General features: G+C 34.5%; 2 protein-coding genes across 2 annotated transcripts; both read right to left on the bottom strand.

The window, feature by feature from the left end:
• Nucleotides 1-55,532: 55,532 nt before the first annotated feature.
• Nucleotides 55,533-57,014, bottom strand: LOC145687240 (uncharacterized). The gene is made up of 2 exons (XM_081760712.1): nucleotides 56,243-57,014; nucleotides 55,533-56,017 (listed from the first exon to the last, which is right to left on the bottom strand). Exons 1-2 carry the CDS (start codon nucleotides 57,012-57,014, stop codon nucleotides 55,533-55,535), a joined length of 1,257 nt encoding a protein of 418 aa, XP_081616838.1.
• Nucleotides 57,015-57,029: 15 nt separating this feature from the next.
• On the bottom strand, nucleotides 57,030-59,609 carry LOC145687239 (uncharacterized). Its single transcript, XM_081760711.1, has one exon. The coding sequence runs from the start codon at nucleotides 59,607-59,609 to the stop codon at nucleotides 57,030-57,032; it is 2,580 nt and encodes an 859-aa protein (XP_081616837.1).
• Nucleotides 59,610-72,089: the final 12,480 nt, after the last annotated feature.

Below are 72,089 nucleotides of genomic sequence, written 5' to 3'. Positions count from 1 at the left end.
TATACTTTATTAATTTTATCAAATTTTTCTTATCGCAACACAATAACTAACTCTATGGTTTATGGAACCGGGAGGTTAATGCTGCGTTCACAAAGGCTCACCACTAACATCTATCCTAAGGCAAGTAGATTCAGTTTTTTTTTTTTTTTTTTACTTTGAATTACTATTTCTGCAAGATTCGTCTTAATATTCTCATCCCACATGTTACCTGGTCTTCCTAATAGTTGATTTTCTCTTTTACCGGTTAAAATTTTGAAAAGCGTTCATACTTTCTTCCATTTTGAGTACATGATCTGACCACCTGAGTTTCCTAGCTTGGTAATCCTAATGTTTTTTTGCTGAGTGATATAAATTTTGCAGTACATTATTATGAAATTTCCGCCCTTCCCTCTTTTCTAATTCCTTTTGCATCCGGCCTAGGATCTTGTTTTCAAATACTTTCAGTCTATGTTTTTCTTGTTTTATTGTAAACGCATAATGTTTCTCAAATATATAGAACAACAACAGGCATGATTATCATTTTATATATATTTTAACCTTGAAATTCATTTTGAAAACTTACGACAACAACAAGAGATTTTGAACTGAATTCCCTGCTTTTAGTGAACATTTAATTTTCGTGAACCATTCTTAAGTCCTCCTAACAGTCATTGTCTTACTTTGAGCATAGCTAAATCTTCCCTAGCAATCATTTTTAGTTTTGACTGTCACACATTTTTAAGAAATATAATAATAATGTTTACTGGTACTATACATAATTTACAGTTATTTCGGCATCTTTGTTTACAAATTCAAAACATTCTACTGAAGGACCATTTAAAAATGATTGAAAATGACCGATATTAGTTCTGAATCCACATTTTTGGGGTGGCTGAGATAACGGTGACACTTCCGATGCCATGGCCCACAACATGGTATATATATATATATATATATATATATATATATATATATATATATATATATATATATATATATATATATAAATGATCGAAAATGAGCAATATTAGTGTCAAATCCATGGTTTTCGGGGTCGCCGAAATGGTCAATGATCTTTCCGATGCTGCTAAATCAATGCCATTAAAAACGAAACCAGCATATTTCACGGGTACTAAACACATGAGATACGGAGTTGGGCACTTGAATTTTCATTTCAACCCAGCGAAGTGGGTAATATATGCCAGTATTAAGATAAATATATGGTGTTTTTTTTTTTTTTTTTGAAAACGTGATCCGCACCATAGAGATTCATCTTAGAATGGATAACTGTTTCGTTAGTCACTTACTTTACAATTTTACCTGGAGAAACAACTGGATCAGGACTATTAACTACTGTCACTGCCGAGAAAAGTTACGTGTAAGTTGGGTTGCATCTGTCTAGGCGTTCTAACAACTGCAAATTACCTGGACCTCAAGTAATGGAATTAGTTCACTTAGGGGGGGGGACTTTTGTGTTTGGGTGTACGATACTCTGTTTCTGTAGAGATAGATATTAATGAGCAAACAAGGACGGTTCACATCATTATGATATGTAATACATGTTATTTAACATGTTAGCTTCTATCTAGGCACTGATGTTACTGGTGTTGTCAGCGGCTCGAGCGTCTCAGCTCACTGTTCAGTCACCGTCGAGTCGAACCGAGCAGTAAGCCGAGTTAACAGCACACCCAACCGATCCGGCTTGAGCTCTCTGCTCACACAAGCTGAGCTGAACCGAGCCGATGGCCCATTCCAACCTAGCAGTTTCGAGCCAATGGCTCACATAAACCTACCTGAACCGAGCCAAACCGAGCCAATGGCTAATTCCAATCGAACTAGATCGAGCTGTTGGCTCAGTTGAACTGAGCCGAGCTGAGTCGGAGCTCGAACTGAGCCGATGGACTCTAGATGTTACTCTCATAAACTTAACTTACAGCAGCGAACTTATTTGTAAAAATCAGAACAAATTGTGTTGTTTGGAGTCTCAAAAAGAAAGAAAGTTAAAACAATATGCAACACACCTTAGCCAAATAGAATATTTTTGATATTGTTATACATTATTTTCTTTCGGATTGTTAGTAGATTTTTGATTGATTATACACTTTGTTTTGATTTACAACCATCCAACGATAATTATAGCATCACTTGTAATATTTCGCATTACTTCATTCCGGTATTATGTAGTAGTGATTTGAAATAATGTTGTTGCTCTCATTTATTTAGAGAGATGAAAAAAAACTGTCTCAAATGGAAGCAGCAACTTAAATTGCAGTGGAATGTTAATCCATTTATTGTGTTGGCTTTAAATAAAATATCACTTCTGTGCATATCACTTCTATATGTGCATTCCTGACTCACCACCATCAAAACTATTGTTAAAAGATGCATAACTACACTGTCTAAAGATCCCCTTCTGAGTTGTCACTGAAGAAGCAATTCTTATTCCCCACAACATGACACCGAAGTATGCAAAGCGTGGCGATATACATAAACGCAAGAAGTTCCAAGAATAGCTAGGGGGGAAGAAAGTACAAATACTCTTTCGACTTCAGTAATTATTACTTTTCTTCCCTCTAGTGTTCTTAAGATGGCATCATTCCTTTCGTTTCTTTGTACGAAATATTCAATTTGAATATTTTCCCTTTCTTATCCATTCTACGGACTCATAGTATTTTAACTGCTCGCCATAAAACTAAATGTTTGCTGTGAATAAGCTAATTGAAGTTACGTCTTCCCAATACGTCGTTTGTATGTGGATGCGTTAAGGGTGAAAGTTAGAACCTATTCTTTACTTATGATCTCTCCCAAAACGTCCTCCTGGTGTTCTGTATACGCACGAATACTTCTTTCTTTCTATTATTCCCTATTTCATATGCATACTAATATTGGTAGAATACTAATTGAAAACTTGGGTCGCCGTATACATATATAAAAGATTGTATTAATGGCAGCCAGTCTCACTGCGATAGAAGCGTATGGCTTGTTATGCATATGAGTATAAAACCCAGGGAAGTGTCATAAAAATTGGAACGAAGAGTGCGGGAGACACATTTTGGTGGTTGCATTCATCTTTTTGAATGCATCTCCCACTCCGCTCTTGAACAAAGTGAGTGGCTCGTAAAACATGAATTGAATCTATTGTTTAGGAACTTTGTAAACCTTAATTAAAGCAGATTTCAGATGGGAAGCGGCATGGCCTTGAGTTGGCTTTACGCGGCGTCCAATTGGCTTTGAGCGGTGTTGACAATTCGCGACAAGCAGTTCTGCACGCTGACTTCTCGCGCTACTGCGAATCTTGACAATAGCAGAGGCGCTTATTAGAAATATTGTATTAGCACATTAACTGCTCACTTTACGAAGTAGAGAAAAGAATTACGAACACATACGTGAAAACTACATCTTTTTATGACAACTGGTTGTCATGATACACGCTTTGAAAGGTTTCCATATAAAACAATTAGTAAAACGAGCGTTGAGTCCCGTCTAATTTCCAGTGGATTTTTCTTCGATTTGGAAATGGAATTCAACTTTTATTAAAGGATAATCAGGGGTGTAACCAACAGGTTGTTCTAGGAGAACATTACTTTCAGGGGGAGGAGAGCTTTTCACACATTAAAAACAGAACAAATGACCTCTTTCAGAATATGAAAGCATTTTAACTCACCATGTATACTATACACATATTATGTTTTCTCGATGCTACCTTAACAAAAGACGGATCTTGACAGTACTGAAGTTGAAAAGCGGATTGTAAGAGATAAATCAATAAGCTATTCATAAGAAAACAAATGCTGTTTCTAGCAGTCTGTTTATCCGACTTTGTGTTTATGTAGGTTAAAATACTAAAAGGAAAAAACTCGAAAAAATATCAACTCAGATATTATTATGCAATAATATAGTAGTGAGAGATCCTGGGGGGACTGAGGGAGCCAGGGCCCCTCATTTTATTTGTAAATGTGCAATATTAGGCATAATTTGAACGCAATTTGTCTTAAAATCATCATATATGCTTTCTGCATCTGAATGCACCCCCCCCCAATTTACAGAGAAATCAGTGTCCTTGTAATTAGGTACAGAAACTGTATTGATGATGTTTTCTTTTTTCTTTTTTTTAAATCTTATTTTATTTAAACGTTCCTAATTTGCATTAATTATTAAATAAGTTTACTAAACATATACTAGATGAACCTCATTTCGGGGCTGGAAATAGTTTGGAAAGTCAAGGCCCTCTTTTCCCCCGTTTCTACACCCTTGAGAATAGTAAGCGATCGAATTAAATAACAAGCCTCTGCAATTTGATTCATATATATATATATATATATATATATATATATATATATATATATATATATATATATATATATATATATATATATATATATATATATTCGATTCCCGGCGGGAGCTCATGTGGAAGAACAGAAGGTATGGGACATTCGTAATATTGTTTTGAAATTGCCTTCATGCAAGATTCTTCCCTATTCGACAGAAGAAACGCAGTATGATTTTTTTTTCTTCGTTTCAATACCTTACGTATGTGTGGCCAATTACGTACTCCTTCTTTACTCCTCTAGCAGGGATGCAAAAGCACCAGGCGTCTGAATGGTGTCATAAATTATTGTAACCCAAAACAAACTCGACCATATCGTGTTGCTTACGAATCAGATGGATTGTTGTTGTGAGACCTACATCAAGTATAAGAGTATGTTATTATAGGAACAGACATGGAAGCAAAGGAGCTGATTGTGTGTGTAGGAATGCAACTTCTCTTCTTCTAGCATAAACAGAATTCATCAGTGTCTAGGTTGCTTTCTTTCGTGGTAGTTCATTTGTTCTCCAAAATTATAGTTGACAATGTCTTTAAGGAAACCGAGTACAAGTGCGGAATTTTCTTTTTTTTTTTTTTAAAAAAAAAAAGTGCTACGAAGTGAAGCTCGAAGAATTATTTTTTGTGTTTACAATTTTTGGAACTCATAATAAAAAATTTACAAGAGTCAGATTCAGACAATGGCGAAATATTAATTGACATAGACGATAGTGAAAGTAGTGTTGAAGACGAACGTTTAGCAGTTCCACTGGAATAAGTTAATAGGTAGGTTATTCAGTTGCTATATATACTTCTAGGATACACAGCCAAAATCTTTGAGTTTGCTGGAATAGTATATTTAAATTGTGAATAATGTTGCCAATGTATGTGTAATAATCTCAACTAGAGGAAGAGCGAGAAGGGAAAGGGGAGTCCGAAATCCGGCAACACCGCGCGGAATATCGCACAGCATTGGCTACTGCCCATGATGCTTTACATCTGAAAAACACAATAGATGATATTTTTCTATGTTTAATGTTCTCAATGATATTTTTTTTCGGTACTATACAAAGTTTATCTTTTTCTTTCTTAAGTTTCATGAGGGTTGGAAGTATTATATGCGTCATGTAAGATTAAGGTGTCCAAATTGAAAACAAACATTGAATATATTAATTCCATTAGTATAGTTTAACAATCCCTTGTCTGCTTTTCAATGTATAGAGAGCTTTGTTTATTATGTTCATTTCGAAGATACAATTTTATTTCTTCTTGCATTATATTGTTTTACTGATGCAGACGCAAAAGAAATAAAGAAAGAAGATGAAAGAGGAAACATCTATACCCAATTTATTTATAGCTTCAATAGTGATACGACAATCTCAAGGTTATATGTTTAGCATTAATCTTAATTGAATACCACACTTAATAAATTTAAAACAATAACTAAATAATTTAATTTTGCTATTTCTTTATTGCTTACTTTAGCAATAAAAATGCTGAAATTGGTTTTGATTTGTTTCGTTAAATTGTTTTCAGCCAATTTAATTTAAGGAAATAAACTTTAATTAAACATATTGGTGTCATCGTTTCTGTATTCCATATTAACAGACATGTGATGTACACATAAACAAGTTTAGAATTCTTAACATTGTAATCCTTATACAAAAATAAATAAATGAATAAAAAACAAAGACAAATCCAGTATCTGTTTCAAGATTTAGTGTCATAATCAACACTTGATATAAATACAGGAAAATAAACTACTAGTAGGTTGCATTCACGACTATTTCATTACTAATAAGCTACCTCAATATTTTATTGTGTTTTGTCTTTTCACAAATAAGGTTATATTATATATAATTACAATCGGAAAGATGGCCCAATTATACACTATTGATGCAATTCAAGTTGTTAGTGATACTCTAATGCTATGATAAGTAATCATTCGTATTCAATAATAACTTGTGTACTTGTTTATAACCAGTGATTTAACCACGGGTGGCAATGCTGTCCGGCCTTCAATGAAATTTGCCTATTAATTGTTTATTTAAACGTGCTTATTATAGAATTGTTCGTTGTACAGTATAGTGAGCAAGTTTGCTCCACTTAACTTTTAAAATTTTATATGAAATTGCATATCACAATGCAAAGCATTGGCATTTAAATTATGGATATTAATTATTTCTTTATTTATACTTGTTTTATCTGTTTGAGCAGGTATAAAAAATTGTCATTTACATTCATGATGAGGTCGTTCAATGCTAGATTTCATGGATAGAGGGGATGTAAAATATTCTGATATGGAGATTTGAAAAAAAAAAATCGGATATTTCATTTTCAACCCAATGGACACTAAGATCTCAAGCCAGTATAGCTGAAAAACAGCGAAGCTATGGGGTCACTGAATCTAGGCTGCAAAGGTATGCAATACTAAGTTTGTACTCGGATATAAGAAGGACCAAGTAAAGGACAATGGGTTTCACCCATTCACACTTTCAAAATCCAATCCTGGACTGGAAATCCAATCTGGAAATGACCATTAGGAAGACCTAGGCGCAGATTGGAAGAAGTAGGAATATACAGTAGAAACTGGATCCAGTTGGTTAAGAACAGAGGCCATTGGATAGCTTTTGTGAAAGCGGCATTGGCCCATCACAGAGGTTCTGAAGATTGGGACCTACTATTAATGTAAGTTTCAAACCACGACTAGGTTTGAATCCAGCGCATTAGACACACGAAAATATCATGCGGTACTACTCATCGCTTTTTTAAGTCATTCCTTATCCCGCTACATTGCATTCAAGTGAGCTGGAATCCAGAGTTAATGATCCAAGCCACCAACCACCACTGTAAGAACTTCGTGTCCAGTATATAAGGTAGTTGTTATTATGCACAACTATAAATTAAATAAAACAGGTATTTGCAAATGTAAACTGAAAACTCAGCTATCTCGAATAATGCATACAATCTTTTAATCCTATATTTGACAATGCCACTTGTGTGACTAACATAGTTTTGTAATTGGCACTTTTGATATTTTCCTCTTGTCAAGATGCGTTTTGGTCACTAAACACCACCTTCGAGTTTTAACGTTTTTTTTTTAATATTTATTTTTTTTTTATTTTTTGCCTGTGCCTCTCTACAGTTCTAGACACGTTTTATATGTAATGGCGCGATTAGCGCTGGATTTCGAACCCTGTCCCTGGAGATCCCACGAACTGAACGTGTCTGGATTAAAATAACGCACAGCGTAACATGGCTTTCAATCCAGATCTCATCATTCCAACTGCCAATGGAAAACGAAGTTTGAGTTTTGTGCTCTGCGAGATATGACTTTCAATATGAAAATGTAAAATTAGAATCATGTGAGGAGGTGCGTGATAAAAGTGAACCATTTGAAGATAATAGTAAACCTTTGCTTGCATTATGGTGCAATTTAGTGAAAAATGAAAAGAATGCTTATATATTAACTGAAACTATTATTATTATTATTATTATTATTATTATTATTATTATTATTATTATTATTATTATTATTATTATTATTATTATTATTATTCAACACTTTCGAGAAGTATGTGTTTTCAAATATACTTGCTAAGTTACAAGAAGATGTATAAAAAATGAGTTATCGCGGTAATTAATACTCGTAATGTACATACTGTATGGGTTTCCTTTAAAATTAATATTTTTGGACAAAGACCTTTTAGAGATGATTGGCTCACATATGAAATACTATGATTCGAACAGGCCTTATAATCATGAGTAAATGACGCAATGAAAAACTGATTTAAAATTTTATTACGAATTATTAAAAAAAAGGTACTAAAATCATTTAAGAAATAAAAGAACATTTATTGCAGCCTCCTATTATGGATTAAATGAAAATGTTTAGTGGGACAGCATGCTTACATTTGTTGGCTTACCACTGTCTAAAATAATATCAATAATACATAATTTTATATATGCTTCATATTAACTCCTGAAAATTTTAAAAGAAAGTTCTTTTGTATTAAATATTTTACAATTTTCATTTGAAAAAAATGTACATGCACAGTATTGATTTACCTTGAAACAGAACTTTATGTATAACACTAGGGATGCGTTCGAGTCGAGTCGAGACAGAATTTTCCTGACAAAATTCGAGTCGAGACACAGCTCTTCCAATAGAAATATATATATTTTTCGAGTCGAGACATCACTTTTACAGCACATTTTCGAGTCGAGACAGTCTGAAATCTTGTCTCGTGCGCATCCCTATATAACACAGTGTGTTACTTCTTTCTAATTCATGTATTTCGAGAGCTTACCGACAGGGGCCACGGTGGCTCACTGGTAGAGTGTTCACCTCTGAAGCTTAGGCTGTCTGGTTCAATCTCAGCTAGTGGTGGGGGACAAACACCTTGTACATGAGTTTCCTCCGGGTTACTCCGTTTCCTTCTCCTTTCTTTAGTCCACTATGTCATTTATTTATCATAATCATAATCTTATTTAGCCTACACAACGTAATCGCGGGACGTAGAACTCAAAGATTACATCTTAAAAGCTTTGTGTTATTCCATTCTGTAGTATAAGTCCGTAAATACAATATGTTCAATATGTAATTATATAAAAAGTGATAAATATATTTAGCTTTCTAGTGAACAGAAATTATATTACTAGTATGTAAGGTAGGTTCTATTTACGTATAGACTCTAGTAGGTGACATGCATCTTTACAAAGGGCATTTCCTTTCCGACCAAAAGTTTTAATTTAGAATTCCGCTTGCTTTAAAATAACCCAAACACCCCCCCATATATATATATATATATATATATATATATATGTAACTGTTAATGCTCATGCTATTATATTATGGCTACAAAAATAGCACTTTCTCCACCGAAAAGCATTTAATGTTTCTTTTTATAAAAAAACTATGCTACTTATTTTTTTTAGATCGTTTCCACCTTTTACTGCACATATTAGCAATTGATCACCACGCACCATTGCTAGAATTCCATTATAATATTGTCATAATGGAATAATAACTTGTATGATTTAGCGACCTTACTGTTTTACTATATTTCCATAAAGAAACTGTATTCGTGGTCACCGCAGTAGTTTTGAGTTGAAGAAAGCTATAGCAACCAGAAACAGACTAGTAGTAATGGTTAGGCTGCCGGAAGAGCATCATGGACAAGAGCAGTGATCGATTTTTTTTTCTCCTGATCTAGGAGTGAGTTCTCAAAGCTAGGCACCATAAATAATGCAAATACAATTTGATGCATGTGCCTATATATTTTGGATTTAAGTTACATAGACGCCAATCTCCATAGCTACCTGGCGCCGGGGATTTTTTGAGTCTAAACGGGAGGAATATTAGCAGATATTCATTATGTATTGTGTTTCTTATTACTTTAAAACTTCATTTTTTATATTCAACAACCTCGTACGAAATAGTGCTCTGAGCATACGAACATGTCTATATTTTTTTCTTTGGTCAGCTTTGATTATGGATAATGTTATGGGAAGCAGTCACTGTAAAAGGCCGCCAAAATTTGAAAGATATCACATACAATAATTTCCCTCAAAATTAAGTCAGTTGCGTACAACACCACTTTGTATAATGGGACTTTGATGCAATACTTGAAATTGAAATGTGAATCGTTTTGAAACCATAAAAAAGTAAAATTGGAAGAGGACGGTTTCAGCATGTAGTCGGGGTTACTATGCACCGGTCCAAAACACCGCTTAGAGATGAAATTATTACTACTGGGAGCTCCAGCATTCTAAATCTAGGTAGACTTCCTATTTAGGTAGATGCCGGAATGGATTTCTTGTTGGAAAATAAATTATGAACAGTGGCAGATCCAGAAAAGTAGTTTGAGAGGGGCTTCACTCACAAAAGCTTCGTTTCTTTTTTTTCTTTTTTTTAGAAATCCCTATATTTTTTTGAGGGGAGGCTTGCAGCTAATACGCTCAGGAATAACTAATATTAGATTTTAAAAAAATCATGCTATTTGGGTGGGTTTCAGCCTGGATGTCCCAAACCCCATAAATCTTCCACTGATTACGGTTGGGATGATATTCTTGGACATAAGGAATAACCAAGGCAATCAGTTCACGGGGATTTTTTTGTGTGTGTGTGTGTGTTCCTGAGTTTGCATTTTTGTGGGACGAATGTTAAACTATTATAATGTGGTTCCTGTGCCGGTTCCAAAAAATACATAATTTTCTTTACAAATATCGATAATTCAAACTAAGTACTGATACCGGTACCATCATTTTAATATCAATATTTGTAAACTGTATAAAGTAGAAAGTAGAATGTATAAATACTGAAGGGAAAACATTGCACATAAACGTTATGTTCGTATGTTGAACATACTTTCTTGTATGTTGTGCAAATTAACCTCAGCTATGGGATTACTTTGCACCAAAGTTTATATTTCAATAACTATAGTTATACTGAATGTATACTAATGAACTTGCACTAATGTTTTCCTTATATGTCTATTATATGCTTAAAGTACAGTATTCTAAACCATTATGTTTGTAAGTTGCATGCAATTTTCTAAAAAAAAAAAAAAAAAAAAAAAAAAAAAAAAAAAAAAAAAAAAAAAGCTCAAACCTTGTGCAACCTTGTGCGTGTCTTACGGTATATACATTACGTTTCATGGTTTAGTATATTCAATTTAGAAGTATGTTCCATTGGTTGAAGAAAATGATGATGACATAAAATTGTTAATTGTTAAGCCATAAGCTTTCCAATGAGTACCTTCCATTTGTCCTGTTATGCCCAATTCAAAAAAAAAAAAAAAAAAAAAAAAACAATTGACATGAGTTACGATTTAACCCTCCTATTTTTACTTGAATAAATGCTTCCTCGGGGGTAAATCTTCTGAAACTCCTCCCTGAATGCATTCCTTATCGAATCTACGACGAACTTCCATACCAAAAATTAGCACTCTACTACAGATATATATATAAGTAGTAATGGCGACACCCTATCGAAGTTTGGACTTTGACCCCGACCTTTGTGACGTCATAGGTCAAAGGTCAATGACCTTGGCCCGGGGTCAATGACCTAGGGGTACATAGGACCACCCCCTCTAAATTTTGGCAGGGGTACATAGGACCACCCCCTTAAATTTTGGAAATTGCCAAATCTAAAAATTTGGTATGGTAGGGTAGGACCATAGTATGTACCTCTATCCGTATTGGGGGTCTATGTCGTTCCCTTTTATGGGTAAAAAATTGCCAAAAAGTCAAATTTCGGGGGTTTTTGACCTAATTTATCCCCTTGGATGAGGTGTTATTACCCTATATGGTTATATGGGCGTATACAGGGGTCCATTACCTTTCATAAGACATGGGTGTATTAATGCACCCATTGAAAAATTTGGGAGGGGTACCTTGGCCCACCCCTTAAATTTTGGAAATTGCCAAATCTAAAAATTTGGTATGGTAGCCTAGGACCACAGTATGTACCTCTATCAGTATTGGGGGTCAATGTCGTTCCCTTTCATGGGTAAAAAATTGCCAAAAATTCACATTTCGGAGCTTTTTGACCTAATTTATCCCCTTGGATGAGGTCCTATTGCCTTATATGTTTATATGGGCGTATACAGGGGTCCATTACCTTTCATAAGACATGGGTGTATTAATGCACCCATTGAAAAATTTGGGAGGGGTACCTTGGCCCACCCCTTAAATTTTGGAAATTGCCCAATTTAAACATTTGGTATTATAGCATAGGACCCTAATATGTATTATGATAAATTTGGATGGTCCACCTTGTTCCCTTTTAGGAGTACCAAATTGCCAAAATATAAACGTAAGCAATACGTAGTACCACGTGTTTGGTTTTGACCTAATTTATCCCCTTGGATGAGGTCCTATTGCCTTATATGTTTATATGAGCGTATACAGGAGTCTATTACCTTTCATAAGACATGGATATATTGGTGCACCCCCGGGAGGGGTACCTTGGCCCACCCCTTCAATTTTAGAAATTGCTCAATTTAAACATTTGGTATAATAGTATAGAGCCCTAGTATGTATCACTATAAATTTGGGTGGTCCACCTTGTTCCCTTTCATGGGTACACAATTGCCAAATTTTAGTACAACCACGTGTTTGGTCTTTTGACCTAATTTATCACCTTTGATGAGGTGTTATTATCCTATATCGTTATATGGGCGTATACAGGGGTTCATTACCTTTCATAAGATATGGGTATATTAATGCACCCCCAGGAAGGGTACCTTGGACCACCCTTTAATTTTGGAAATTGCCCAATTTAAACATTCGGTATAATAGTATAGGACCCTAATATATATTAATGTAATTTCGTTCCCTTTTAGGGGTACAAAATTGCCAAAATATAAATGTAAGCAATACGTTGTACCACGTGTTTCGTTTTTTTACCTAATCTATTCCATTGGACGAGGTTCTATTACCTTATACGTTATATGGTCACGTATGGGGATTCATTTCCTATCATAAGACATAGGTACATTTGTGCACCCGGGAGAGGTACTTTGACCCACCCCTTTAATTTTGGAAATTGTCCCTTTTATATATTTGGTATTATAGTATAGGACCCTAATATAAATTACTATAAATTTTGGTGGTCCACCTCGTTCCCTTTCATGGGTATACAATTGCCAAATTTTAGTACAACCACGTGTTTGGTCTTTTGACCTAATTTATCACCTTTGATGAGGTGTTATTATCCTATATCGTTATATGGGCGTATACAGGGGTTCATTACCTTTCATAAGATATGGGTATATTAATGCACCCCCAGGAGGGGTACCTTGGACCACCCTTTAATTTTGGAAATTGCCCAATTTAAACATTCGGTATAGTAGTATAGGACCCTAATATATATTAATGTAATTTCGTTCCCTTTTAGGGGTACAAAATTGCCAAAATATAAATGTAAGCAATACGTTGTACCACGTGTTTCGTTTTTTTACCTAATCTATTCCATTGGACGAGGTCCTATTACCTTATACGTTATATGGTCACGTATGAGGATTCATTTCCTATCATAAGACATAGGTACATTTGTGCACCCGGGAGGGGTACTTTGACCCACCCCTTTAATTTTGGAAATTGTCCCTTTTATATGTTTGGTATTATAGTATAGGACCCTAATATAAATTACTATAAATTTTGGTGGTCCACCTCGTTCCCTTTCATGGGTACACAATTGCCAAATTTTAGTACAACCACGTGTTTGGTTTTGGCTCAATTTATCCCCTTGGATGAGGTCCTATTACATTATATGGTTATATGGTCATGTATATATTGGTCCATTTCCTATTATAGGACATGGGTACCAAATTTCACAAAATTAAATCCCCACGTTAAGCGGGTTTGCATATCCAGGCTCCTAACTATGAAAACATTTACGCTCAGTCCAACCTCAATCATTTCACGAATTCAACCTGTTTTACGTATGTTATTAGGACATAATATCGATTGTGATTTATTCTAAAAACACTTTTATACATTGCAAGAGCTGTAACGTCCAAATATTTACTGAGAACTCATAGTCATATCGGAATAAACAAAAGCGAGTATGGAACAGTAAACTGCTTTCACAAAAGAAAAAATAATACGTGCAAAAGGCATATAAAACGGTCGAGTGGTTTGGGTCGATACACTATCAATCACATGTTTGTGAGTTCAAACCCTGTAGCAAGTTGTTTCTTTTTTAAGTATCTTCCTATTTTCACCCGGAGGCTGAAAATATTTCTTTGAGTAACTCATTGAAAACTTCTTTTGTTTCAAATTCGATTAGAACTGAACGTTATATGAATTGCGAATCTTAAATCCATAGCTAAAAAAAATGAAGTATACTCACTACTCTATTATCCTCTGATTTATAACGAAAAACTATTTATAAACAGTGGTGACTTCAGAAAATTATTCTCGGGGGGAATTTCAATATGCGGGTGGAGGGCAAACATTGGTAGTCCATATTGAGCACGATCGAATATATGGTCCTGAAGGCGGAAATTTCTTAGCTCGAGAGGGGTCTCAAATTCTCCCTCATATCACGTCCTGAAAGTATCATTGCTTAAAAGCTTTTCGTAACAAATATAATATTACTCTTGTTTCTCGTTCTACATTTAGAATTGGTAAAATCATAACTTATAGAGGATTATAATAAAAGCATAAAAATTACAATACCGATCATGTATAAATTATCTTGTAAGTTACCAACTTTGGGTCACATTAAAACTCAAATATTTGTTTTCGGATTGCACTTAGAAGTAAGTCCTCTCTATATAATCCTGATTGGAAAGCCATGTTTAACACTAATTAATTAATCAATATTTATACGAATATTTTTTTTTATTTTACTATTTTTACTATTCAGTATTATATACACTTCATTTCCAAAATCAAAACCTCGAAAATGTATATTGTACGAGTGCAGACTCGCAAATAAATGATTATTTATCATATATATTGGTCTCTATTCGAAATTCTATTTAATCGAATCCGACAAGAACACAGACAGAAACATCGAGAACAGGTGAAAAAAGAGAGAGAAAAAGACGTTGTATCCGGCGGGGACTCGAAGTAAGTTCGAATGGTGCTTTACAAGCCGAATGCCTTAGACCACTCGGCTATGGTAACAACTAGTGATTGTAGCAAAGGCTTCAAGTAGTAGTTCTTATTACAGAATAACACTTTTTTTTCTATTGCCTAAAATTTAAACCTAATTTACTTTGATATAATATATCTATTAATTTGTTACATGAACACGTTTTCGTTACTTTGATGAATGATGTATGTTGTTGATATAGATTCTATTACACATTCTTTCGTAAATATTATAGAAAGTATCAGGGTTATTTATGATCTTTCATGGAAATTGACTGGCGCATGCGCAGTACACAGACAGTTCAATTGGAAGGCGACGAAGGAAACGCTAACAGACTGTTAGAATGTTTCATTGCTATGAAGTATAAAGAATAGCTAAAATGTATTTTACGCTTGTCATTGCGTAAAGAATTACCAGGTTAATGTTTGTCCAAGTTCTCACTAATCAACTGGACTCATGAAAAATAATTAATATTGTCATTAATGCACAATATGAAGAATAAAGAACGTATATTACACCAAATTGTTCTCGAATTCGAACTTAGCTAAGGAAGGGACAATAAACAAAATGTGATTTATTCATTAGAATTGAGATAATTCAATGAAACTAGAAATTACACAATCAAAAGGAAAAATATCCTTAAAAAGACAATAATACTTTTATCCGAGATGTGAAATAAAGTTATTAATTAACTGAAATGAAAGTAATATTGGACATGATATAGAGTAAGGAAAAAAAGTAAATGTATTCTTAGAAACGTTCAAAGTAAATTCACAAATACTTTTTGAAGATATACTACTCGGCCTTTACGTTTTAACGAACTAATAAGTAAACAAGCAAAGGAAAAGAATGAAGAACGAAAGTATTGCTCTTGAAAAAATATAATAAATAAATGAAACTTAAATAAATGTTTACACAAAAAATAACACACTAGTACTTCGTGTAGTCACCTCCAGAGTCAGTAACTTCGTGTAGTCACCTCCAGAGTCAGTAACTTATTGAAGTCTGGAGGGGATACTAGATACGAGTCTCGAGCAATACGACGGTGTGTCACGAAAATGTTGCCACAGTTCCATAACTTGATTTTAAAGAAACGTTTGGTCTCTGTCTTCACGTCTCTCTTCCCATTCTTGCACCATGTAGGCCCACAGATGTTCATTTGGGTTCAAATCTGGGGATAGAGGGGGCCACTCAATACAAATTAACTCTGGATGTTCATTTAGCCACTCTCGTGTTTGCCGGGAAGTGTGAACAGCACTGTTGTCATGCATAAATATATATTCTTCCTGTTCGGGGAAGTTTCTTTCTAAGGACGGTAACAACGTATTTTCGAGGATATTAATGTAAACACTGCTGTTCATTCTCTCAGGCACCGCAACTAAATCTCCAGGACCAGCAGCCGTCATATATATCCCAAAAAGTGTGCTGATATTCGTCCTGAACAAGAAGTTCTGATAATATTTTGTTCAGCATACCTGGTTCCGCGCGGTCTATACAATATAACTCTGTCTTGTTGGTTAGACTTGAAAACATTCTCGTCGGTCCAGATGACTAAGTCCCAATATGACTGAGGTTGGGTTATGTTATTCTGTGCACATTCCATTCGTCTGGCCTTGTGAGTTTCAGTCAGGAGAGTCTTCCTAGCGGGTCTTGAACAGTGTAGACCAGCCCCAATAATCTTCTTATTGTTTCGTGAGAACAATTATATTCTCTGGCTTTGTCCAAGAGGATTGACGTGTGGCATAGAGGTATGTTGATTACTTCTGTAACTAAAGCTTGATCTTGAGCTGAAGTTGTCACTTTTCGCCTTCCACTTCTTGACCGAGACCTGAACCATTCAGCACCTTCTTCATGTCGCTGAACCCATTTCTTGACCGTTTTCTTGTCACATCCCAGATCTCTAGCAATCTGAGGCACAGTTTGTCCCATTTTTGCTCGGCCTGTGATTTCTCCTCTCAGAGCAACAGACAGTTCTCCACAGCCTTTAGAGCGAGGCATTTTGAGAACCTGTTAGAAGTTTGCGTTCTGGCGTGTATGACAAATGTCGGTAAAGTGCATCTTTCTGTTTCTACTGCGCATGCACCAGTCAATTTTCATGAAAGATCATAAATAATCCTGACAATTGCTGTAATATTTATGAACGAATACGTAATAGAACCTATATTAACATCATTCGTCAAAGTAAAGAATATCGTAAACATAAAACAATTTCAACAGACTATTAATCAGGCCAAAATAGGCTTAAACTTCAGAGAATACAAAATAAATTTCATACTGTAACAAACGATTGAACATGAAACACGCTTACTATATTTTGTACTTGTCACATTAGTCGAGTGGACTAAGGCATTCGGTTAGAGATTCTGAAGCATCATTCAAGAGTAGTTCGAATCCCACCACAGTACAATTTGATTTTACCTCTTCTTGACGTTTCTGTTTATGATCCTACCGGATTCTATTAAATATAATTTCGTAATACGCTAAAATATACGTAATATTTGAAGTTCTTAACCTCCCATCTTTACATTTTTCAAGCTCAGTTGAGAAGAAAGAGGGAAAATGAAAGTACAAAGATTTACAATAATTACTTAGCATTTACTGTCATTGTAATTGTGGATATTTTATTTATGAAAATGTATGATTAACTAAAAATATATTTAGTAGGTCACATGTCTCCATTTTTTGATTCTACTTTTAAACTTTTAAAAATGTCAAACCAAACTTTGAAACAAAAATTTAGAACAAAAATCTTTGAAACAAAATTTTGAAACGAAAAAAATTTCAAACGAAAAAAATTCAAACAAAATTTTGAAGCGAAAAAAATTTCAAACAAAATTTTGAAACAAAAAAATTCAAACAAAAAATTTGGAAACGAAAAATTTCAAACAAAAAAAAATTAAACAAAATTTTCGAACAAAAGTTTTCAAACAAAAAATTTCAAACGAAAAAAAAATTTCAAACAAAAATTTCAAACGAAAAAATCCCAAACAAAATTTTGAAAATTTTCAAACAAAAAATTTTTAAAACGAAAAATTTCAAACCAAAGTTTCAAACAAAAAAAATTCAAAAACTTTTTAAATGTTAAAACAAAACTGAATGCAGAAAAAGATTTAAAACTCATCAACCTATCAGATTGCACGAAAGATAGTGATCAACCAATCAGATTGCAGGAAAGATAGTGATCATCCAATCAAATTGCATTAACAATAACTTTGCTAGTGTCAGATTACATCACCTTATGATTAAATTTCAAACTGTTGTAGCATGTATTGCCTTTCGTCTATGAGTCATAAGATTCAATAAGGTTAGCTATCAGATTTCAAATCAATCACCACCAATGATCTTAGACTATGAGCTGTGACTAAAGTTCAATGTATTGTTTCAAATTTCGCACCTTATGTTAAAATTCTGTTTATCACCATTCCCAAATTTAAAGAATACTTCTCTTGATATACCTAAGTCTTAGAGTTAATCATATCATTATATGTTCAATAAGGTCAATATTGTCCGTCAATTGTTTACCTGAGTAGAACCAACTGTTTTCTAGAAGTGTGTGTGTACTCAAACTTAAGAAGTACCACAACAAAGGAAATGAATCCCTGTACACTACCTCATCAAGGACAATCACGTGGTACAACGTCTTGCTTACGTTTATATTTGGCGGGAATAATCAAAACCAATGACGCATTCTCAAATTATCCTACAAAGTTTCAATGTACCAATGTTCTGGACTCCTAATCCCATCATAGGTTAATAACTGATCACGTGATCATACTCATATTTGACAATGATTTACCCAATGAATGAGATACTATCCAATTACCAATTATTGATATGACAATAAGAAATGTACCTCCTCCCAAAATTTAAGATTGGTACGCAAATACACCTGTGTCTTATGAAAAAGTAATAAATCCTGTACTTATTCAATAATAAAGCCGGTCAATAACCTTTAAATTTTGAATATTTGGTCATAAGAGGAACACCAATGGGTCCTAGAAAACGTTTACCGAATTTTGTTATTTGATAATTCCCAAATTTAAAAGGGAACATAAACATATAAAGGTAATAAACCTTATAACGTGCTAAATAGGTGTCAATAACCTCCGAAATTTGATTTTTGGTAGTTCTTTACCCATGAAAGGGAACGATGTGGACCATCCAAATTTATAGTGGTACATATTGAAGTCCTGTACTATGATACCAAATGCTTATATTAAACAATTTTCTAAAACCGAGTGGATGAGCCAAGATACCCCTCCCAAATTTTTAAAGGGTGCGTCAATGTACCCATGTCTTATGATAGGAAATGAACCCATATACATGACCATATAACCATATAAAGTAATAGAACCTCATCAAAGGGGAGAAATTGGGCCAAAAACCAAACACGTGGTACAACGTATTGCTTACGTTTATATTTTTGGCAATTTTGTACCCCTAAAAGGGAACGAGGTGGACCACCCAAATTTATCATGATACATGTTGAGGCATGTACTATGATACCGAATGCTCAAATTGGAAAATTTCCAAAATTTAAGGGGTTGGCCATGGTACCCCTTCCAAAAATTTAAAGGGTGCATCAATGTACCCATGTCCTATAATAGGAAATGGACCAATATATACATGACCATATAACCATATAATGTAATAGGACCTCATCCAAGGGGATAAATTGAGCCAAAACCAAACACGTGGTTGTACTAAAATTTGGCAATTGTGTACCCATGAAAGGGAACGAGGTGGACCACCAAAATTTATAGTAATTTATATTAGGGTCCTATACTATAATACCAAACATATAAAAGGGACAATTTCCAAAATTAAAGGGGTGGGTCAAAGTACCCCTCCCGGGTGCACAAATGTACCTATGTCTTATGATAGGAAATGAATCCCCATACGTGACCATATAACGTATAAGGTAATAGGACCTCGTCCAATGGAATAGATTAGGTAAAAAAACGAAACACGTGGTACAACGTATTGCTTACATTTATATTTTGGCAATTTTGTACCCCTAAAAGGGAACGAAATTACATTAATATATATTAGGGTCCTATACTATTATACCGAATGTTTAAATTGGGCAATTTCCAAAATTAAAGGGTGGTCCAAGGTACCCCTCCTGGGGGTGCATTAATATACCCATATCTTATGAAAGGTAATGAACCCCTGTATACGCCCATATAACGATATAGGATAATAACACCTCATCAAAAGAGATAAATTAGGTCAAAAAACCAAACACGTGGTTGTACTAAAATTTGGCAATTGTGTACCCATGAAAGGGAACGAGGTGGACCACCAAAATTTATAGTAATTTATATTAGGGTCCTATACTATAATACCAAACATATAAAAGGGACAATTTCCAAAATTAAAGGGGTGGGTCAAAGTACCTCTCCCGGGTGCACAAATGTACCTATGTCTTATGATAGGAAATGAATCCCCATACGTGACCATATAACGTATAAGGTAATAGAACCTCGTCCAATGGAATAGATTAGGTAAAAAAACGAAACACGTGGTACAACGTATTGCTTACATTTATATTTTGGCAATTTTGTACCCCTAAAAGGGAACGAAATTACATTAATATATATTAGGGTCCTATACTATTATACCGAATGTTTAAATTGGGCAATTTCCAAAATTAAAGGGTGGTCCAAGGTACCCTTCCTGGGGGTGCATTAATATACCCATATCTTATGAAAGGTAATGAACCCCTGTATACGCCCATATAACGATATAGGATAATAACACCTCATCAAAGGTGATAAATTAGGTCAAAAGACCAAACACGTGGTTGTACTAAAATTTGGCAATTGTGTACCCATGAAAGGGAACAAGGTGGACCACCAAAATTTATCGTGATACATACTAGGGCTCTATACTATTATACCAAATGTTTAAATTGGGCAATTTCTAAAATTGAAGGGGTGGGCCAAGGTACCCCTCCCGGGGTGCACCAATATATCCATGTCTTATGAAAGGTAATAGACTCCTGTATACGCTCATATAAACATATAAGGTAATAGGACCTCATCCAAGGGGATAAATTAGGTCAAAACCAAACACGTGGTACTACGTATTGCTTACGTTTATATTTTGGCAATTTGGTACCCCTAAAAGGGAACGAGGTGACCATCCAAATTTATCATAATACATATTAGGGTCCTATACTATAATACCAAATGTTTAAATTGGGCAATTTCTAAAATTTAAGGGGTGGGCCAAGGTACCCCTCCCAAATTTTTCAATGGGTGCATTAATATACCTATGTCTTATGAAAGGTAATGGACCCCTGTATACGCCCATATAACTATATAGGGTAATAACACCTCATCCAAGGGTATAAATTAGGTAAAAAACCTCCGAAATGTGAATTTTAGGCAATTTTTTACCCATGAAAGGGAACGACGTTGACCCCCAATACTGATAGAGGTACATACTGTGGTCCTAGGCTACCATACCAAATTTTTAGATTTGGCAATTTCCAAAATTTAAGGGGTGGGCTAAGGTACCCCTCCCAAATTTTTCAAGGGGTGCATTAATATGCCCATGTCTTATGAAAGGGAATGAACCCCTGTATACGCCCATATAACCATATAGGGTAATAACACCTCATCCAAGGGGATAAATTAGGTCAAAAACCCCCGAAATTTGAATTTTTGGCAATTTTTTACCCATGAAAGGGAACGACATAGACACCCAATACTGATAGAGGTACATACTATGGTCCTGGGCTACCATACCAAATTTTTAGATTTGGCAATTTCCGAAATTTAAGGGGGGTGGTCCTATGTACCCCTGCCAAAATTTAGGGGGTGGGCCAAGGTACCCCTGCCAAAATTTAGAGGGGGTGGTCCTAGGTACCCTTAGGTCATTGACCCCTGGCCTTGGGGCCCCTCATTGAAAATAATCCAAAGTTAGGCCAAGTCAGGCCCTTACTACTATATATATAAATCTTGATTTTTGCTTAAGAAATATATATATATATATATATATATATATATATATATATATATATATATATATATATATATATATATATATATATATATATATTAAGCATAAACAAGATTTCGCTTCGTGACGGCGATTGGTGACCTAAATATGAGGCCGTTAATTAGCATATTAACTCAGGTTTCAAACAATACCCACTGGTACAAATGTAGCTACTAAATGAAATTACTATCACAACAGCTATTTAGATCCTTTTACCTGTAGCTTACATTACAGCTTTTAAAAGAGCAGTATGTGTACGTATGTTCACAGCCACTGAATGTGCTGTGCTGCTAAGGGAAGTAACACTAGTAACTGGTTCAGTAAATTCAAGACATTTACATTATTACTAAGTAATAATATTTGTTAGATACTTGGTTTTATAATATTGTAAATTAATATACTACAGTTTTGTTCTTAGATCTTCAAATATACTCAAGTAATTGGTAATAAATAAATATACAGTTTACTTTTTGAAGAAATGTTTAATTTTATTTCTTTTACTTATTCTTTGTGTAATTAGCAACGTGGTACACACTTGAAAAAAAAAAAACATGCATCCTCATATAATTTTTAAAGCTTACTCCATACTGAGAAACACAAGTAATTTCCCCTGAGCCGACGGATGACTTACTAACTTGGGGATCATTGTTTCAAGTGTACGAGTAACAGACCGAAACTCAGTTGCAAATTTCGACTATTAGAATCATTGCATGAGCCAAAAGAAGTGTGTTCGTAATCAGCTAACTCTGCAGTGTTATATAATGCAATAAGAAAATCAGTGGAAATTTCCATTAGACGACAATATTTGTCCAATTTCCAACATACGTGTCTATTTGCAGCAGATAGTGTTTTAACCAATTTCTTATAGTGTATACTTGTATTAGCTAATTAACATTTTATCTAAACATGCACTAAAACAAGGAGTTGACTTGCTCCATGAAAGGAACAGTCCAAGGAAAAAAAATATTTTAGGGAAATATTTATTTTCGTTATTAAATAATTTTATGGGGAATGCCCTAAAAGGGGAGGGTGCACTGGGATTTTTTCCCGATTTCGCGGTGGTCCAGTGCCCAATTTACTAACATCTAGTATGTTGATATCAACATTTATAAAAGAAAGTCTTAATATGTTGCTTATTAATAAGTAATGATATATTCAGATCAAATTGAAGGATTCTATTCGTTAATGTATTTTTTGTTATATATTTATTTTTTTCTTTTCAATTTTCCTTCTTTCGTTGGACAGCATGTAAACAATGTTGCGACAACCTCTGAGATCTGAATCTAAATGACTCGTAGTAATATATATATATATATATATATATATATATATATATATATATATATATATATATATATATATATGTGTGTGTGTGTGTGTGTGTGTGTGTGTGTGTGTGTGTTTCATAGTTTTTTTTCTTAATTATTAAAACTTCAGATAATTTCCTGCAGAGAATTTATTTTGCTCACAACTTGACAATTCTTAGAACTACCTCTGTTGCACATTTCCATAAATTTCATCATACGGCATTCTCGAGCAACATATAAACTATTGTTGTTCACTTATGCACACATACTGCGAGTCAGGTAATATGCTCCTAAAGTGTTTTAATTATGATAAAGTAGCGTATCCTGGAAATGTAGTAGAAGTGAAACATTCGAATTATTCATTTCTCTATATAGAAAAATATGTATGCATTTCAGGAATCCAGTCAAAAGAGCGCACCTGCTGCCGAGTTCATTGTACATACAACGAATGACAACTGTCTGGATGATTTATTTTATTGTTCGTCCAACAACCCCGACTAACTAGCTTCGTAACGATGAAACAAGCAGGATTTAATTTTTCTGTCATTCTTATATCAAGCTTTAGTATGCACCCGTAAATCTCTTTGTTCTGCACGGTATTTATTTCGGATAGGCATAAGTAATACAGTAGCAATATTTGTAATAGAGGTATTGTGGTTTCAATTTCCGGTGCTTAACATGTTGAGAGGATTTTGCTTTCTTACCGCACTTGCCAAATACCGTGATGTAGGTAACTAAACGAAATAATGGCGGACAGATCCCACATAGCATGTGTCCAAGGACGTCTTAAAAATTTCATGCTTGTCCCGGGACATTCAGGATTGTTGCACTAAGTTCCGTAATGGCATTGCTTATATGTTTAAAAGTCATTATGTCTGCTGCGTGGTCAGCACATTGATTCCCAAGTACCGCTATTTCTTGCTTTTTACACGAAAGCCTTGTATATACATCTTAATTCAGTAGCTCCCCAATCGCCATGTGATGATGAATGGGTACCAGAAATCCACGTTGCATGGAAAATTGAAATCATCACTACACACACTTTGGAAGAACGAGAACTAACAGTATAAACTTTAGGAGTAATTCAAATATCCAAAGAGATCCCCCTTGAATTTTAATTAAATTCATGTGTGAGGATACAATGTATTAATGTCCAAAAATCTGAGTGTGGTTATTAAAAAAAAAAATCCTGTTTCCGAGATATAAGCGGACATTTTGATGTTCCAATAACGTCCACGAGACTTCCACTTGTAAAAAGAGGATGTCCGGTTGACATTTCAAACTCAATGTATCGGCATTGGCATAGTTTGAATATCCAAGAAATGTCTCTTTGCTAATTGTGTCCCTCCCTTTTCCTACCTTCTAAGAATAATGAAATGTTTGAAATGCTACAGACGTATAAATCCTAATAAATACAAGCAAATAAATGTTGGTCAGAACTTATCAGATTTAGTAAAACTTTAAAGAAAATTATTTCTTTTTTTTTTAGTTTAACGTCGCACGTTTATGCCTTTTAGGCCAAGAGAGACGATGATTGAAGCAAGTGATTGATGATGGAAGAATTGGTGGAATAAGAAATTGGGAGAAAGTACCCGGAAAAAACCCACGGACCCGATGTTGTCCACCACAAATGTACTTTCTTGGGATCGAACCAGGCACTTCATGCATCAGAGGTAAGCTTTTTGTCACTGAGCCACCGTGTTCCAACTAATAAAACTTCAAAATGTTTATCTACTTACAAATAGGTATTTACACTAGCAAGGTACATTCGCAAAGTGTCCCCGTTGGGATTCGTGTAAAATTGATTCAAATGCAAAGTTCTCCGCAGTCTGGTGCGCATTGTACTAATTTGAGCGGCCCATACTGTTAATTTGCATATTTATGGGCCTTGATATCTCCGGAATTAAATCATACACTACTAGGCCACAAAGTTGTTTTTAGTTTCTTTAGATGCAACTAGACATGAATGTGGGCATAAGCAAAACAAAAAATTAATAAAGTACTGGTTGTTTGACACATGCTATTCACCATGACCACCATCTTTGCGCCATATTGGATTCAACTTTCGGTTTTTCAAATGGGAATTGGTGCAAGTGATACATAAAATCCATGTACAATTTTCTCGGAAGTTCACTGGTGTAGTGAATTTTACCATAGTTCAATACACAATTAGGTCAATACACATTGGTCCGCGGAGAACTTTGGAATTGAGTCAGTTTTACATGAATCCCGAGGGGACACTTCACGAATGTACCTTGTAGGATTTCTGACATTGAAACATAGTGAGAGCCGAAGAGAAACAGAAACGATTCGAGAGAAAGGTATAGACAAATGTGGACAATGCACGACAACCATTGACCCACGAGTATCACATTTACAATGCTATTCATTGCCTGTTGCCACTCTCTTTGACAATAGTCAGATTATTCAGTCTCATCTGTATGCATGTTCATTTAGTTTACTTAGAAAAAAAAAAAAAAACGTAACAAACCATGACATCATACAAAATCGAGTTGAATATGACTTCTACACAAATGTAACAGGTTAGGCCAGTGCGGAGAGTTAGGATTAGGAATGAGATGGTATTTCAATATCTATGGCCATGTTAGACCATTGCACATATGCGGAATGACGTCCCTCGGCAATCACACTATCCGGGAAATTGGAAAGGTTGAAAGGAATGAGGAAGAAATGAAGGGGCCTGGGACTATTATGCTAGGTACCATCCCAACATTTGCCTGGTGTGAATGAGGAAAACCCAGGGAAAAAACTCACTCAGGATGGCTGGCCTGAATAAGCTGTTACACTTTTCCGACCGAGTGTCTCACCGAGAATCGAATCCGGGTCCGCTCGCACCAAAGGTGAGAGCGTTAGCGACTACGCTAGCGGTTCACTTTAGCTCACAAGGGACATCACCCAATTGTCCGGCTCCGATTTCAATGAATTTTTTATTGTTGATAGAGGACATGTATTCGTTACTTGTGATGACAGAAATTTTTGCCATGGTGCATGTTTTCTATTTTTTAATAATTTTTAAAGGTTGTGATGTGGTTAATAGAGATTACTGCAGAAGTTCTTTATTACCCTTTGTAAACGAAGTGTTAATGAAGGAACAACCATGTAGATACGCATAGAGCATAGGGGGAAGTCGTATGGTACGTATAACCTCGACGGCAGCCATCTTGAAATCTGCCATTTTGAATTAAGGCCAAGTTTTTAAAATGGGGATAGGGTAATATAATACATAATTTCGGGCTAGAATTTAATCAGGAAGACAATGGTGAAGTTAGTTTTAAGATGCGCCCATTTGGGGAAAAGTTACAGGCATATTAATTGTTTATACTTACTATGTGCGTAAGTCCCTTACCTCCGCTTCTAACCCGCGTATTAATGTTAATAAGTGGGTAAAGGTTTTGGTACACATTATGGCTAGAGCGAAGTGATACGATAAAGGTATCATAAACGGCAGCCATCTTGAAATCCGCCATTTTGAATTAAAGTGAATTGAAAAATGAAAACCATAGCATGTGGCACCTAATTTTAATAGTAAATTTTCCCCAAAAGCCAATGGTATCATTAATTTGGTTCTGTAGTTAACTAGTATGAATTTATGACTCTTCTAATGTGAACGAAACGTCCATTATTCGATGCTTCAAATTGACAACACTCCTAATTTTCACCGCATGTTTTAAGATTCCAACTGGCACTTTGCAATTGTTGCCATGGCTCATGTTTTCTCAATTTATTACATTTTTTTAAGAGTTGCAATTTGTCAGTTCATGAATAAGCATCCAGCAATCTTTCTGAATTTTAAAGACTTGCCATGTAATTATTAATTTCCTAGACAATGTACTTATTTATTTCCCATACCTGCCGTTCACAAACACGTTTACTAATATGAATCATCACACAACGAAAGAACTCCAATTTTGCATTCAGGTAATACCGAAGGCGTAGCTTGTAATGGATAGTAGATGAGACGAGAAATCAAATGAAAATTCACTTCAAAAAAGAAAACGAAATATGATTGTTGTGTAAATGGTCTTTTGTTTTGTTTTATATTTATTTGTTTATTGTATATTTATTTATTTTCTATGGCAATGTTTTAGGTAGTCAGACAAAAAAGTCATTCGTTTTCTAGCGATTGTTGTCGATGGTTCATGTTTGTAAGATTTATAATCAGTATTGATCGAGAACTCGATTAAGTTACACCTCTTATAAACAAGTTACCTTTTTTCATATTTTGTTCATGGTATAAACAGTGTGTTGGGAACAGTCATATTATGTATCTTTGATATTTTCTATCATTGCTGCTGTTCCTTTAAAGTTGTGAAGTTGTATTTATTTTAAAGAAAAATACTGTTTATCTTTTGCACAACATGTAGGCTACATTTCATGATAATTTTGAGTTCGTGTAACACCAATTTGTTATAATTTTATTTGTATTTCTTTACGTCACATAGGTCCATAGGTTCCTCCTGTACTCTGGGTTAAAATAAATGATTACACTGCCTAGGAAATTAATAATTACATGGCAAGTCTTTAAAATTCAGAAAGATTGCTGGATGCTTATCCCAACACTATTCATGAACTGACAAATCGCAACTCTTAAAAACTGTAATAAATTGAGAAAACATGAGTCATGGCAACAATTGCAAAGTGCCAGTTGGAATCTTAAAACATGCTGTGAAAATTAGGAGTGTTGCCAATTTGAAGGATCGAATAATAGATGTTTCGTTCAAATTAGAAGAGTCATAAATTCATACTAGTTAACTATAGAACAAAATTAATGATACCATTGGCTTTTAGGGAAAATTTACTATTAAAATTAGGTGCCACATGCTATGGTTTTCATTTTTCAAAACTTCACTTTAATTCAAAATGGCGGATTTCAAGATGGCTGCCGTTGATGATACCTTTATCGTATCACTTCGCTCTAGCCATAATATGTACCGAAACCTTTATCCACTTATTATCATTAATACGCGTGTTAGAAGCGGAGGTAAGGGACTTACGCACATAGTAAGTATAAACAGTTAATATGCCTGTAACTTTTCCCCAAATGGGTGTATCTTAAAACTAACTTCACCATTGTCTTCCTGATTAAATTCTAGCCCGAAATTGTATATCATATTACCCTATTCCCATTTTAAAAACTTGGCCTTAATTCAAAATGGCTGATTTCAAGATGGCTGCCGTCAAGGTCATACGTACCATACGACTTCCCCCTATGCCCTATACGTATCTACATGGTTGTTCCTTCATTAACACTCCGTTTACAAAGGGTAGTAAGGGACTTCTGCAGTAATTTCTATTAACCACATCACAACCTTTAATAATTATTAAAAAATAGAAAACATGCACCATGGCAAAAATTTCTGTCATCACAAGTAATGAATACATGTCCTCCATCAGCAATGAAAATTTCATTGAAATCGGAGCCGGACAATTGGGTGATGTCCCTTGTCAGTTTTTTTTTTTTTCCTGATGATGCATTTTATTGGAGTCCACAAAATTGCGACACACCTAGGTTAAATTACGTTAGAATTTAGCATTGCTGGTGTCGTTACATGCGTTGACTGGTACAGTATATTTCTAAATTAATTTTACATTATTCTAGTTTATTTTAAGTTTTCAAGATAAAATAATGCAATGCATCGTTTAAAGTCTATACTTATAGGCCTTCCAGATGGCATAAAGTGCACTTTTAAATTCTAAAATTTCACGACACACCCCATGAGGATGTGTGACACATAGATTGGACACGATCTAAATAGCAAGTGCACGAAAATGTCCTAATTTGCCACAAGACACTTTTGATGATTACAAAGATCTACTAAATTGCAACTAAAGTATTAGGGAACAAAACTAGATACTTACAAATTATTTTGGAGAAAGAAATGGGGTCTTGATTTGAAGTTAATTACATAATCATTATGCATTGCATTATGTGATATTATGTACACATAAGAGGTTTTTTTTTTTTTTTTTTTTGTAAAATTATTCCATTTTCCGAAGCCTTTCTCTTTGTAATGTTTATCCCATTTCCCCAATCAAGTGGTTCTCAATCGATGTTTACGACACAGTGATGTATCACACAGTCCCATAGGGAGTGTCGCTAAATTTTCAAACTTAAGAATCATGGAACATTTAATAATTAATCGATTTTGAGATAGACTGTACCAGTCAACACTTTCAGCAGTAGAAATAGTTTTCTTTTTCTCGAATTTTCTTCTTACCTCTAAAAATAAGGACAGCTTATTTAAGGGTAAACATAAAAGAAATGTCATTTTGTCAAAAAAAAAGACTAACGATTTTGTTTATATTTTATAAATGAATTTTGTTTCATAAACAGCTCCATCATGTGGTGCAAGTCGAGGAAAATCGAGAAGGGATAGTCTATTCTTGGGGTGTTTCCGTCCGAGGACTTTCTCGAAAACGGGTCACGCGATTTTGCTTCTGTTCCATAAATAACGTTTTATTAATAACTTGACAATTCGGTATAAATCATTTGTCCTGAAAATATCTACAAGAGTTAGTTTATTCTTGAGGGAAAGAGTACTTTCTAACGATTTTCCCAGAAACGACTCAGGCGATATTGTTCACATTGCATATGTAACCATTTCATTAATAACGTGACAATAGGAGACTTGTCCTAAAAAGAAAAGAAGGATGTGTGATGGGTAACTTACTCTTGGTGGTGAGTTTTCCATAACGATTTTTTTTATAATAAAGAATTGATTTAGGTGATTTTGTTAATATTTCATAGATCAACATTTCATTAGCTACCCGAATATATGACCTATGGTTCTGAAAAAAAAAAATGTATGAAGGATATTTTGTTCTTGGAAATAAGCATTTCTCGGACGATTTTCTAAAAAAATACTCATGGGATTTTGCTCATATTTCATAAATACATGTTTCATTAATAACCTGACAATGCGGGATAACTCATTTGTCCTGAAATGTTTGGTACTTTACTCTTGGAGAGATTTTTTTTTTTTTTTTTAATTTTGTAAAATTCCCCTCATGAGATTTTGTTATTATTTCATAAACAAATATTTCATTAATAACTCTAACATATGACATAATAATTTAGTATGGAAGCATACACAAAGAATAGTTTACTTTTGGGGATGTGTTTTCTTAGGGTGGCATTTTCCGAAAACGTCTCATAATTTTGTTCGTATTTCACAAGAAAATGTTTCATTCATAACTGAAGCACAATTATTTATTTTAAGAATTGGAGCGAGAAGGTTTAGTACGATGATCCATACCTCTTATTATGTATCTCTTGAACATGGCACATGTAAATGAGTTGAAATTTTGTATTCGATTTTATGTTTCTCATATACACTATAATTTATTTTCTCTTTTCGTCGCTCGAAGGTAATAAAAGAACTAAGTCATATATTCATGGGGTAATAATAATAATAATAATAATAATAATAATAATAATAATAATAATAATAATAATAATAATAATAATAATAATAATAATAATAATAATAATAATAATAATAATAGTGATAGCTACTAATGATAATAGAGTATTTGCCGAAGTGTAAGAAATACTGGCAAATTTGAAGACCGCGGGTGGAAATAATTAATATTGTATAGATAGTTCTTTTTATCATAGTACGATTTAGCGTTCTATGGTTATAGCTGGAGTAAGGAGGAGCTCTCATTCGTGCTCTAGTGACTACTGCTTGTGCTTCTAATGCACGAGGCCCCGTGTTCGATTTCCGGTAGAACAACTTCGATCGCACTAAAATGGTTTAGATTACAATTTAAACTAAATGCATTGTCGTTTAAAGTTTTCTTTGCTGACAAAAACATAACTACAAATCAATCATATGAAAAGAATGATAATGCAATGATAAAAACAATGGAATAACGATTATCTAAAATTCAATTTCTATATGTGCGTTTCACAGCCATGTGTTTCAAGCTGAAATAGGGAAATATTAATGAAAATGAATTATTATGAAATAATTGGTGGAATGCCATCGTGGATATGAACGGGAGATTCCAGTGGAAACACATGGATAAAATGTCCGGCATGAACTAACATGGCTTCGATCGAGCAAGGGACCTTTATCAGCAGAGACGAGTACTCAGCTATTCAGCCGCCGTGCCTTCTAATGAGAAAATTATACAGTAGGGAGGGAAGAGAAGAACTTGAGCAAATTTGGAAATGTGATGTTGCATACCACGAACTCACATGAATTGAGCTGGAATTTAACATTATTCATAATAAACATCAGTATTACTCTTAACTAGCAGGCTTAATATTGGACTAAGGATGAAACTGGTCATGTGGTATATATGAGATTCGGAGGCTTGGACATAACGAAAGTTAGAAAAAAATAGATTCAAACTCTCTCTCTCTCTTTCTCTCTCTCTCTCTCTCTCTCTCTCTCTCTCTCTCTCTATATATATATATATATATATATATATATATATATATATATATATATATGGTAAATGTCCCAATAATTGACAGGATAAGAACAGTGTTTGACAAATTGCAAGTTTCTTCACCCTTTAAATAAGCCTGGCTTACTGATCTCTCGTAGAGGTACGAAGGCACCCTTCCTTCATCTATATAGACCATCATAAAAATAATAGACTAATAATTATTACTTTTTACAATATGTATACGAAAAGTTGATCATTGTACCAGTAATTGACACCAAGATTTGTGAGATTCACCAGTAATTGACACTTTGTGACCCAGTAATTGACATCTCCTAATATTGTAATGAACCATATAATTTTCTACCAACTTATCAAGCTGAGTTTTCCACCTGGATAAACATGTTTATTTATTTCGCTAATATAGCTATTATAGTACTATTTTGCACTGTCCATCGATTTTCTGTTTTCTTTGGAGAACTACTACTTAGAGGCAAATATTAACAGTGGTGTGGGATTAACAACACTGCAAAGGAAGAAAAGGAGGCAGCATTTGCTTGTACCTAGTCCCGCAGTCTTGTTGCGTCGGAAAAAAGACGACAGTGTCAATTACTGGTACATTGTCAATCATTGTGACAGTTACCCTATATATATATATATATATATATATATATATAAAGAGTTTGATAATATTGTATTATAGGAAGAGGAAGACAGAAAAGATAAAATGGACGGAAAGAGTGACAAACGAAGATATTTTAAAACACATAGAAGAGAAAATGACGTTTCCAGTCAGTTTCTTTCATAGAAAGGCTAATTGCGTTGGACACATCATCCAAAGAAATTGCATTTTACATACTGCCGTAGAGGGGAAGATGGAAAGAAAGCAGAAAGTAGGAAGAACAGGAATACACTTCATTTATTGTTAAAAAAAAAAAGAAGAAAATCTTGGAAGTTAAAAGATGAAACTGAAAATCGAGAAACGTGGAATAAACATTTGAAGCCCAAACCTCAAAAAAGTCCCAGGACCTGCCAACATAATAATAATAATAATAATAATAATAATAATAATAATAATAATAATAATAATAATAATAATAATAATAATAATAATAATAATAATAATAATACCACTCTTTTACTGCTCTCTCCATAATTCATACTAATATGCATCTACAATATATGACAAACATTTGAAAGTGCTTTACTCTAACAGAGAAAACCTAAAGTAGTTTCCCATAGAGACAAATCCGTTAACACGATTGTCCACAATACTTAGCAAAATATATTAAATAATGACTAATCTCTCTCAATGTATTTCCTATTATCTGTGCATCTAGTGTTTTGTGTTACTCCTCTAATCCTCTCTTTACTTGCTATTTCTGGCCGCAGTCTCTATTATTTGTAATTTTGCTGGAACTAGTCGTGTGGCTAGTTGGCAAAAGCAACAGCTCTGACTTAAGGGTCCAGGGGTCGCAGTCTGTTGGGAAGGGAAGTTGTTTGTGGGTGGGTTCAAGCAGGAAGCCTGAGAGTAGTGGAGTTTCTAGCGAACACACTTCCATTGTTTTAGCTGCTGTTATCCCTTCATCTTTACTGTGAGGCTAATCCGGAGTCTAGTCTCAATTTGGATGACCGGATTCAGAAGACCCAGCGTGCGGTACATTAACCCTAATTACAATGGAACGTATGCTCGTAAACAGCACAAAACACAGGGTGTATGCTATTCTCTAATGAATCTTGACCTCTCCTTCTCTCCCACCCATTTCGTTTATCCTGGCTAACGTATTGCATCTTCTCTCTCTCTCTCTCAGATTATGTCACATATGTTTGTTTTTATTTGTCTGTGTTTTTACATATACGCATACAGGACGGCAATATATATGTGTAGCTACCTAACCACATACAGCACACAGAGGAATCTATAGCTATTGTATTAAATATATATGATGCACAAAAAGACGAAAATAACAGATTTTGAGAGGACATGGTGGCTCAGAGGTCGAGCGCACGCATCTGATGCTAGAGGTTTGTGGTTCGATCCCAGTGCATGTGGATTTGTTGGGGACAATACTGTGTCAATGGGTTTTCTCCAGCATTGTCATTCTACCATTTATTTAATATCATTAACTTCCGTTATTTATCTGTCCGTTTTAGCATAAAAGGCGTAAATACGGAACGTAAAACTAGAAGTTTCATTATATTCCATTTCAATAAAAGGATTTTAGTTTACACCTACTAAATATGCTATAGGAGCACAGTATTAATTAGAAAATGGAATATAACTATTACTCTTAAGGCAAGTGTAAAGTTTACTTGAAAACATAATATCTAACATTGACTAGATAAGAAATTAAAAGTAATATAACATATGATAGAATAATTGAATAATTTAAGCGAATAAATCATGGAAGCATTTATGAAAAAATCATAAATAGATCATCATCGTCACCTCCATAGGTATTCTGACATTATTGGTAGGTCATTTGCTGCGACTGAGAAGTTTCCATATTTCACTGTCTTCAGCTAACCTCTTCGCCTTCACGTACGATTCTTCTGTTTTGATACCGTCCATCAAATGCAGACTGATTCCTCCTTTCTCTCTCTTTCTCGCCATACTTTCCTCTAGTATGTTCCTTCTGATACAGTCCCTTCTCAGAAAATTTCCCAACCAGTGCATCTTCCTCCTTTCAGTACATTTAAAATTGTTATTTTCTCCTCCACAATTTATAATAAAATAATACTCATTTTCCGTTCGCTCCAACTAATTCTCCCCATTTTTTTTCACACCCATATTGCGAAAGCTTCCAGTTGTTTTTTCATTGTTTTTGCGTAATGTCATTTTTTTTGCACCATGCCGTACAATACTCCACACGAATCATTTTTTTTCTAAACTCCATTCAATGTTCCACAAAATAGACTTTTCTTTCTTCTAAAGGCTTCTTCCGCCATTCTTATCCTTCTTTTTTATTTCACGTTCGCATTTCCTGACGTCACTAATAATACTATTCAGGTATCGTAAACTACCCCCCTTTAACTTCTACATTGACACCAACTGTTGTTCCACTCGCTGTGGGTTTTGTTTTACTAACTTTTTATATAAATATCCTTCACAGTTCTTCATCAGGTATATTAATACTTTATTGTTTTGCTTCTCAAACTCCACAATAAGCGCCATATCATCTGAATACAGTATACAGTCAATCATTTTATATCTTACCGAAATGCTGTCTTCATTAAGTAGGCTCTTTTTCACTGTCTCTTCTTAAATAGACATTAAACAATGTTGGTCAGAAACAGTAGTCCTATCTCTGTCGAACTTTCTTTTCAATTGCACTCTTCTCTGTCATTTTCTCCCCTATTCTAACATTTAGTTGTTGATCTATATATGTAGAAGTTTCTTACGATTCTTTGGTATTTACGTTCCAATCCAAATTTCTTTAGAACTCGCAAAAGCAATTCTCAGTTCATGGGGTCAAGAGTATTTTCTAGATCACTAAATATCTTTCACACCTCTTTCTCTTTTTTCTATAAATCTTTCACCGATTACCTTTAATACCCTATTTGCATCTATTGTGCCTTTACCTCTCATAAACCAAACTGTTTATCTTTAACTTCTTCGTTTGTTGTTCCATACAAGCTTCTGTTCGGTATTCGAAGCAGAATGTTTGCTGCATGCGATATGAGACTAATAGAGTTCAATAATAATCACATCTCTGGTTTGATTTCTTAATCAACAGTATTATTATCGTCTTCAGGATTTTTTTTTTGGTCATTCTCTTCTTTCACATATTCCATTGCAGAGTCGGAAGCATTATTTCTTGTCATTGTCTCCTGTACTCCTAATGAATTCGATTGATATTGCATTTGGTTGTCTGTTAATTCCTATTTAAGGTAAGCATTTTTTCTAACTCATCCCCAAGAATGTTAAACGCATTATCATCCTCTCGTACTTCATTTTTTATCTCAGCATCTAGGTCACACGGAAAAAGAGGTGTTTTTTTTGTTAAAGCAATTATACTATTGAAATTGAAGGAGAAAATACTATTGAAATAGAGCCAGAAATTGAAGGAGAAAATCACTGCTCTTAGTTCTTAGTCCACGAACATTTTGATACCAAATTTTAAAGTTTAGATACAACATGGCTAATAGATACATCAAAGCTAAGAATTCCTGAGGCCACACTTTAAGATCATTAATTCAGAGAAATCTGATTCGTTCACCTCAACATGAAATGAAGAACAAAAATTATGTTAGTTTATTCTGGTGGAAACCACTGCAGCTTTTATTGTGTTCCTTAACAATTCATTCACCTTCTTCATAAGTAAATAACGGGTTGAATCTTGTCACAAACAATGTTTTTTTGTTTGTTTGTTTGTTTGTTTGTTTGTTTTAGACATCAGATTTGAATTGCCTGAGCCACAGCCAACCGTGGGTTTTCTGGGTTTTCTTTGAGAAATTGAGTTCGACAAATTATTAATTTTCCAAAATCAAAATGGCTTGTCATTTCTAGATATTACCTGAGACCAAAATTAAAGTATTAACTTGGAAGGTTGCCGTTCATCCTCTTCAGTTGCACTATCATCAGTTAAATTTAGGATATAATTTTGACCATTGACGTTAGGAGTCAGTATAACATCTAGTTCCGAGTCCTAGTTTGAAGTAGAACTTTTACGGGTATACACTTGTTCGCCAATTAACAGATATTATTATTATTATTATTATTATTATTATTATTATTTTTATTACTACTAATAATAATAATAATAGTAGTATAACTAAATTGTTAGTAATAACTAGCTTGGCCTGGAAACAGTACTTAAAGTGACATCAGATGATGTGACGGTATGGAACAAATATCACTACTTACGTTAGAGCAGTAATTTTGACAGAACCCTAAAGAGAATCTCTACTCCTAACATTTTTGCAACACGCGGTGCCTCAATGGTAGAGCGTTCACCTGTGGTGCATGGGATCATTGGTTCGATCTCAGCTGGCTGCAAGCAATCTTTGTGGTGGACAAACACCGTGTGTGGGGGTTTCGTAGGCATTCTTCCCTTTCCTCCCACTTTCTTCATTCTACAATTTCATTCCTTTCTCATCATCACCGACTCCTTTAGCCTAGCCGGCATAACCGTCAGACATAAAACTTAAAGAGTTTTCATTTTCATTTTTGACGTGAACAATTTATGAACACAGCGAGAGCGAGCGAGAGAGAGAGGAGAGAGTGAGCACTAAGATATAAATATTTTACTTCTGACAATCATCAGCCTAACAGAAATAAATGTTTTTAATTAGTATTCAATGAATATTGTTTTCCATTGCATTCCATTGTATTGTGTTGTATTCCGTTCAATAATATGGAGAGTTTAAATAGAAAAAATATATATATTACTAATCATTCCAATAATTGAAAAATAATTACCAGCACACAATACAAAACCAGTGAACAGAAAAATGTTTTGTGCAGCTGGTTTACGATTATTATTATTATTATTATTATTATTATTATTATTATTATTATTATTATTATTATTATTATTATTATTATTATTATTATTATTATTATTATTATTTTAAATAATTTTCTGTCAGCTCAAAGTGTCAAATTCCTATACTTTCTACTTAAAGATGGACCTCTAAAAAATATACAAAACATATTGCGTGATACATAGGCGTAATTTAGAACACGATTAGAACATTAAACTATTTTTACCAACATGGCTTCTATTACATACAATGTCTGGTATACTGAACCTTAAGTCACAGTATCCACCACAACTTCTTACAAGGTCCATCTTTTTTTTTTCTTTCTTTCTTTTTTCTCGTTGTTGACATCTTCTGTAGTCTGCACTGCACTTTCCTTTCCGTAACCAAGACCTAACATACGGCTCAGCAGGCCCGTATCCAGGGGGACTAGGGGGCGGACCCTCCTAATTTTTACAGGTCCCCTCTAAAATTTTCACGGTAGGCTTGAACTATAATATTGTGATGAAGTATAATATGGTTGGATCGGGCCTCCCTAACATCCATCGGCCATCCCCCTACATTTTTGGGCTGGCTACGGGCCTGAGGCTCAGGATTAGCATGTGTACAGGGGGCCCGATGAATGAAACAAACATTTTACCCGAAACTGTAGTGGATTTAAAAAAAAAGAAAGAAAATAAAAGAAATAAAAACGTATATCAATATGCTTTTCGTCCCGTTTCCAAAGCTTTGTAGGCACTCTCTTCTCGTCTCTAGTATCTAGAATTTAATGATTCCTTCCAATCTCATTTCCATTTCGAAAAGCTTCTTCTGGTCTCGTCTCGTCTCGTTGTCAACACTACTTTCCTTATAATTGTAAACACAGAAGTCCAAACAATGTGACAAGAATTAGTTTGAATTTAAAAGAGTCATGTCAATGCTAGGGGCGGGTCCAGGTTTAACATTTTAGGCAGGCGGTACGGTAGTTAGATTTTTTTTTAGGTGGGAGTGGAATTGCTCGCACAAATGTTGAAAAAAAATCAAGAGCACAAATTCTGCCATTGAATAGGGTGATAGGGAACTGATATTTACTTACGAAGCAGCAACAACGAAATCTTTGATAGTATAAACATACTTATTGACTCAATGCTAATGTCGTACTTACTTTTATGTAAAGATCTTTTTTTTTCTTTCTTCTACACGCAAAGCACAATTTAAATCAGTTTATTTTACCGGTATGCTATACCGGCAGATTTTTTAACTTTCGGATGCATAACCGGCTCATATCGGCTTACTTTATGAACTGCCTGGAAGACCGCGTTCGATTCACAGTTTGGGTGACCCGGGTTCGATTCCCGGCGGGAGCTCATGTGGTTCGGATTCCACTTTAATCAGTAGGTCCACGTCTCATATAGCCTCACTGCTGAAAGGGACGCTAAAACTAAAATCAACTCAACTCAATTCGATTCACAGTTGGCAGTGATAATTTCAAATTTCCCCCAGTTAACAGGAGTTAATGTACTGTACTGCTGGAGGTTGAGCCTAATTGAAGAAATGAACCGAGGTGGGAGTTTTGTGCATCCACAGAGAGTTTTCCCCTGGATAATTCCGTGAAATTGCTACTGCCAGTTAGGGAAGTATGTATTATCTCTGTGTGGTTTGTTTTCCAGTAAAATCATAATTTGTGGTGATGGACCAGCTTCTTGAGCCAATCGAGAAGCCAGCTGAGTTAAAATGGTAGCAAACTCAAGTTTAGGAAACCAGAAATTATGATGATGAAAGCTGGCGTGCTGACCGCACATCAATGAAACAAAATTCTCGTAGCCGGACAATCCCTTCATGAGTATACACACATTAAGATTTTTAAAAGCAATGTTAATTAGCATTTCTTATCTGTTACTTTTTTTTTTCAGAATAATAATAATAATAATGATAAAAATAAAAAAACTCACACATTATTCTGCCCACATTTGTATTGATTCACACGGGCTTTATTTTATATGCACACACGTTTATTTTGACGTTGCTAGGTACATGTGTGTGGGAAAGCAGGTAGAGAAATAAATCTGGAACTAACTGAGATGAAACAGGATCACGTTTGGTACTGTATCTCATCACGTCTATCGGCCTATCAGTACAGCTGGCTGAAATAGGAAGGATTTACTACAAGATCTTCCCCAAACATATCACAAAATCTACTTAATAACAACGCTGCACAACTAGCACTGTACACGGTTCCCTTACTAAAGACTCAACCTGTGGACTTCGTTAGACACGTTAGTTTGCGATGCAAAACAGACGGATTCACGGTTGGTACAGATTCCGGAATTTCATGGCTTACGCTGGGATTTGCGTTCCATGTAGTAAAAGAAGTAATAGATGTCACTTCTACGGCTGCACGAGAGAGCTCACCGGAGTTAAATGCCCGGAAACTTACACTACGAGGTAAAAATAAAAAGTGTGTGTGTGTGTTTTTTTAATCAAACAAGAACAAAACCACAACTTATTATTTTTTTCGGAGATAAGATTTTACACAATATTTGGACAGAAGTTAGATGAACTAGAAAAAAGTGAGAAAAATGAAATGGAAATTTCAGACTATCTTATACATTTGTGAGAGACTACCATTTCTAAACGAATAACAATCAAATATAACATTTTAAGGTAAAAGAAACTGAGTGCAATAAATAAATTTCCGTATTAATTCCAATAATAAATGTGAATATCTCTGTTCACCAATTTTTGTGGAGTCCCTTCGTGGCTAACCGGTTAGCGTAACGCGTCTTTGGCATAGGAGATCTGGTTTCGATTCCCGCCTGAAACTCATGTGATTCGGATTCCACATTAATCAGGAGGCCCTATCTCATATAGCCTTGCTACTGAAAGGGACGTTAAACTCAGCCAAATTTGGTGTCTCTAGGGCTGATGACACACACACACACATATGCACTTGCCCTTTCGGGCATTTTAATTTTATTATTACTAAACACTAATTGAAATATTCCTTCTTGACACTAGGAGGATAAGGTTTCAAATTATCATATTTGAAGGTAAAGCAACTACTGAAACACTGTATTAGCCATGACAACCGTTAACGGTCAGGACAACGTGACAAGTTGGATCGTGACGAACGTCCAGAACTGTACCCTGAACCTTCTCTCTACTGGTATGGTAGAAGAGATCCATCGCAACGTTATCAGGCGAGATGAAACCATCAACACAAATCGTAATGCTGCTGAGTTCCATGAAATGTATTGAACTCCCTCTGTCCCATGAAATGTATTATTATATTGTTATGTAGTTAGCACACACGCTTACGGCACAGGAGACCCGGGTTCGATTCCATGTGGGAACTTTTATGATTCGGATCACACGTTCAGCTGTAAGTTGACGTCTCATATTGCTTCGGTGGTGGATGTGATGCTAAACTTCAAATAAACTACCTAATCAATGCAATTCACCACAAGCTTTTTGCAAACGTATAATAATTATCAGCAGACATGGTGTTCTTTGTGTTGCACGACAACACTGTCCCGTAAAGGGTGATGCAAGCTTTAAATGGGTTGCAGTATAAAAATCCTTCCTCACCCACCGTAATTACCTGATATATCTCCAACTGGTTACAGCGTTTTCCAACATCTCGATCACATCTTTGAAGGCAGTATTTAGAGATGCGCACGAGACAAGATTTGAGGCTGTCTCGTCTCGAAGATGTGCTGTAAAAGTTATATCTCGTCTCGAAAAATGTATATTTCTCTATTGGGAGAGCCGTGTCTCGACTCGAATTTTGTCAGGAAAATCCTGTCTTGATTCGTCTCGTGCGCATCCGTAGCAGTATTCTGCCTCACGATTGAGCGGTACAAAGTGCAGTTAAGGACTTCTTCGCATTAAAGACTCCAGACTTCTTCCGACATGGAATCAAATCGTTAGCTGAACGATGAAAGAAAAAAAGTAAGTGGTGACAGACGGCGACAATTTTGATTAATTGCATATTGTAGTTTGATTTGTTTTAGCCTTTGGAAATGAACTTCCTTGGGTTGACATTTCATTCGCACCAGCCTAATAATTTATTGTGGTTATTTTCATTGCCCTCGTACTTTAACTTATATAAATTTAGCTAACTTAAAGTGTGGAAATAATGAGAAATATGAAGAAGAATCGCTTCTACTTCATACAAAGTACAGAGTTTAATATTTAAAACGCAAATAAATAAACAAAAATAAAAAAAACAATAAAAAATCAATATTTCCATAATATGTTTTTCATCAATTTGGAACTAATATATAGGTCCAAACTAATAAAAGGTTGAAGTTTTATTGTTATATTTTGCACTTTTAGAAAAACAATAGTTTTATATGAACTCTTGAATTAATATTTTAGTTCATGAATTGCTAAGAATGCAAATGTCTATCAATAAACCATATTATTAGCTTAGGTGGAACTTTCGTTACTAACTTTGCAGATTATAATACACTTCCTACAGCTCTGATGAAAGAAAAAGCAATCCCTTAACCACTTGACAATCTCCGTAATCAAGTTAAGGGTTGAGAGACAAATTGTATGATTCGTATCTAGTTTTAAAAGAACGAGGTACGGATGCATATCCATATTAGTACATCTATGATTTGCATTCACCAAACAACACTGCCTATAAAATGTTGGAATACCAACGTGGCGCTCTTCCTATGTCCGTGTTCGTTTACCTAGTTCTTTACCATCGCCGCTATGTTATTTTCACAATATTCAATACCGTCTCCGTGTCAAACTAGTAACACTGGGCCTGTGTTAACCGCAACAGCAAACTTCTGTTGCATTAATATCCTACGCTAAAGTGGCAGTCGTGCTACAATAACTGATCTCTGTTAAAATTAAATTGTGCTAACATAATCATACTTTTTTCCTGTGTATTCCTAAATTTTCAACACATTTTAATAATATTTGACCTCTATTGGGATGACGATTTCCATTGTTTTATATATTTATTTATTTACCTATTTATATACTAGCTGAATATACCCATTCTTCGCATGAGGGCTGCATTTGGAAGTCAACGCCTGCGGGAATATCACCATTCATCTCAACGACCGCGAAAATTATGGATTTGACACTAATATCGGTCATTATGGATCAATTTTACGTGTATCGGTATCCCCAACCGGTGACCCTAGGCCCGCAGACGAATAAGGTGCACTTCGAAGTCAATGCTATCGGAGTTTCCCATTGATCTCTGCGACCGCCAAACTATGAATTCTACACTAATATCGGTCATTTTCTACTATTTTTACAAGTCCCGGTTAACGCCCCCCTGAGACCCCTCTGATTCAAATTCTAAAGAAAACGCTTCGGCTTGGTCTGGGGCCTGGACCAAGGAACTCGTGACCGAACTTTTGTAACTCTCGGACCACTCGTCTGGTCCCCAGGCCGCACCAAGCCAGACAGACAAACACACAAACAAACTTTTTATTTTATTTAAATTGAATGTATTTATTTACATTGACATATGGATCGTATGGTGAATTCATATGTTCAGCACCGTAATACTCTTTGCAGTAACACCATCTGGGAAGTAATTATCATATTACACATTAACTCCAATTTCCAAAATTAGCACCCATATAAGATACTATAAAATGTATACCCGTAAGTTCTAAATCACTACATATCAATTTGATAGGAAATTTCATGTAAATTTAACACTTTCATAGATGGCACAACTTTCAGAACAAGTTAGAAAGACAATTTAATTTCAGGGATAATCTCAACTGAACAAGGCATACTTAGCCGTAAACATCTAATTCATCAAATATCAGCCATAACAAACACCTCTTCCTTATTCCATAACGCTATAATTACAACATATGTACATTCATTAATCCTGTATGTTTATGCATTAATCTGTCCGGTGATATATATATATATATATATATATATATATATATATATATATATATATATATATATATATATATGGTTATGAAAATGTGAAACATGTACAGAACCGCGAGACATAACGCATGCAATGCGCATATGTCCTTCGGCGCATAATGCAGTAATTAACAACATATTCCGTGTCTCTTTCTTTTGCCTAAGAGTGCTGAACTTGTATCATCTTTTCCGCGTACTGGTTAGTACTAAACAAGGTAATACTTGTTATATGAGCCAAATAAACCCCGTTACACTAATGTTTATAATGAACGTTGTCTCGTAATTTGCGGTCTAATTAAAAATAGTTGTTGTAAGCAAGAATACAATAAAAGTTACGGGCCACCACACTAAACTTTTTCCGCTTCAATTGTTCAAACTACAAGTATATAATATTATGGCGCAGTTATTACTGAAATATTTATTTGTGAAATATTACAACTTTTGAAAAAAAAAACTTTTAGTGTTGCCACGAGACGAGGCTTCGGGTTGTCTTGTCTTGTCTCGTGCAAAGCATGTCTCGTGCAAACAGGATTTTTATACACATAGATATCCCCATCAACCCCCGGAACGAAATCTTCTAAAACGCTGATCTCGATGAATGCTTTAACATTCTGCTTGAATCTGTAGCACTATCGCAAAATAATTAAACTTGAATCGATCGGGAAATTGAAATCAAAGCTGTTTGTAAGAATCATTTAAAAAATAGCTTAACGTATTCCTTGTTGTCTGTAGGGATATACCTCATTTGAGACAATAAACGCTGACATAAATTTCGAAGACAAATAATTTATTCTGAGTTAATAAATCTTTAAACAAATCCAAAAGCTGTGTTTGCATTTTCTAGACACGTGACAGGACTAGACATTTCACGAGGCGTCTAGTCTCGTGTCTTGCCTCAAAGGGTTCTGTCTCGTCTCGTTTACAATGTGTTTGTATTTGTATGCGAGAAATCTGTGAGAAAAGAGAAGCGGAATACCCAAACGAAAGTTCAAGTGAAATTATTAGGATTAAGCTCTCTAATTTAGAAAACGCAGAGGAATTAGTACATAAGTATGTGAAAAGGTATAGAGAAGCTATGCACTGTATTCGGAAAAAGCTCACACCAGTTCATCCGAGAAATATTACAGAGGCTGTTGAGCAAATGGTTGAAAGAGAAGATGAGTTCAGTCATGATGGAGAAAAGTATGTATTTGTAAATGAAGAATCTAAGATCATTATCCTACTTGTGGTAGTAATATTAGGTACGCACAATGGGGCGGAAGCGTTTCATAAACATTACAATGAACACTTCTATTCATCAGGTCAAGCTATTTATCAAGTAATTTCATCTTTGTTGCAGATACAATCAGGAACAAAATTGAACTTAAGATCAATTGCGAAAGGAGTTATCAATATGCAAAGAAAGGAAGATTTGAGGAGATATAACTTCATATTGAAGCAGTATGAGATGCATAAAGGTGATACATATTCAAAGTATGAGACAAGGAGAATTACATTTCTAAAAATTGTAAGCTTAAAATTGTTCCCAAGAAAATTTTAACATGTGGGTTGTAAATATAACAACTTGGTTTTGGAGGTATCTTGACTTGCTATATTTACCAATCAAATTGTAGATAGTTAATCTTCAATGTAATTTGTATTTTATTTCTAATTTTTATTTCTGTCCTAGTCTGAAGGAAAATCTTGTTTGCGTACATATTTTAAAGCTACCATTTTGACAACGTTGGACAAAAATATGTGTTCAAAAAGGTCAACAGAGATTTGTGCGCAATTCGAAATCTAGAGTGTGCGCAATCCAGTTGCTCCCCTCTCCCACGGAGAGTCGAACCCGGGACCCTGTTCACTAAGGGCGAATGGTAGCGGCAGAAAACGCTGGTGCAATGTGAGTGTGGTTTATCTATCTATCTATCTATCTATCTATCTATCTATCTATCTATCTATCTATCTATCTATCTATCTATCTATCTAATTTTTGTATAATGATCTCACAGTAATAACATAATACTGAAGGATTTGTGTGTTAACATATTGTAATATAGCATATGTCTCCATGGAAATGATCGTAATAATATTTGGGAGCCAACTTTTCTAAGGTCGCTGCAGTGGTTTTGATAATTTTTGGTACATGATTGGACCATGACCTAGCTTTGATTTTTATCGCATTAGTTTTCAAGAGGAATTATTTTAGGAGAATATGCCATTACCATCCACATTCCCATGGTAACATAGGGAGTAAAATTTAACAACAATAAGTTAAGTCTGTTATTTTAATTGTATGTCAACAAGTTTTGTTTTTCTTTCAAAACTAGTGGCGGATCCAGCCAGAGACCAGGGGGCCCAGCCCCTCGGTTTTTAGTGTCAAAAATAATTTAAGCTATTATTTATATATTTTTGGAAGTTTATAGTAATAGTCTGGATTATGGCTTCCCTGTCAGTTTTCACCTTCTAGATCCGAACCTATTCAAATCATATCTAAATTTTATTTCTAGGATGTTAACGGTTTCTAGGATTATAACTGACTGCAATTACGATTTCCCTTTAAATATCCAGCTAAACGTTCACTAACTATGAAAATGTAGTGTTGTAGAAAATGGTGAATGTCGTTTAGTATTTGTCGCTATGAGGATAACCCTTAAAACACTTCAAGAATAAATATAATTCACTTTATATGACTCAATGTGATACTGAATATAAAGGTAATTGTGCTACTATCATTGCAGCTTCATTGAAACGAGTATTCTAGGGGGGAAAGGTGGTTCAAATACTTTCCAAAAACCTATTCTTTATTTGCAAAGAACGCATATTTTAGCTAGTATATTATAGTACATATTCATATAACATGCACTTAAACACATTGACAGTGATTGCCAAATGGATCAGTGTAGCATAACATACTTTCAGCATTATTTGTTTTCGATGGACTACAAATAAATGCGCTACATTCGGAACTAACAATGGTTAAGTTTTGCATTGTATGAACATTGTATAACGACCTATGAACATTGTAATGACAGAAAGAAATCAAATTATAGTGTAAATTTACGAAGCTAGAAACTTTAAAGAACAAAGTGGTGAGAAATAAATGCAATAAGGAAACTTATTGTACAAAAAGAAGTGTGAATTATATACCTGTTTATGCTTTCTTTATCTATCAGCCAAATCGCTTCAGACCGAAATTGTAGATTTTAGAAAACTTGGAATTTTTGTCTTCATTGGAGATTATCAAATTACTGCTTTATTCATCCTTTGGATTTATTGAGCACTGCATTATATAGGATGCAATTATTTAGTACATGCTCATAAAATATAACACTGAATAGCATGCACTAAAGCTAGGTATAATATTTGCCTAACTTGTAGGCAGAGCGATAGGCCCAGGCTTGAAAATTTGGATGGATAGGGATTATTTTGTGTCCGGCTCGATGTATTTTCTTCAAAATAACAAGGTTAAATAACACACCTACACATTGGTATTTTAAAAGTGTAAGATGCAGGTAGAGACTACATTCGTTTTTATATTCAATAATGTGACTACATAAACTATATAATGTCTGGCAAAATAGTCCCCCACTTAAAAAAAAAATGAAACAATGACTAGGCCATTCGTTTACCGAACATATTTTCGTTTGTATATACAATTTTCCTTACAGGGATACTTGAGAGGTCAACTGGGGAGCTACCTTGGTGCCAATATAGCCCCCGTATCACAGCACAAAAAATTGAAATACACCATTCGAAAACAAATCGTTTGTGTCGTTTGTACTGAAAAATGTTTTGTTTGTACCCTGATAGTTTTCGAGAAAAATGGGATGACATTTGGGGGGGCTATCTTGCACGCAAGATCCATGCCCATTAATAAGTATTATGTGTGTATTCATGTAAATTTATATGTATTTAGAATTCTGGTTGTGCATATCCGATTAAAAATTAAAAAAAAAAGAACTTTTCGGAAATAACTCAACGTTAAAATTGAATCCGCTAGTGGGAAAACAGTGTGAGTCCAAAATAAGCCATTTTGAGGTAAAGGCAAAAATAACACTAAAGATGAAAAACTACAAGTTGTAATGAAGAGCAGTACAATTTGCAATAGCTCCTACGTTATAGCAGAATGCTATATTGTCAACTGTGCATTTGTGGCATTAGCAAACGAAAGTTCTTTCTTCAAATATCTGAAAATGAAAATAGCATCCTGTCCAAACTGTTCCCAACCGATTTATCCTGGTACTTTAATGCACAACGGAAATCTTGGAAATGTACTTTTATCGTCAGTATCAAGTATGGGAAAGTGGGGCAAGGAGAACAAGTGGGGTACAAAGGTTAACTGACTTTGTTGAGCTGATAGTCAACGTCGTATAAACGACTACCTGACATTCCTTTCGGAAAGGTGCAGTTACTTAAGCAAGTTTGAATACATTAGAATGCCAAAAATCAGGTTCTGGGGCAATGGTGATATATTTTTAACTCATGTAATATATAATAATTCATTGAATATACCTGTAATGCACACATGTTTGTGAAAGAACAATATCATAGATGCGTAATATTATTTTCACAATACGGACCTTCTTTTCATTAGATTTTTCTTCTTATTTCGTAGTAATGTATATGCGCGCCTATGCACACTATTGCGAAGTGTCATTGTAGTAAACTACAACGTCAATACAGTTTATGGTATAAGCGTCCAGCGTTCCAACGCTGACCGTTTCATTGTGCTGTAATCACATGTTACCAGTGTTATACTTTATCGAATCTTAAGATGCTCTTCTCGCTCCACTCTTGATACCTTTAATTCTACATAAATTCTATCTTAGCATAGTCATATTTAATTTGTCCAATTTCTGTTTGTTCATTATGTGAGCCTAATTTACGTCGGAAGCAACATGACTGTTAGTGCTTTCCAAGGTAATTTGAACAATGTCAATAACTGTTTCATCTTGGTATACTTTGATACTATAATACGCTGTTACCCATAAATAGTTATTCTTCAGAATTTCTTGAGAGTAAGCTGATGATGCATTCGCGTTACATTGTTTTATTAGAAGCACATATTTAATTTCTCGAAGCTCAACTTTGAGCTTCCAGTATTTACTTGAAACACAAGCTACAGAATTATATTTTATAACTTCGTGTTTGTGTGCAAAGGTATTATATAAAGACATTGAGCAATATAGTATAAAATACAGTGTTCCATTTCCATTTCCGACTTAAACATTTAATATTCAAATTTTTAACCCACAATTGAAAAGTTGAAATTCAGATCAGTCTCAAACGTCGTAGTAACGTAACAATTTCTATTACGTTTTAAAAGACCAATTATTTTTATTTTATTTATTTATTTATTTATATGCATGTTTGTTTTAGTTTCTTTTAATAAAATGTTTGGAGCAAATGAAATAAAATTTGTGTATTGCTTCTAGATTCTGGGCAATAATATTTTAGCAAATAAATAAATAAATAACCCACGAAGAATTTATTTTGAGAGAATCCGTAAGTGTTATATTTTTCGCAAATTAAAACACATTTTCTCGAAGTTATAGTTCCAAAAAGAAAAGTACATAATACTGTAATACTATTTGGATTTTGAATTTTATTGAAATATACCTACTAATTAAATGGTTATATTAATTTCCTCATTTCCAGCCTAACGAGGGAATTTCAAAAGACCAACCTTGCAGAAAATTGTTAATTTTACAGTCATTTTTTTTAAAAATATCAATTATAATTACACCAGCTTCTATTTTGAGGAATTGCTTGAGGGATCATGCGTTTAGAAATCACATATCACATGATGGTGTGTAAATGAAGCTTTGGAAACAATTTCAGGACATACAGGAAATGTACCTTAATCATTTTCTGCCGAGTTGGTTGTTTGACTTTCCTTCGTTAGGCTTGGATTTAAAACTTTTTAACTTCTAAATTCACACTATTATGTATCTTTCTATCTGTAACTATAACCACTAGAAAATATATTTTAATTACCGAGAAAGACAAAACATGACGCCCATTCGTAAATCAAGTGTGATCCAAAATAGAAAATTTGAAAATCTTAGAACTGTTTGGAGTTATATATATATATATATATATATATATATATATATATATATATATATATATATATATATATATATATATATATATATACGGGGTTATTATAAATGATGGACCCATTTTTAAAGATGTATATTTATTAAAGTATAAATTCAAAATGAACAATCTTTATACCAATGGAAAGTGGAAGTTTCAGCTTTTTTTTTTTTTTTTTTTTTTTTGTAATACATTATAAATGTTGCACGGCAAACACTTATGCGGTAGCTGAACCCGTCCCACAAACGAGCAAGTGTATCTACTGTTACTTAGTGCACAACAGCTGTAATACGGTTCCGCAGATCGTCCAGAGTTATTGGTAGAGGTGGGACGTAAACAGCTTCTTTAACATAACCCCAGAAGAAGTAGTCACATGGGGTGATATCAGGAGATTTTTCTGATCTTGGCCATCTGATTTTTCTGATTCTGGCCATCTCACTCACAACTGAGAGGGAAACAAATGGCGGCCTATTGCCTCGCGAACTTTACCGGCCGCTTCGGGAACCACCAACATCATTGTCCACCGAAACTTTCAACCTTCCTCTATCCATTGGGATAAAGATTGTTCATTTTGGACTTGTACTTTATTTACTACGAATTTTTAAAAATGGGTCCATCATTTATAATAACCCTATACATATACATAGATACATACATACATATATATATATATATATATATATATATATATATATATATATATATATATATGAAGGAGTCTTACATTCATATGCTATTACTAGATGTAAGAATTCTCCTTCCTCAATTAATCTGGTTTTGGTGGGCCATTTCTCAACGGTGGGCGAATTACAGAAAAAAACAAAGCCCATTATGTGTCCCCATGTATAACAAATCTTGGATGACTTTTCTCTATTCGAAGCTCCATGATTGGCCTATAGTGAAATGGGCATTTTTTCAAGTACAGTGGTTGTAAGAATGTATCCAATCTCGAATCATGAAACTGTCAACTTCACTTACATGAAATGGTGTAGATTTCACTCTGCTGCCTTTGATCACATTATTCCAACCCTCTGGTATTTCAGCTCTTGATTTTGTGTTCACCAGTCCCATGTTCTTACCACGTTCAAGGTAGGAACGACTATGAACTAGAAGTGTTACTTGAATAGAAATGAACTTCTGCCTTCCTTCCATGTGCAATTTAATGAAGGCATCTGAATAAAGTGTAATTCTTATTTTGACGACATCAAGAGTCGCAGAACAGTTCAAGGTGGTGGATGTTGGGAAATATTTTTACTATATATATATATATATATATATATATATATATATATATATATATATATATATATATATATATATATATGTAACCGGCCAGTTATAAATTTTTTATTTGTGTTGTACTTTGGTTCTAAATTCAACTCTTAAAGATGAACAAAACAGGAAAAGATTCCTTTATCTAAATACAGATTAAAACTCTATAATAAAATGTTAAGAATTATGTTATTTGTCTGCGAATTCGTTTTATGTGCTGAAGACAGTTTGACTTACATAATGAACTTCCTCATTATGTAAATCTTGCGTTGACAGATTTCTTCGTCTGAACCAAATTCCGACTTGTACATGAACCCGAGTTTCTGGGTCATGCCATGGATCTACGTCACTTTGGGTAACAACCTCAGCAAAATAAATAGTATATAACATCACGATATTTCCGGGATAGAGAGAGAGCGACCAGAGATTACATCGTTGATAGTCTCAATGTAACTGAGTTATTTGAAGCAATTTTGTCTTGAGACTTCGAACATTAAATTCTACATCAGATAAAATTTGGAAAGTCACTGTTGTGTCAATAAGGACTTGGGCTGAGATTGGACCTGGAGTGACTATCGTGGGACAATAATCTTCAACAAGAAAATCAGGCATGTGCTTAAGAAACCTGTCAACTGCCAAAATGTCTCTACACATAAACCAATTCACAAACATCTCATGACTTCACTAAACATTAAAATCAATCACACATTTGAGGCTTGTATCTTTTATTCACGCCTAGAATTTCCTACTATATTTAATGTTACGTAACACTTCTATCAGGAGTATAGGACGGAGTTGGTTATGTTTAAGAAAGTAAACCTCTCGCAATGTACCCCCATTAGGATAAACCTTAAGCATAGCCACAATATATATATATATATATAAAATTTTAAATAAATTGATTGTCGAAGCTATGTCTAGCTGTATTAGTCTAACAGTAGAACATAAACACAGTTGAATATTATCGACAAAAAGGAAGAAAAATAAGTGTAAAATGATGACATGAAAATCTAAATGTTGCCCAAAAGTAGACATCCATCCTTTTCCCCCTAGACTCTTCTTATGATATTACAGCGTGATACTACACTTTTTATGTGATTGCACTGCAGACCACAATACTTTTTTTTTAATTTTGTTTTTATGTGAATCAAAAATTTGTTATTGAAGTTAAATTCTGAAAAAAAATGAATAATTTGTTGCAATCATACTTATTAAATTAATTAATTATTTATGCTTTGATTTAAAAGAAAACTACCATAATTTACAGTCGGCAGCACAAACAGAAATGCAAAACAGAAATTTCCATGCTGAGTTTTAGATTTATTCGTCTAGCTTCCTCCGTCATTTGATGGTTGTGAAAATGAAAAGGAGAAAATCATCTAAAGTGCTCTTTAGAGCCATCTGGTGGCTGCTGGTTGAGGTAAACTACGTTAACTCGACGCAAAAGCCCTTGCTTATCTTGAGTTTGCAGAATTCTTCACTTGGATTCCACATTCTCACCAACAGAACCGCCAACTGAAACTACGACTCAGCACTTGAATGGTAAATTACTCTCTGTGAAGCAAAAGCTGACGTCGACAGTTATTTCTACTATGTCGAGTACTGTTTTCGTTACCCCTGACATTGCATGTGTTTACCTACAGACTTGATTTTGTGCACGCTTTACATTAACATACATAATCGGTTAAGTTTTGCTTTATGCTCACCATTCCTTTCTGTATGCTATTTTGTTTCACTTTAATTGCTCTTTTGACTATGAAACATTTTACTTATTTTGTATAATGTACCCAACATGAAGAAAGATTTTACACAAAACAAAGACGTATACATAGCTAGCATTTCTCACATGCATTACCTATACGCATTCCGTTGTTTATTATAATAACATATTTTCAAAACTTCTTAAAGTCAAACAAATAATAAAATAGAAAAACAAATGTTAATGTTACAATGCAACTTACTACAAGCAGTAAGTGTACAAAGAAGTATGTGTGTTAGGAGCAAAGATGACGTGGATAAATGACAACTTGACCCATGACTCACTGACTCACCACCTATAGTGACTCATGACCCATTCTGACCCATGATCCATGTTCTCTTCTCCACTGACGAAAAAAATTACACTCATAATAAAAACAAAAAGCTGTGAAATTATCACTAATCAGAGTTTGAATTTACACGGTCAATCGCTCAAACACCGCTCTGTTACAATACTGGTGGATCTGACCTTTACGATATAAAATGGTAAAGTGTATGTCATGGGTCATACTACCATGAACTTCATAATTATCATATATTTTTTTTCCTTATTGCATTACAGATATCTTTAAGGATAAAATAGGGTGAAATTTGGAAGTCTCAAATCAAGGTAAAGTAGGCAAGGGCAACGTTAAAAAAAAAAGCTAAATTCGACTGTGTCTCGAAAGCCAAGTAGTAAGTCATGCTGTTATTATTACAATCAAAAATATCAATATTCCAGAAGTGCTTGAAGCTCTTTTTTTGCACTTTGATATACTCATCTTAGGTAAGTAAATATAAGCAAATGAAAAAAAGGAAGAAAAAATGAATGCCTTGATAGTAAAACGTATATAAATTCACCAGTGTTCAGAAGATGCTGTCTACAGTGCACTGAACAGAGTAATTCCGTGGGTTAGGTTCGGTCATGGTGGGTCAGAGTTGGTCACGGTAGGTGATGGACCGCAGTGGATTACGCCATATTGACCCATGGCCCACTGACCCACTCCCAAATCCTATCCCACTTGACCAACGACCCACTGAACCACTCCATCTCTGGTTAGGAAAAGTCAAACCCGAGTAGATACAATTTATTAGATAGCATAAGGATTTACCACATTTTCAGTGTATAAATAGCAATTTAATCGAAAAAAAAAATTAAAAAATAAATAAAATGTTGTCAATTGTTATTGATAAGGGATTGGTATTGATAAGCATATTTTTTACCAGTATAAAAATTTTGTTTAATTTATGTGCTCGAAAACTATTCATAAGAATTTCAAGCCTAGAATACAACCATGTTCTTTTGTTCAAATTCACGTGATTTGTCGATACATGTCTTAGTTTTTTTCAATAATATTTTACTTAAAAAAATATAAAATGTGAGAGTTAATTATACGTTTAAGCAATATCTCATCATCCGTACTATGTAGTATCACCGTACTAAGCTTTATTTCTCATCATCACCGTCTCCTTTAGCCTAACCGGCATAACCCTGGGACGAGAAACTTTAAGATGTCATTTCTTTTTGTTTTCAGTTTCGGCCAAAATATGACTTGGCATGAATAAATCAATTGTTCAACGTTTAATTTGAGGGTTTAGACAGTAAATGATGAGAACTGCTAATACAATTTTGCTTTACTCTATTAAGGGAGCTTTCACTAAAATTTGCATGGTTTTTAGCCAGGCCTGTAGCCAGCACACTAAGACAGGAAGGATGTTTTTTTTTGGGGGGGGGGTCTAATTTGAGTTCAACTTACATGCTTAACTGCTTATTTTTTGAACATACGCGTCTGTTTACCTAAACAACTTACAGAGGGAGCTGAAGGTGGTTGAAGTTTCCCTGGCTACTCCCTATGAGTCTGCTCCTAGCTCAATTTGATCTTGTGGATATTCAGCTTTAAACAAACAAACAAAAAAGTTTGCATTTTAAACACTTTCGTTCGAAATTTTAGACGTCCCAGCTAAACAGTTTCTGTTTATCCGTTCATTGTTTTCTTAAAAATTTAACCTCATGGACTATCTGACTGCATTATATCTAACCTTTTTTTTTTAAATGAATTTATTATTATTATTATTTTTAAAGATATACTTTAGTCTAACTCCCCACCTTTATGCCCTTTAGCCTGAAGAAGACGGGCGATTAAGACAAGTGGATGGTAATAGATACATATGTGAAAACGGGAATACCCTGGAGAAGACCTTAAACACGATGCTATCCACCTCCAAATGAATGCATTAAAACAAATACAGCCGAAATAAAAAAATAGCATGTTATTTATCAATAAATAATTAGATACTCCGTAGCTGGTGCAAACACATAATGATAGAGAAACAAATCAACTATCAGATTTGTCCTGCTTAAGTGAAAGGAAGAGGAAAACTGTAGGAATGCCAAACGTCTCGGGAGACAAAAAAAAAAAAAAAAAAAAAAAATCTAACCAACGGAGTTCTGATAAATTTGAAACATGAAATTCTCAAAATTCGAACACAGCCAATGGACGTCATCAGATAGGAGTTTCAAGCTGAAACACAAGTGTTAATTTTCATTGGAAAATTTAGAACATTACAGAGACCCATTACCTCGGATGTTCAGATAGAGCAACTACACAAAGTCTCATGTCACTAAATGTTTATGCTTATGTTCTTAAATGTTCGCGATTTACTTAACTGGTAATGGACTGTCTTCTAACAATGGAAACTTCCAATACTTGTTTTTAGTTTTTATTGTACCTTACTAATCGCTGGTTTTCAACTAACACTTGAAATAAACCACAAAGTACATATAATAACTGCACTGTGTTCATTGCACTTAAATAACAAACTTAACTTTAAAATTATGGAAGAAATGTTCGTGCCTCGTGCCTTATGCACTGTCTCTCTTCAACACTTTCCATCTTGAATAACAAATGAAATCTAAGTTTCGTAAAAACAGTGTTTCCAGTTCTTAAAAATATTACTACTTAATATAAGACTTAACATGCCGCCCGCCAAAAAAGGGCTAGTGACCTTTTTTAAAAAAAAGAAGAAAAACTTTACATAACAACAAAAAATATACTAAAACAGGAAATAAATATATTTAACATGAATGACATTACGATTCATCATTATTTGGTAAAACTCAAAGTCCTCTAATTGATCGTTTATATAAACCATTGGAAGTTTTAACAGTAGCCACTCGAACCAAACCGTCAGGTCCAGAATGCACTTCAGTGATGACTCCCAATTTCCACGATAGAGGAGGTAGCTTATCTTCTTTGAGAACCACCAATTGACCTGGCTGTATGTTGGCACAGCTTCTCTTCCACTTATTTCTTCCTTGTAGTTGTGACAAATATTCCATGTACCATCTTCTCCAAAACTGTTGAAATCGTTGTTGGATCCTTTGCCATCTTTGAATTGAACTAATCTTCTCCTGATTTAAGTCTCATTCTGGTAGTACTGTAAATGCTTGACCAATAAGAAAATGACCAGGAGTTAATGCTACTGGATCATTAGGATCATTGGATAATGCTACAAGAGGTCTCGAATTTAAGCAAGCTTCTATTTGTGTGATTAATGTTGTTAATTCTTCAAACGTGAGATATGACATTCCCATGACTCTCCTTAAGTGGTATTTAAAGGACTTAACTGCAGCCTCCCAAAGACCACCGAAGTTGGGCGAATATGGCGGAATAAAATGCCATTGGATTCCTTCAGTAGTTGCAAACTTTTTAATCCTTTCTTGATGGTCAGCTGTATGCAACAACTTTGCGACTTCTTGAAGTTCCTTGTTGGCACCAATGAACGTAGTTCCATTGTCGCTATAGATATGCTTGCATTTACCTCGACGAGATATGAATCTTCTCAAAGCAGCTAAAAATGCCTGACTAGTAAGATCACTCACAACTTCGAGATGGATAGCCTTTGTTGCTAAGCACACAAACACTGCAATGTAGCACTTCACCTTTGTTTTTGACTTTCTGATACCAGTTTTGATGTAAATAGGACCGGCAAAGTCAATTCCAGAATTTGTGAAAGGTCTTGTTAGTTCTACTCTATGTTTTGGTAGTTATCCCATTAATTGTTCTGGTCCAGACGCCTTTAATCTTTGACATGTAATACACCTTCTAATAACTTTCTTGATGGCATTTTTACCATTAGGTATCCAATACCTTTGCCTTAGTGATGCTAGCATTAACTGACATCCAGAATGTAGCAATCGCTTGTGTTCATGTTCTATAATTAGTCTTGTTAGGTGATGATCTGGTGGTAGAACAATTTGATGTTTAGCATCAAATTCAAGTTCAGACATCTTTAATCTTCCACCAACTCTTAGTGATTGTTGATCACATATGAAAGGATTGAGAGACAAGAGTTTGCTCTTATTGCTAACTCTTCCACTTTCTTTAAGATCAGCCATTTCCTTAGCATAAACTGACTTTTGAACTTCTCGTATTAGTTTGATTAAAACTTCTTCAATTTCTTCCAAGGTAAGAGCGTCTACATTTCTTCTTGATGCTTCTACTTTAGCATTCTTGGAAAACCGCATGCAATAAGCCAAGACTCTCTGAAGTTTGTTCAAAGTAGAGAATCTTTCGATCATACTATTATCTTGAGTTGTCACTAAGTAACTTGATTTTAATTTTTTCTGTTCAGGAATCTCTCTGAGTGGGGCAGGCTCCGTCTTAGCCCAATCAAGTGAAGAACACTGTAACCACTGAGGACCGTTCCACCACAAATTATTATGTATTAACTTGTCAGGACTTTTTCCCCTTGATATAATATCTGCAGGATTTTCACTTGAAGCGACGTGTCTCCATTCCCCTCCCACTTCTTGTACCTCAGCAACTCGATTGCCAACAAATGTTTTCCATCTATTTGGACTTGCCCTTAACCATGCTAAGACTACCATAGAATCTGTCCACATATACACCTGGGATATTCATTGTTTTAATGCCTTAGTTACCTTTTTGACAAGTTTTGATGATAACACTGTCGCACATAACTCTAAGCGAGGCAGGGAAATCTTCTTTATGGGCGCCACTTTGGACTTAGCACATAATAGCTTCGAAGTAACTTGACCATCCTTGTTGACGGATCTTAAATATACACATGTCCCATAAGCCTTTTCTGAAGCGTCTGAGAAAGCGTGAACATGAATGTCTATCAAGGTACCTGACTGAAGAACCATTCTGTCTACACTGATATCTGATAATGAAGGAATGAATTCAAGAACTGTCTTACATCTTTGCTGTAGTTCTTTAGGAAGTGTTTCATCCCACTCCAATCCTGATTGCCACAGATCTTGAAGAATTATCTTACATACGATTGTTATTGGACTAACAATTCCCAACGGATCAAAGATTGAAGCAATAATACCCAATATCTTGCGTTTTGTTAAATTATTATTCGACATTTGATTTAGAGTGAATCCATTCATCACTTGAAGTTGATCAGTTGCTGGATGCCAAAGTAATCCTAATGTTTTGACTTGACCCTTATCGTCTAAGCGTCGTAATGGCAGTCTCACTATAAAGCGTCCTGTTGAATGTCTTCTAGTGTTTGCGACAAAATGTTCTTCACACTCCCTTTCTTCTTTCGATATAGGAGTTTCTTGAATATCTTCTATTTTCCAAAACTTCTGCAGCTGGTGGGTTAAATCATCGTTGTTGTGCAAAAAGAATGTTCGATGTTCTGGCGTGAAGTTGTTGTGCTTTGGCATCTGATATTGTCCTGAAACTATCCATCCTAACTCTGTATTTTGGAGAATTGGAAATGCTCCTGGACGCACTTGTTGTCCTGCTTTGAGTAGACTAAAGAAAATTCCAGCACCTAACAACAAATCAATCTTACCAGACTTGTTGAAATTAGGATCCGCTAACTGTAAATTCGGTGGAAAGTTCCATTCTTTAATGTCAACATCAGCATCAGGTAAATTTCCTGCTATTTTGGGCAATACAAAACACTTAACATCTACACTAAAATCACTTACAGCAGAGAATACTTGTAACTTTCTTCCGTATTTGACGTTGCAACTTACATTATTAATACCTTGTACAGGAACATTGATATGATATTTCTTTAATTTTAACCTCTGAATGAGAGATTCTGTTGCAAAATGAGATTGGGAACAACTATCAAGCAAAACCCTAACCATATGTAATTTACCATTGCAATCTTTAACTTGAACAACTGCAGTTGAAAGTAAAACACGCACATTACTTTTAGGCTTCACAGAGCAATAAGTACTAGTATTAACAACTTCCTGTCCTTGAGACATTGGTTTTTCCCCTACAGGTTCCGTAACAGAATCGTTTTCAACACTGGCAGCATGATTAGGCTGTGATTTCTTAAAATCACTATGCAATAACGTGTGATGCTTCAGATTACATATTTTGCATGCACTTAGCGAACAATCTTTCACTACATGGTTGACAACTTTCAAACAATTAAAGCAAAGTTTGTTTTGTTTCGCAAAACTTAATCTTTTGGATACACTTAATTTCTGAAACTCATTACACTTGTGTAACGCATGACTTTGTTGACAAAACGAACACAAAACATTAGTACTCACATAAGATTGTCTAGCATTTTTTACATCCTTAACAACATTAGATTTACTGAGATGCAACTTTGATTGCGTAGACTTTACCAATTCTAAGGCCTGGCATTTATTTTCTAAAAAGACATGAAGTTCTTCTAAACTAGCAAACTGTTCCCTATTTGTTTGATTTTCAAAGTCTTTACGTGTTTGTTCATCTAGCTTTTCCAAAACTAGGTGCGATAACAATATATCCTCCAAAGGAGTATCTAACTGTAACGCCTTAAGTGCATTTACGTTACTTATAGTTTGATTTAATAATGTCCTTAAGTCCGCCACTGAATCTTTACTGACAGTCGGTAATGAAAACAATGCCTTTACGTGAGCAGTTGCTATTAGCTTTGGATTATTATACCTTTTGCATATCATTTCCCAAGCAAGTTTGAAATTTTCACCTGTTACTGGTATATTCTCAACTAATTTGCTTGCTTCACCTGATAATGAGAACAACAAATAATGAAATCTTTGAATATCATCTAAACTTTGATTGTTTACAACCAAACTACTGAAAGTATCATGAAAATGTCTGAAATCTATAACTTGACCTTTAAATGTTGGCAGCTTTATGACTGGTAATTTTAGACACCCTGTATTCGCGGCTGAATCACCTGACGAACTTCTATTGCTACTACTAGCCTTCTCAGCTGTTTCAACAATTGACGTCATTTTTGCAAGAGTATCGTAGTAAGTAGCTTCAAACAACTCTCTATCCTGTGTATATTCATTGTTTTCGTCCTTTAATTCAAGCTGTTTTTGCACTTCATCATATTCTTTGAATATATTGGGTAAACGTGCACACCTAACTTTAATTTGCATTACATCACCGTCTGCTCCAAATTGTTCAACAAATGTTTTCATTCTTGTAAGGGAAGCTTTAGCTAGGCCTCTTGCCTTTATAAGAGAATTAGTATTTGAATCCATTGCTTGTGATATATCTACCTGAAGTCCTTATAACAACAGACCTTTACACAACTAAAAGAAACAAAAAAAATATACTTAGCTACGTGACTGCTACATTGCGCCTTTGTTTTTCTTCAGATTGCAATGCACAGCTGAATGCGTAGGCGCGTACGTGATAAGTCCACTAGGTCAATTTTGCTTCTGATTCGTAACACTCACTGTCTTTACACACACATAGTCAATATGAATGTTTGAATGATTCACTTATTCTTTTTCTTGGCACAACACTTCCTCCATCCGGCCCGGAGGACCAAAAAAAAAACTGTTTCTGCTTATGTTCTTAAATGTTCGCGATTTACTTAACTGGTAATGGACTGTCTTCTAACAATGGAAACTTCCAATACTTGTTTTTAGTTTTTATTGTACCTTACTAATCGCTGGTTTTCAACTAACACTTGAAATAAACCACAAAGTACATATAATAACTGCACTGTGTTCATTGCACTTAAATAACAAACTTAACTTTAAAATTATGGAAGAAATGTTCGTGCCTCGTGCCTTCTGCACCGTCTCTCTTCAACACTTTCCATCTTGAATAACAAATGAAATCTAAGTTTCGTAAAAACAGTGTTTCCAGTTCTTAAAAAAAATATTACTACTTAATATAAGACTTAACACTAAAGGTCAATAAATCTCAGGGATCCAAGCATTCTTTGAACCAAACAATTGACACTGCAACAGCAGAAATCTGATTTATGGAGTCAAGAGTCAAGATCCACAATGTTTCGATCTGATAGGTGTATGTTGGTGTAGTGGATTCCCGGTAACACCTTCCATTTGAATTGGTAGTGGTTATTAGTATTGGTATTATGGTTCTTATGAGTTTCACATACCACGCTAAAACGCCAATGGTTGTTTGTAACACTACAGACTGAAAGTTGTTGAAATGTTTCCAACGTTGTATCGTTTCTACGAAAGTGATCCTTGTTGCTTCCCGGATTACAAAATCAATTCTATCTGGCTTCTGTTACTATGAATTACTATTAGAAGAACAGTGATTCTTGATTTGGTCTGTAAAGCTAACAGACCACAAACATACAGAACACCATTAAGTCGAAGTGGAGCGGTGATTAAGGTTTCAGAGATCGTCGTATATGAGATTTTTCAAGAAGGTTGGCGGAATATTACATAGAATGTCCTCCACAGTCTCATCGAAGGCACGCCTTATGGGGTGGTTCTGTTGTAGAAGCAAGCGGTTGTGCTGCCAAATTTTGAAAGTGAGAGAAGTTCAAAAGAAGATTTCAGGTAAGTTAATTGGTTAGACTGGATTTTAACGTCCCTTTCAGCATCGAGGCTATACAAGACGCAGACTTACACCATAACGTAGGATTTGAATTACATTATTTCCCATCGAGAATCAAAGTCGAGTCTCCTGTTCCACAGGCTATTATAATTCTAATCATATAACCATAATGGAGCTATTTCAGGTAATGGACTTTTTTTTTTGGCAGATAGTGTATTAAAAGCTGCCAATAGGCCTTCTCCTTATATAGTTGATAAATATACTCTCTAGTTGAAATTTACTGCATAACTCTGATTTGAACTTACATAAGTGGAGAGAAAGAAAGAAGAAATGCAATCCAGGGAAACTTTTTCTTTTCTTTATCGTTCGTGATGAAGAGTAGGAGAGGATAACTTTTAAAACGATCGAAATTACTGATATTAGTGTCGAATTCATGATTTTCGGGGGCACTGAGATTGATCGTGACATCCCGTTGTTACTTAGGTCCTAATTTAGCCGCATCAGTAAATATGTGGAGAAAGAGTGACATGCAAATATATTAATCGAAAGCCAGCGATATCAGTTGCAAATCAATATTTCTAGAGGTCGCAAAGTTAACTGGTGGCAGCCCCGATGCCGTATAATTCGAAATTCAAAACCACTGGGATAATATACAATGGCATACCTAGGGTGTGTAGAAAGGGAAACATGCAAAAAAAAATGCAAAATGAGCGATATTAGTGTCGATTCCATAGTTTTCGGGGTCGTTAAAATCAATACTAACGCTTCCAATGCCGTTTGAGTCCACGTCCAGCCTCATTAGCACCTCTAACGGATATGAATTGGGTGATGTGTTAAAACAATCGAAAACGACTGATATTAGTGTCGAATTCATAATCATCGGGGTTGCTAAGATGAATAGTCACACTCACTATATCGCTAAAGTCCAGATTTCGCCTCATCCTCATGAGGGTGAAAAGATGAAGGGTGTATGCATGTATGCATGTTCCACTATAATTATGAAACACGCAGACCAATTTCAACCAAACTTAGTATTTTCATAATTTACAATCTGAAAAAAAAAAGTTATCACCCCTAACTCTACTAGGGAGTGGAGAAATAGGTAACTTGTACAAGCAATCAAAAGCGAAATATACTAATTTCGAGTCCATAGTTTTCGGTGTAGCTGATCTGAATATTGACACTCCCGAAGCCGTTGAGTCCAAGTTCAACTTCCAGTGGAGATAATATACCTCTAGCACCCCTAGGATAGGGCATGAGAAGGGGTGAAGTATAAAATATTTGAAAACGACCTATATTAGTGCCTGATTGTCGACTTTCGGAATTGCTGAGATGAATATTGACTTTCTTGATGCCGTTTATGTCCACATAAAGTCCCCATCTGCATGGCAAATGAGAAGTGCTGAAAAATAGCATATGCATTTTGACCGAGAATAGTGTTGAATTCATAGTTTGCGGGATCGATAAAATAGCTTCCGCATTTGAAATCACTTTTAGAACATACCTAGTATCCAGCTCAGTGTGGGATTTTGTCATGCAACTTTGATTAAAGTTTGCGTTGTATATGGCATAGTGTTTCAAAATGTATGTGTAAAAGAATGTATATTATATATATATATATATATATATATATATATATATATATATATATATATATATATATATATATATATATCGGGTGTTGCAAAATAAGTGTTACAACTCTTGGGAGGTGACTCCTGCCATTGAGACAAGAAAAAAAGTTCTCTTCAACTTTCTGCTATCGGACATAGTTTCAGATCTACAAGGTGCCGAAAGCGTGTGAAAATGACTTTCGGACGCCAATATTTCGGAAACTATCCAACATAAAGAGGGCGGGTAAAAAATTCACTGAAGAAGTCATACCTGCTCTATTGAATTTTGCATGTTTCACAATCCTGCCGTGCACGCGAAAGGGATTCCCCAAAGGAACGTAGGGAGTCCCGGATAATCTGCCAAATGAAAATTGGTCTAAATGGATATGAATTGATAGGCTTTCTACCAGGTTACAATAATTCGTTTGTATTAAATCGATATCTGGAACAAATACAAAATGGCGGACACCTTCATGCCCGTTGTGTGTGGTTGCATAATCACCAGGTACGGATGCTGGCCAACAGTGACGTTCTGAGTATTAATTGTAGCGAATTTGTACTCAAATGCTCTAGAAAGACATCTGGAGTGTCGGTAGAGCATAACAGATGAAGCAGGGTGATTCACATGTGTGGAAACACTTAACGAAAAATGCCCAGAAATGTACTCATACTCAGTAAACGTGAGTTCAAAGCGTCGGAAATGTAAGGATTAGCGTCAAGAACATGAAAGCCATTGCCAATTCACCAATAATATTCCTTCAAACCGATGCAATATGATGTCCACGGTTGCATACCAATAAGGATGCAACAACTGCGGCCAAGTTCAAATTGTGCAATTGAACTCAGTAAGAAACTGGGTAAACTAAATGAATGTCACTAGCGGGATCGCATAATCGATATTGAAATGTGGCCAATGTGTGTTGATATCAACATGTAGTTAATGAACAAATGTCAACATGTCCCACTACTACTGGGACATCGTCCCACGTGCAAAAAATAGGAATATAACTACTCGTGACTTGAATCTGAGGCCGTGGGCTCCCAGTAGGATTGGAAACTGCGACCACGCGAGCAAAAGCGAGCGCTCTAGCCCTGAGGTTCGAAGGAGCCTCACTTTCTCTGTATTCATTTGTTTGAGGAGTACCCACTTTGTTTGGCAAGCTCTCTTGTACAGCATCCCGACATACTTGTGTGTTTCATTTTGTTACTACTACAGCACAGTTGTAAACAATCAGAGCTTTAAGACGTTTCTTCCTATTTCTCATGTCGATTTATTTTCCATATGTATGGTGTTCCAGCTGTAGTGTTAAATGTGCCAAATCGGTTTATTTTCGTCTTTGTCTTGGCATGTGCACTGTGTGTAAGATACGAATTTGTGGAGGTATTTTCCTTTATTTCGAGTACGTCATATGTCTCAGAAGACGTTGGACATGATACAAGTTTGTTATTTTCACACTCTATCAGAATTTGAACCATGCATTAACAGATTTATTTTCATATGTGTCGATTATGGGACAATGTCCCAAACAAAGAGGGACATTGATACAATCGTGTTCTAGTTACGTTCTACCAAAAGGTGCACCAGATGTAATAGCAGAATGTACAACGTTATTTTTCTAGTTTTCGCACGTGAGACGGTGTCCCAGCAGTAGTGCGACATGTTGGCATTTGTCCATTAGCTACATGTTGATATCAACACACATTGGCCACATTTCAATATCGATCATGCGATCCCACTAGTGACATTCATTTAGTTTACCCTGTTTCTTTGTGAGTCCAATTGCACAATTTGAACTTGGCCTCAGTTGTTACATCCTTATTGGTATGCAACCGTGGACATCATATTGCATCGGTTTGAAGGAATATTATTGGTGAATTGGCAATGGCTTTCATGTTCTTGACGCTAATCCTTACATTTCCGACGCTTTGAACTCACGTTTACTGAGTATGAGTACATTTCTGGGCATTTTTCGTTAAGTGTTTCCACACATGTGAATCACCCTGCTTCATCTGTTATGCTCTACCGACACTCCAGATGTCTTTCTAGAGCATTTGAGTACAAATTCGCTACAATTAATACTCAGAACGTCACTGTTGGCCAGCATCCGTACCTGGTGATTATGCAACCACACACAACGGGCATGAAGGTGTCCGCCATTTTGTATTTGTTCCAGATATCGATTTAATACAAACGAATTATTGTAACCTGGTAGAAAGCCTATCAATTCATATCCATTTAGACCAATTTTCATTTGGCAGATTATCCGGGACTCCCTACGTTCCTTTGGGGAATCCCTTGCGCGTGCACGGTAGGATTGTGAAACATGCAAAATTCAATAGAGCAGGTATGACTTCTTCAGTGAATTTTTTACCCGCCCTCTTTATGTTGGATAGTTTCCGAAATATTGGCGTCCGAAAGTCATTTTCACACGCTTTCGGCACCTTGTAGATCTGAAACTATGTCCGATAGCAGAAAGTTGAAGAGAACTTTTTTTCTTGTCTCAATGGCAGGAGTCACCTCCCAAGAGTTGTAACACTTATTTTGCAACACCCGATAAATAAATAAATAAATATATATATATATATATATATATATATATATATATATATATATATATATATATATATATATATATATATATATATATATATATATAATATTTACAGTTTCACTGAATTGCATACCTTAAGGGGGAAGGGAATTCAAATATTTTCCATGCACCTATTATTTCTGTGTGAAGAACAGTCCTTTCAGCTAGTAATGTTATTAAATGCAATTAAGATGAATGCAGTTGAATTGCAAATAATGGGTAATGCATGATTAATATTGTATTATTGTTACTTGGCATTATTTTGATATCAGCCATTATTATGTTGTCAGTAGCAGTATTATCAAGCAAACATTTTGGTGGGGGTGGGGTGAGTTTACAATTTTTAAAGAAAATTTACTGACATAATATTACTGACATAATATTTACTGACATAATCAATCTGAAATAATATTTACTGAATAAATATCTAGAATTATTTACGAGACAATAAGTTGAGTTGTTTTGTCTCAAAAAAATTTAGTGAAAGTAATGCCTTGTTTCGGCAAGTGTATTTGTTTTGTTAGAAGAGCTTTGTCTTGTGTCTCGTCTTGTGGGTAACTCTAGTCCATAATCGTGTTTAAAATGTACAATAATACAAAAGTTTCAAATATTTGAGTATAACAAAATGTGCAATGTACTCTTATATGTCAGAAACATTTATAAAAATAGTCAGTTTCGTATAATTAGAGATTAATAATGTTCGTCTCCAGAAATAATACAGAACATTTTATGTTGAATAGGACATTAAGTGTCAAATTTCTTTGTGCTACAATAGACAGTGTTCTTAGCACGCACCAACATGTGGAACCACTGTATTAATTTATAACTTGATAAGTATAGTCTTTTAAAATGCATATTCTCATTTTTTTCAGAATTAACCTAGAATGAAAATTTTAGAATTATCCAAACAAATGCTTACTTCTCATAACTCAATGCAAAGAACTGTGTGATGTATGTTTCTTGTTATGCATATGGCTGAAAATCAAAGAAATTTAAGCATTTAGGTTTATCTAAATATTTAAGGATTATTTAAAAAAAAAAAAAAAAAACTATCCAAAAATCATTACATTAGAAATGCATAGCATATTTGAAGGGTAGGGGAAAAACAGAGAATGTCCATGTTTGTGCTTTTTCGGGTGCTTTGTCCTATCTGCTGGTGACTCTTGATACTATTTGACTGTATGTGCCATGCATGCGTAAATGCAGAAATGTCCAAGTAAAAAGGGGCAATTATTTAACTAATCCTACTCTATTGACACAGTTTTCAATATTAAAACGCCGTTTTCTCGAAAATGTAGTTTTGTGACATTCCTTCTTTTTTTCCTTACCCTTCATTTGTAGTTACTAATAAATTATATAAGTTTCATACAAAAGACAAAATAAAGAAAACAAAAAAATATAATGAGGTAATAGAAGAAGGAAGTGAAAATAACTTTCGAAAGCAAGAACATATCAGATTCATTTTTTTTTTTTTTTGAAATTTTCCATCACAATTTAATTATATTTATAATGTCATACTATATAATAATTTAAAATATATATATTATTTTTTTTCTATTAAAAACTCGCAGAAAATTTGTAATTAGATCTGCTTTGCACATTTGCATTTATTAATAAACAGTATAAACGTAGTACACAAATAATAAATAAATACATAAATAAATAAATAAACAATTAATACTAAATGATTTTCAGAATTTTAAGGTTCAAATTCATTTCTTTTTCATTGCAAATTAACTGTATTCGTATTCATAGTGTTATGCTACATTGTATTTCAGCAACAATATAATAGACCCTTTTGTAGTAGGTTGTTATAAATTTTATAGCGCAATAACACTTCTACAATTAAGTACAAAACATTGAGACTTATTAATGTAATTCATAAGTGGCCTAATATTGAGTCAAAGAGTTCATTCTCACAAGTCTTCCAGAACATCTTAAATTCTGTTGACTCATAATAAGTTAGCTTGCAAATACTGTTTTTCGTGATACGTAATTCAAGTAAATTGGACACAAACTGTTTGCATACATATCGTGTGTATGTATGTGTGTGTGTGTGTGATCCGTGAAATGAAGCTTCTGTATAATATACAGTTTAATTAAACATTTAACTGATGCAAAAAGGTAAAACCCTCAAACAACAAATATATGTGCTCCAAGTATAACCTACTTAGACAAGGCCAAAACTCACGTTTATCAACAAACACACACATATGTCATATGCATACAAACACTCAAATTGCAATTCAGTTTCCCGTGATTATTACAAACATTATGTACATAGTTTAATGACATAGAGTCAACACGGTGTTTCGTAAGAAGTTCGCGTATCTTTTAATCCGAAAAGAAGAAAGTAGTTAATTAAGCTTTGCGACTTCTTCAGATTTCTGAGAACACTTTTGTCTATCTAACCTCACGCCGAGATAAGTAAACGTTTCTACACAGTAGAAGCGACGACTGTGTACAGCGAAGAAGAGAAATGTGCACACTGATGTTTACTTAATTATATTAAAAGCACATTTCGATGGTTAAAACGTGAAGGAATTGCTAGTTGTGGATATGAGTGTTATGAATTGTTTAAGTACTTTGGTACGTTTAAATGAAAATGTAAATATCGGCTGCACGATTAACTTTCACTTGCAGGGTGTGTGCAGACATGAAGATGTAGGGGAAAAAATAGAAAAAGGGAGTAGAGAACGAACTGAAAATATGAAATAGTGAGAGCGAGAGAAAGAGAGAGAGAAAGAGAGGGGGCAATAGAAAAAAATAAACACAAAATCCTTTATAATTTCTTCTTTGGAGATGCAAAAATAACAACGTCAACTACTGCGTTTTAAAGGAAACTTGCAAAGGCTCCGCTCCACACAGAAAAAAAAATCACAAGAAATTCAACAAAAATAATCATAAAAAGATAGACCTCCCGCATTCATTTCTCAATCAGAATTAAAGGCAATTTTTGTACAAAAAAGAAAAAAAAAGAATGAAGAAAGAACTAAATGGAAATGTTTCTCACACACTTAAAGTTATTAAATGAACACCAAATATTGAAGTGGAAACGCAAACATTTTACCCTAAACTAAAGTAATTTCATTTCAGGTAATTTAACAGCGCTACACTTTGCTATGTCAGACGTTTATAATATTTGTGAATCGTACTGATTATAAGAGATGTCACTACATTTAAGATTACTTTATGAAACTCATATATAAAATGGGCAAATTTCCCAATTTTGAATGAATCTTTTTAATGGACCTTTTAAACAAATAATTTATTATATTATGATTGTAAAGTATATGAGTTGAATTCCTGCTAAAATTAACTGACTATACCATTAAATGTTATTTTTTAACAATATTTTAAATTATTGAAGTAAAATAACTGAAATAACAAAATATTATTTACACTTAAAAATGCTAAGTTATTCATTTATCACTATTAATTTGAAAACAAAAAAAAATCATACTTGCTATTTATGGATGTGCTTACATTGGCAATGTATTCTGCATACACAATTAATTACACATGTGTACATGTTTTAATTGATTTCTAAACTTATCTTAATTTAAACTGCTATGCATATTTTATGTTCTTTCCGGGTCATATTCTTATTATATAGTGTGATAACCTTTGGCTACGGTGTTAAATTTAAAGAAACCCAACAAAGAGCGTTGAGTGAGTTATTTTCTTTCTCTTTCTGTTTTTTTCGTCTCCAGATTTGCAGTCCATCCCTGAGCGTATTAAGTGTTTCAAATATTTATTCCACTTGGTTTCAGCTAACATAAATCTTAATTTACTTAAGAATCTATCTTTTTAGCTTCACTGAGGAGCAGGAATACGACCTAGATTTTTAGAACTCGGGCTAATGTATACAGAAGGAAGGAGAGGAAGGTGGTTTTAGTCCCTCACGGATAGCTACCGTTTTATGAAATCTTATGAACTGTTTTTTTTTTCTTCTTTCTTTCTTTAGTGTTCAAATGAAAGATATTTGGAAAGATGTATGGACCAACCATGCATTTTCTGTCCATTTATATTTGAACAGGTTAGAAAAATGCCATTCTCGTAAATTCTTCTTTCAATTTAACTCCTCAACTCTCCCATTTTCGTTCCATATCGTTCCTAGTATTTCGCCTTCCTTCACTCTGCCTCCCACACGCGGGAAAACCAACTTCCATCTCACAAGTCTCGGCTCCTTCGTCCGAAAAAAAGTAGATATCTTCATGCTGAATCTTAATGAAATTTTTTTACCATTACATGTAACGTATGTTGGAAGATAGGTTGCCCTATATAACAGTTAAGAAAACTTCACAAGGAAAATAAAACTTGAAACTTATTTTTTTTTTATTTTTTTAATTACTGTAAGGATATTGAAAATTCAAAATAAAAGACGAATTCTAATTATGAAGTTAAATTGTTGACGCTAGCAAGGATTAAAATGTACCTAGTGCCAGCTGGCGGTGAAGTCCAGAAAACTATTCCGTTCTTTGAAGGTCTAATTTGAATTGTAGCGTCATTATGTGAGCCACTACTTAAATGATACCTACCTCAGAGTCAAAGATTGCAATATAGAAATAAATTGTTTTAATATTATTTTCTTTTGCTGAAAAAAAAATAAAAAAAAAGATAAATTCCAAGCGTAAGTTCATAACAACTACTTTGAGAAACAAAAGCGTCATGGGGATTTCTTTAAGGAATATCGGTATTTCTTACTATGTTTTTCTTGCCAATGCTGTTAAACGACTCTAATTTACTAAAATTAGCACTAGACTATTATTTTTAAGTAAATTTTGGAACGATTGCATCACAAGGTGTCCCTCATTAATTGTATGCTAAGAATTACTTCATAATTAATTTCAAATTAGCACCAAAAAATTAATTTGGCTATATTACGTATTGGATAACCTGTTCTTAAAATATAAACGTTAGAAATGTATTTTTTATCACCAGCAGTTTTCCTCGATTTTGCCAGCGTTCTTTTTTTATTTTTTTATTGTTGTTTAAAGATGAATGTATCAACGATAGCTCAGATGTTCTAGTTCAATTGAAGACTTTGGAAAAAAAAAAACAAAAAAAAAACAAAAAAAAACGTCAAGTCCAAAAAGTGAAAGTGTAAAGAAGATAGCTTCACAAAGGTTTCTCCTCATCTGATTTTCTTCAAACTTGGCACATATATACTAGAACGAAAATAAATCGACACGTATGTTTCTTTTTCTTCAGAAAATAGGTTAAGGGGGCAAAGGGGCCCCTTTAAAAAAAAATTGTTTAAAACAACCACATTAAAGAAACGAAACTCTGCCGATGCAAAGATGACTTCAAAGTATGAAATACATGTTTTGTCGATTCTGCGAGAAAAGAGTTGCAGGGGGCAATGGCCCCCTTCAAAATGACAAATTTGCCGATATTAGTGCAGGTGTCCACAAAATGTGACCAGGGATCATTTTTTTCGAAAAACCGTTTGGTAGATGGGCAAATCGGCGACCAAGGATCCCATTATGTTTGTGGGCACACGTTTTGAAATTTTTATTTTTGGCCTCACGGTCCCAGACGGGGTCCCATTCAAAATTTGCAAATGACAAGTGTGGTCGAGTAGCATATCGAATGAAAGCTGTTATCAAAATAGAAGAAGATGAAGTAATTCCTGACTTTTTTATGATAGCTCTGTGCAAAATAGCGGCGAGTCAAAATGAAAACACAATCTGCATTGAAAAGTTTATGGCCACCTTTATAAATGTAAAACGGTGAGACAGATGTGAAACAGGAAACCATGCATTTCATCATCTTAAATATACACAATGTATTAAAGTGTATATATGCATGTTCCAGAGTCTCATATGAGTCTTATTCATATTTTTTTTTTAAATAACAAAAGGGGTCAAATCGCGAATCGTTTGAGAGTTGTTATAAAGTGAAAGAAGCTGGAGGATGTCTCAACTGTATATTCCTCTGCAATAAAATGGCGGGTCAACTTGTAAAAACAAACTTCATCGAAAAGTCTATGGCCATTCCTATATATTTGATACAGATGTCAAAACAGAAAAGCACGTATTCCATCATTTCAAAAGTAGGGTAACATAGAGATGACCTAAAACCACTTAACATTTTTTTTTCTGGATGTGTACGAGAAAACGATTATATATAGGGTCTAAGGGATGAACACCTCCTTTGAATGAAAATTTTCCCTAAATTACTAGTCATGCAGTATCTGTCAAACATAAGGTAGAATTACATAATATATTCGAGAAACATAGAGACGTTAAAACTATGCAACTTGTGTCTACTGACAATCAGTTTAATGTAGCGTAAACCTTTTAGCAGCTGAATAAAATGAATGCCATATATAATACAGCTCGGCGCTAGACAAACAAGTGCCTAAGTGCAAGTGACCGAAAATAGGGGTGTTCGATAAGGCTGAGGACCTATCGAACTTCGGGAGTGAAAATTTATTGAGTTGTCATCGGTTACTCGAAACCGTTCGAGTATTTGAAATTATCGAAGTTTCGGGAATTATCTAAATTTCAAGTATTATCGAAGTTTCGGGTATTATCGACATTTCGAGTATTATCGAAGTTTCGGGATTTATCGACATTTCGAGTATTATCAAAGTTTCGGGTATTATCGATATTTCGAGTATTATCGAAGTTTTGGGTATTATCAAAAGTAGTGATGAATAGTTCGGTTCCTTCACCTCTCCAATGATTTCTTCTTGCAGCCAAACTAGTCAAACAACTTTTTTTTTTATCTGATAATTATTGCAAAGTTCTATTTGTCGAAATCATATGTAAAATTATTTTTCTGCCTGCCCCGTTATTGGAGCAATCGGCAAAGTGACTATTAATAGACTAATGTTGTCTTGGATTCCAATTCCATTCGGGTGATGCATGTTTTCTCTTCCTCTTTCTCTGTTCTGACAGACTGCTTAAACCTTATACAGATCTGTGGGGAAAAAAACTTTTCCTTCACTACATTGCTAAGGAGAGAAGTTTTAAAATGAACACTC

This window comes from Thermobia domestica, chromosome 6 (genome assembly GCF_964235325.1).
Source record: "Thermobia domestica chromosome 6, izTheDome1.hap1.1, whole genome shotgun sequence".
In the NCBI taxonomy this organism is placed as follows: Eukaryota; Metazoa; Arthropoda; class Insecta; order Zygentoma; family Lepismatidae; genus Thermobia; species Thermobia domestica.
The sequence above is the reverse complement of the archived record's forward strand: the minus strand, read 5'-3'. Positions and strand labels throughout refer to the sequence as shown.

What these genes read in the sequence shown, in the direction of transcription:
- LOC145687239 (XM_081760711.1), bottom strand. Translation starts at nt 59,609, where the DNA reads ATGGATTCAAATACTAATTCTCTTATAAAGGCAAGAGGCCTAGCTAAA.
- LOC145687240 (XM_081760712.1), bottom strand. Translation starts at nt 57,014, where the DNA reads ATGTGGACAGATTCTATGGTAGTCTTAGCATGGTTAAGGGCAAGTCCA. An exon ending in AAGGTATTGGATACCTAATG is followed by an intron (nt 56,018 to 56,242) that starts GTAAAAATGCCA and finishes TTGTGTGCTTAG; the next exon opens with CAACAAAGGCTATCCATCTC.